Genomic DNA, 72089 nt, shown 5'->3' on the forward strand with positions numbered 1-72089 from the left:
TTTCTGGAGCATCCCCAAATTGTTTGGCAAAATGCTTCGGTCAGCCGCCGCCAGAGGCGCTAGTGAAAATCGAAATTACACTACGGAGTACGATCAATGTAGCCCGGCCTTAATATTGTTAATTATACAACAACCACAAGAAACCGTGCCGAATCCGACCGTTGTGCAATCGAAGGCGAAAATTGTGTTATTGAATTGGACAGAGTAGCTTACACCATCTGACGTGTGAGCAAGTGGTAGACAGCGGTGTCTATTCAAAACGACTATTGTTATAAACAAGTGGACAGTTGTTTATTATGCTGGTTCTAATAAGTAACTTAGGATAACTTATGCTAATTGCTGGCCCTTAAGTGTTTAACGATAATCGTATATCAATGACAATATAAGTTTAACGTAACTAAAAATTGCTCTAGCCGTTTTTGCAGTATAAGTAAGAGTTCTGTTCTGTTTCTTTTTACATTTCACTTTCAGTGTTTGAAATTCCGCATGCTGGTGCGGAATTCGTTGATGAGAATGTCTCCGATGAAGAAGTATTTGACGACGATGAGCCTGAAGAAGAATAGTTGGAGGAATGGCTGAACGAAAGTGACGAAGATGAAGGCGAAGATAATCAGCATACAGAAAATTATGTTACGGATCCTCAATCTGAAAACATATTATCAAGAAAATTACGAATGTGGGCCCTATCTCATCGAATAACCCACAAAGCTATAAATGATTTCCTTGGGATCATACGCGAGACAACGGAATATTACGTTCCAATGGATGCAATGGCGTTTCTGAAAACTCCCGTGAACGTCAGATAAAATATTACCACAGTGGCAGGAGGACAGCTATGGTAGCAAGAGATCGAAAAGACGCTTCAGTGCCATTTTAAGTACTAATTAAAATTATAAGTAGGGTAAATGTACCAATAGTGGTGCAATTTGTAGTGGTACCGATGTGTTTTAATGGATTTAAAGTGTAAGGAAGGATAATTTCTTAACACAGAATATTTTAACACATAGCAATTGGAATATGTTTTATCTACGCAATCACAACCATTTTTATCATGAAATACATCAAATTTACGAAAAAATACATATTTTTGTGACTGCTTCGTTGTACCTATAATGGTGGTATGGTTCCTATAGTCGTCGTATTGTGTTCCTATAGTGGTGATAAACAAGGATGCATCAAACACGGTGTATAATATCAATGAAACTTAGTTTCGAAGCTGTTTTCGTATGAATAGCAAGGATTACTGCCATAATATAGGTTTCTTGCGTAATTTGATCGTAAAAAATGTATAAATTTGATCAATGAAACTATTGACGAAAGTACTGCATCACACCTGTCATCAACCTACACCCGGAAGAGTGTGCTTGATTTGAAGTCAATTTTTCATTCAGCCATATAAGCGAATTTTGGCCTGTTTTTGGTAAATTACCTACATAAAAGTCATTTATGTTGCTTATTTTAGTGAAAACAGCACGACATGTCAAAAATGTCCTCGAAACAATCTAAAACGATCTGTTTTTATTGATCTTAGAACTATAACCACTATAGGAACATGCCTGTTTTGTGTACCTATAATGGCACTATGGTAAAAAACACTCAAAAATGCATAAATATGGTCAAAAGGCAAATAATTTTAGTAAAACAATAACATTTCATAACAGTTATGTTGAAAAACTAGTAATTGCGTGGTTATGTGGTCATTTAGAACGTTAACAGAAAAATGAGTTTCGTTATGAAATCCTAAGGATTTTGGAAAAATGTTGACTCATTTCACAAAATAATGGATTTTTCGGTCACAAAGTAACGGAATGGCCCCACTTAACTTTTAAACCCTTTGTAAAAGGCTAAAGAACATTTCACACAAACTTAAATAACTTAATTACTTGTAATTTGCCGTATGAACCGCATTTTAGATCAATAGCACCACTATTGGTACTACCACCACTATAGGTACATTTACCCTAACAGTTATTTTTAATAATTAAGTTTATTGTAGTACTATTTTTAACTTTATATTTATTTTCATTTTATTTACAGACATGGATCGAAAAGAATCAGCGGTCTAGAAAAAGCTCAGCCACAACAAAAAGGAAACGCTGAAGAATGATGGGAAACCGTCATTCAATGCGCTCAGCGAGATGCTATAACGCTCAGCGAGCTGCTAGAACAAACGTCCGAGACATCAGTGCCAGGCTTGACGAAAATATGTGCGTTGGTATAAGCAATCAATATGAACATATCAATATTTCTTAGCAATATGAACCGCAACCTTACAGGGTTTACCTAGCCAATCCGGCATCGTCAGAGCGTTCTCGGTCGCCGTAAATACTTTTTCGAGTGACGTAAACCCTCAATTGGGCACTGTCTTTTCTATTCGGGCCTTGTGAAGTATGAATCGGGCATAGTACAGAATGAAAGCGGCCTACTCTTGAAGGTATCAAATCGATAGCTCCGGTGTTTTTGATCCTTGAGTTATTTAAAAAGACGTAGTTTGCATGTAGTTAAACTTAGTATGCATCATTTCAAAATTTATAACATCTAAAAGAAATTTCATTGATTTTAAAAATGTTAGGAGAGGGAACATTAGGAATCTACCAACAAATGTTTATGTCTATGCAAAATAAAGAGTGAAAGAATAAAATTCAAAACCTACATGCTTTAATTTTGCAATAACGTTTTAGTAGATTTCAGATTCTATTTTACATATTTATCTTATTAATTTTCGTTAGTCCAGTCTGGTCAGGGAAAGCGGGGTAAAATGGACATTTTAAGCAGTTTACTGAAGATTCCTTTGAACATGCCACATAACAAAATTTTTCTTTCATTATTGTATGCCTCCACCCTTTATCTATGGATATAAATTGCCACTTAGAATGAAAATAAATTAACAACATGAAAATAGTGGTTAATAAAAGTTGATGTTTAACCTTTAAGTTAGCAACCCGATACCCGGGTATTTTTTTAACTTTAAACTGAAATAACTTTTGATTCATTGCTTTTATTGGCCTGACATTTTCCGTAGCCTCCCAACATTTAATTTTTGAATTTTTGCCGTGCAGTCCAAACTAAGGTTGCCCAATGCCGCCCCGCTCATAATTAAACGGTTGGAGAAATTGTTCGGAAAACCAGCCCAGCTCGTGCGACAACTCATAGAACGTGTTCGCAGATTAGACCCTCCCAAGCCAGAGCAATTGAACAGCCTTATTACGTTCGGCTTGGAAGTCATCAACCTGTGCGATCATCTGACTCTGAGCAACCTGTCTGGCTATTTTAACAACCCGGAGCTTTTGGCGGATTTGGTGGATAAATTACCCGCAACAAGGAGACTTGAGTGGTCCAGGTACAAACATTAATATCCCGAACCAACGCTAAAAGAGTTCGGTGAATTCGTAGAGACTCTGGTAGACGATGCATGCGACGTCACCACTTACGTTCCTCCTCGAGCAGATCAAACAAGGTCCAGAAGTTTCCACTCCCACTTGCACGTGCAACACTCAGATCCAGAGCCATCTGCGCATACTTCATACACTTCGCGACAGATCAATATAAAATGCCTGGTTTGCACTACGCCGGGACATGCCGCCAAGCATTGCGAAACGCTCAAAAGAATGACCGTGGATGAACGGTTGGAAAGCGTAACGCGATTACAACTTTGCTCGACGTGCCTGAACAGACATGGTTCGAAGCCGTGTCGATCACGATTCACATGTCCGTTACCAGGATGCGGCGAAAGACATCACACTCTGCTACACCGCGATAGAGAAACCCCTGAGGTGGTACACTACCAAGCACATCACTACGTCAAGCAGCCGGCGATTTTCCGCATCGTGCCAGTTACGGTGTACCACGGCCGGCGCGCCATTAACACCGTCGCCTTTCTCGATGAGGGATCAGCCATCACCCTGGTGGAAGCTGAATTGGCATCGAAGTTGGGACTCCACGGAGAGGTAGAACCGCTAGAGCTCTGCTGGACAGCCAACGTAACCCGGAAGGAAGCAGACTCTCGCCGCGTCAGTTTCCAAATATCAGCGAGAGGAGAGGGGCGGCGCTACGACGTAGCGGCCGCCCACACCGTCAAAGAGCTAAGTTTACCGTCTAACAACATTAAATACGACGCACTGATAAGTTCTTTTACACACATACAGCTCCTTCCGATGACGTCCCTGGCTAACGCGAGGCCAACCATCCTGATCGGACTGCGAGACATGCAGCTGATGCGACCGCTCGAAACACGCTTTGGCTTACCCCATGAGCCCGTCGCAGTAAGGAGTGCCCTCGGCTGGGCCATCTACGGACCAACCGACGAGTGTGCTGAAAGGATGACCCTAGGAGTGCATGAAACACCCCGACAGCAGGAGGAGAGTTTTAGCGAAGACATTCGTGATGAAGAAACGAGCGACGACACACCAACTAAGGAGCCTCACCCGAACTCCCGCGGAACCCACTGCGATGAGGGAGCGCGTGAAGGCGTGTTGGAGGACGTTGCCGTAACACAACAATCGGTGAGCGAACCACATAATCAAGTAGCACCACAATTAGCAGTAGATAACTTTTACCGCGTTAAACCTCGCGAAGAGGGAAATGATAGAGCGATTGTAGATAGGGAGCTCAACGAGCTACTGCGACAGCTATTTGTGCTAGATGATGTAGGGACGTATGCCGGACCGATTCCAAAACCCACCGACGTGGCAAGAGCGAAAACCATCTTGCAAAACACGTCATTCAAGTCAAACGGTAGATTCACTACTGGACTACTATGGAAGAGCGATGAATTTCGGTTTCCAGATAGCAAGCCCATGGCCTTCAAACGACTGCTCGCCTTAGAAAGGAAAATGGATAAAGATCCCGAACTCAAAATAGAAGTCCATAATCAAATCAGAGACTACATAAAAAAGGGATTTGCTCATGTTGCCAAACCCCAAGATTCAAGATTAGCAAATCAAGACAGAGTGTGGTATCTTCCCTTAAACGTCGTGTCCCACCCCAAGAAACCCTCTAAAAAACGACTGATTTGGGATGCCGCTGCAAAAGTAGAAGGAAAGTCCTTAAATTCGCAACTACTAAAAGACCCAGATCTACTAGTCGTATTGCCAGGAGTACTGAACATATTTAGGCAACGACAAATTGCCTTTGCTGGAGACATCGAGGAAATGTTCCACCAAATTCGGATACGAAAAGAAGACACGCATAGTCAAAGGTTCTTATTCCGATTCGAGAAAGACCAAGAACCAGACGTCTATCTCATGGACGTAGCTACATTTGGGACAACGTGTTCTCCATGCTCGGCCCATGCACCATTATGCCGATGAACATGCGAAGGAATACCCGATTGCGGCAGCTGCCATAAAACGTTCCACTTACATGGACGACTACTTCGACAGCTGCGACACAAAAGAAGAAGCAATCGAGCGCGCCGAACAAGTGAAGTACATTCACGCAAAAACAGGACTAAATATGCGAAACTGGGTAAGCAAGGATCCCACTCTTGTAGAACGCTTACAAAAAAAAAAGAGCCAAACTCTAATAATCTTCAAACCCACTGATAACGATAGCGAAACAAAAGTACTTGGAATAGTTTGGGATCCAATCAGTGATGTTTTCCAATTTCCCTCGTCCTTGCACAAGGAATTAATTCCATATGTGGTTGAAGGAAAAAGACCCACGAAACGAATTGCATTGAGAGCGATAATGAGCATTTTCGACCCTCTTGGAGTACTAGCCCCCACTCTAATTCACGGACGCTTACTGATGCAAGATTTTTGGCGAACCCGTATCGATTGGGACGAGCAAGTGGGCGACGAAGAGCTAATCAAATGGAGTAACTGGGTAGCCATACTTCCCAGTATTTATAAAATTAAAATATCACGTTGGTACTTCAAAGGTGCATGCTCGACTACACAAGAAGCGGTGCAATTGCATGTATTTACGGATGCTAGCGAACAGGCTTACGGATGCGTGGCGTATCTCAGATTGGCAGAAAGCAAGTCTATTCGTTGTGCATTGGTGATGTCTCGAAGCAAAGTGGCACCCCTTAAACATTTGTCCGAACCCAGGCTTGAACTGCAAGCAGCACTTCTAGGATCAAGATTAATGAAAACTGTCGGTGAAAATCACGACTTGAATATAACTGAAAAATACATACACACTGATTCAGAGGTCGTTCTTGCCTGGATTCGATCACCCCCTAGGGAATATAAACAATACATAGCACCCATAAAGACGCTCGAAGCTACCGAGAAACAGGCTCAAATCATTAAATGTAAAATGCAACATGAGTTAGAACCACTACAATCCGAAGAACTTCAACGCGCTGAAAAGCTTCTGATAAAGCTAGCACAAAGCGATTGTTTTGGAAAAGAGCTCGAAGTCCTCCAGAAAGCAGCGGGGGACGAAAACAAACAAGTGGTCGGAAAATCAAGCCCTCTGTACAGCATTGACCCGTTTATAGATGAATGCGGGATTTTACGAGTAGATGGGCGAACCGCGAACGCGAGCAATATTCCTTACGACGCTAGATTTCCAATCATCTTACCCTCATCACACCTCACGACAGAACTGCTCCGGCAACACTACCACGTGCAATATGGGCATGCAAATCGGGAAACCGTGGTAAATGAAGTTCGACAGCGGTACTACATTCCATTCTTAAGAGCAGCGGTTGATAGAGTGAGGGAAACATGCCAATACTGCAAAATAAAAAGTGTAAGTCACAAAATCCTCGAATGGCTCCGCTACCGGAGAAACGACATACCCCCTTCTTACACCCATTCACAAACGTAGGAGTTGACTATTTGGGGCCAATAGACATCGTAAATGCGCAACGGCACGATAAACGATATGTGGCCGTTTTCACTTGCCTCGCGACACGTGCAGTCCATCTCGAGGTCGCATACAGCCTCTCTACCGAGTCCTGCATAATGGCCATCAAAAGATTTGTCTGCCGCAGAGGGCCACCGGCGGAGTTTTACTCCGACAATGGGACCAATTTTCAAGGCGCCAGCAACGAACTGAAAAGGCAAATGAAAGAACTGAACCATACCTGTGCAGCCACCTTTACAAACACCCACACGAAGTGGATCTTCAACCCTCCTTCCGCACCACACATGGGTGGAGTTTGGGAACGACTGGTCCGCAGCGTTAAAGTAGGTCTAAACGGGTTGAGTGATGGCAGAAAGTTGAATGACGAAGTACTCATTACCGTGTTGACAGACGTGGAATATTTGATCAATTCTCGGCCACTGACTTATATGCCACAAACTTCATCGGACAGGGAAGCGCTAACCCCTAACCATTTCCTTCTAGGCAGCTCGGCAGGAAGGAAACAAACACTTCGCACCACACCAGAACTAGCGAACGCGCTAAGAAGTAGCTGCCAACGAGCGATTGTCCTAGCAGAGGCCATGTGGGATCGATGGCTGAAGGAATATGTGCCGACACTAAACCGCCGCAGTAAATGGTTAGAACCATGTAGACAACTAAGACCAGGAGACCTGGTTTTCATCACAGAGGGTGCAAGGAAGGAATGGCCGAGAGCAATCGTGCAAGAGACATACCCGGGCACGGATGGCACAGTAAGACGAGCACTAGTACGTACAACTATAGGGAAGGAATTAAAACGTCCAACAGTGAAACTGGCGTTGATCGATGTTGAAGTGAAAGATGGGGAAAACATAGATGAGCGTAATAATCCGAAAATACCACAGCAAACTAGTATTATATGAGTGAACAGCAACAACGTGCAGGCAGATGTGTTCACGCGGTGGGGAATGTTGGAACGGATGTTATTGTTGGTACGGCCTAACTGACAGCGGATTGTTGATGTTCGAATTATTCTTCCATAAAATTCTTCCAAAAATATGTTACCAAAATTAAAACAGTTTTTACAAGTTTAAACCTACAAAATCGAATCTTTTGAACCTGTGCCTGTTAAGATTATTGAGGCGACAAATACAACACCATAGCCTCACCAAGCGCCGTATGTCAAAAGCATCTGCCCATTTTGCCCTTAGCGTAAGGCAGCGGTCTAATCTTGTTGCGCGCAACATTGTTGCTGGCAAAATGTATGAATTTTGACAGCTAGCGCAACTTTGTTGTCGGCCAAATTCAAACCAATTTGATTTTTGTTTGGCAACATTTTCTATTTACCTTGGTCATGGTGATCGGGTGCATGAAATGACACAACAGCAGTTTACGTTTTGTTGACATTCGCTAAATTTGGATTTGAAGCATTTATAATACATTATTTGGAGTATATTTTGTTCTTTCAACACTTCATTCAATTAGTCAATGATAAAAAATAAACTCTGAGCTGTGAATTGGCAATTTTTTGACGTTAAACAATGTCGAAGCGAAATGTTGCCAGCAACATTCATAGACCACCACCTCAGCGATATGTTTCCGAGCAACAACGTTGCGCGAAACAAGATTAGACCGCTGCCTTTGTTGCCGGCCAAATTCAAACCAATTTGATTTTTGTTTGGCAACATTTTCTATTTACCTTGGACATGGTGATCGGGTGCAAGATCTATTAAGGAGAACAGGTCGATGCAAAGCCCGTTGCTAGGTTGCCATTTTCAGCTCGCTTTTGACAGTTTCATGAAAAAGTGTTTACAAAAAAACGGCTAATAGTTTACGTGGAAAAGTGGACGAATTTACTATTAGGAAGATTATATTGGTTAAATTTCTTGCGGTCAATCACTTCTGGAGAATAAAGGAGAAGTAATTGAAGTCTACTCTGTATACAGTTAACCTCATTGCTTGCCTATCATTGGCCACGAATCACTACCGTTTGCAACGGTCATGCTGGAAGAACGAAAAGTATAACAGGCATAAAACAACACTTTACATGTTCCAACTGGGTAACAAAAGTCCTATTTACTTTCATTTAAACACTGAGAGTAACATGAAACATCGTATCGGCACATACATGTACAATATGTATACCGTCTTCTGCTTATAACCCGACGTCGAATGATAAAAGAGTTCCTTGAATTGTATCAGCCATGTAATATGCTAACTAGATTCTAATTGTTGTAATATTCTACTATGAAATGAATTCTAAATGTTGAACAAAATTCTTATTCCCTCCATAGCAACGTCCATCGCTAAACATAAACAATGTTCAATTAAACTGTCAAAATTTTCCCATGGCTTTCTGTCAATTTACTCTAAACGCTTCGACCTGTTCTCTTTCAAAGACTTTGATCGGGTGTATGAAATGACACAGCAGCAGTGTGTGTTACACCTGTTTCCATCTACGTTCGAATCTCGTGTAATCAGTGAATAACTGCCTTTTATTAGTACTATTTTACAAATGAAATGCCGTCGGCGAAGAAGGAAACAGCTTTCAAACGTAAACAAACAGTTTACTATGCTCTTGCTTTCAGAAATCCAATGGTAGCGGCACACGATTCGATCGTAGTGGCATATGATTCGACCATAGTGGAATGCGATTCAACCCAAAGTGTATGAAGAACAGGTGGTCTAATAGCCTGTTTTTTTATAGCAAAAGTTGAACGTCACTTTTTGAAAGCATGGGTGAAAACTTTTCCCCAAACAAGCTTTCTAGCGACTTGCCGAATACACAATCTTAAAATCTTCGTTATTTGCACTGAAATACCTTGAAAAACACGTAAAATATTTCTAATTGTGAGCTAAATCAAATATGAACTAAGTATTCCATTTTTGTATCAAAATAATGCCGTCGATGAGGACACCAATGTGTACTACGTATGTGTTGCTAAGAACAAAGCGAACCGTTCCTATGGAAATTCATTTCACCCATTCTGTCAAAAGGAAATTTTTTTGTTTCCGAAAGTAGTTGTCAATTTGTATGGGACGAGACCACCTGGTCTTCAAAAACTTTGATTCAACCGTACTGGCACGCGATTCAACCATGGTTGCACGCATTCGATCGTAGTGGCATGCGATTCGAAGCAGGCGGTTTGCGATTCGATGCAAACGGCACGAGATTCGAACGTAGATGGAAACAGGTGTATGTTGACATCCGCTAAATTTGAAATTTTTGCATTTATAATACGTTTTTTTGGTGTATATTTTATGTTTTCAACACTTTATGCAACAAGTGAATGATAAAAAATAAACTCTGAGCTGTTAATTGGTTAATTTTTGACGCTAAACAATGTCAAAGTGAAATGTTGCCAGCAACATTCAAAGACCACCTCAGCAATATGTTTCCGAGCAACAATGTTGCGCACAACATTGTTGCTGGCGAAATGTATGGATTTTGACAGCTAGCGCAACTTTGTTGTCGGCCAAATTCAAACCAATTTGATTTTTGCTTGGCAACATTTTTTATTTTCCTTGGTCATGGTGATCGGGTGTATGAAATGACACAGCAGCAGTGTGCGTTTTGTTGACATCCGCTAAAATTGGAACTTGCATTTATAAGCCTTTTTGTGTATATTTTATGTTGTTAACACTTTATTCAACAAGTGAATGATAAAAAATAAACTTTGAGCTGTTAATTGGCATTGTTTTGACACTAAACCAAGGACCGTAAAGATATCAGGTCAAGTTATAAGCCCGTTTTGACAGCTAGGTGGAAGAAGAATCGACGAAGAAAACTGACAGTTAGTTTTCCGCTTTTGGCGAACGCTTCAAGTTCTCGAAGGAAAATTTCCATTTTAAATCACGGACTGTGTTCTAATAAACTAAAATATTCACCCAAATTGATCTCCACCAAATATTGACCATGCAAAACGTAAACAATCCATCAATACATATACAAGCGGAAAACCATCTGTCAAAATCGGGGCCCAGGGGAGGGATCGCCAAAAGCGCTATAACTACACCTCATTATACATTCCACCTTGCACTAAACAATGTCAAAGCGAAATGTTGCCAGCAACATTCATAGAGCGTTTCTACATACACCGAGACTGCAGGTGAGAGATGGCTGTGAGAGAATTGAAAATCGGTTTTTCACGCCGGTGTATATAGAAGCTCACAAAAGCACCAAGATGAGACTTTTAAAATGATGTTGAAAAAATCCATTTTAATTGCAAAAATGAAGTCAAAATAGTTTCTTTTACTTTCAATTCTCTCACAGCCATCTCTCAGCTGCAGTCTCGGTGTATGTAGAAACGTTCCCAATGTTTTTTTTTTTTTTTCTCAGCTCCATCCCAAATAGCCAGAATTGCTTAAGCAGCTCATTTTGGCACGCTAAAGATCGCTGCTCTAATTCGCCTTTTGCAGTAGATAAACAGCATCAAAGTTCCAGGCGGTCCTTCTAAATAGCGCCTAAGCAGCTTCCTTAAGCTACGGTGCTGGGGATTATTTTTCTTTGTGTTTTATTTTCAAGCAAGCGTCATCTTCTTCTTCTTCTTCTTTTGAGGAGCAGGATGTAGTCTTCTATGTTTTATAAAGCCTATGCTTAATAAAGCCACATTCAAAGACGTACCGCTCTTAGGTTTTCGACTGCCTGAGTCATATACCTCTCCAATGTTGGTACCGTTGTATTTGTGTTGTTTACTTGCTGATGGTTTTGACATTTCTATGTTGTGTTTATGATTTGTCTTTCAAAGTTCGGCTAAAGAGTAGAGAAGGCCTGCAAGTTTTGCTTGCACGCAACTTGAATGCAAGTGAGCGAAAAGTGCGGCAGGTGTCAGCCATCTTTTTTTCACGCGGCCATGATTTTTGTGCTATGCGCATAGCATAGCCATTGGCGCCTAAGGGTTTGAAGCTGTTGAAATATTTCGCATAAATTTTCATGAAATTTTTCACATTTAAAAAAATTATCGTTATGACGTTTGAATCGCCTTCAGTTGCAGACTTTCCCACTGTGTTGATGCTTTCGTCTTTCCTATTGAAAGCTAAGTATTAGAGAAAATAACTGAAAATAGATAGGGATATTTTTTCCTCGCTTAAGTGGTATTTCTTAATATGTTTCAAAAACATATTATTATTAGTCAAGTAGTTTTATCTGTTTATGTGTGTTTTCCTATTTGAATTTATATGTGTTTTCCTATTTGAATTCATATTCGAAATATTAACTGTATGAACCCAAAATCCAACATTACCGGCCACCAAAGAAAGAACTTCTTTAAAATTCAAGACCAATTGAAAAATGAAAATAATAAACAAACTGCTAACCAAGCGTAGAGCGAACGCGTTTATTCTAGCTTCCGTTCCGTATGTACGTGTGTGTTTGTGTGTATGTACGTATCCTATCCTGCTATCACTGACAAGTGTCAAACATAAACAAGTGCGGAATAAAGCTGTGGTGTGTGCAAAAAACAATGTAGTGTAGTTCACGGCTTTACGCTACTCAGTACCAGTGTCTCCTTTCTTTTCCAAGTTGCTGAGTACGTCGGGGTTTGGTAGAAGTGCCAAACGATTAGCTGCGCGGACGATTTGTTTTCCGGCAGCTGTGCGCAGTGTAACCACGCGAACGACTCCGTCCTTGCCTGGGTGAACTGCAACGATGCGGCCCATCGGCCACGAGGTATGATGCATGTTGTCTTTCTTGATGATCACAAGCTGGTTTTCTTACAGTGACACCGATTGCCCGCCGCAGTGTTTGGCTCGCGCTTGCAGTTGTTGAAGGTACAGTATCGGACAGAATGATAGGACCTTAGTGTTTTCAACGCAGCATGCACCCCTTGGGACAGGTTTATGTGTGGTTTGTGTGTTTGTGTTTGAGTGTGTGTGCATGTGTGTGTATGTGTGTGTGTGTGTGTGTACATGTGTGTGTGTGCATGTGTATATGTATGTTTGAATGTGTATTGGTGTGTGTGTTTGTTTCACAAGTAGGTCGTTTCGGATGGTTTTGTTAGTAGTTTTTTTGTGTTTTGGGTTAGGTTTTTGATGTAATAAGCAGGACCTCCGCCCTCGCGATCAGTGTTTTTTCGATATATTGACAATTTACGGTCTTCTTTCGCCGTGGTCTTCTGAAGACGTCCGGTTGACTTGCGCGTTTCGGTTGTCCAAGCGCGTTTCGGTTGTCCAAGCGCGTTTCGGTTGTCCGAAGCGCGTTTGCCACAAAAGTGCGCGATCGTTCCATTACGAACTCGATCGTTTTGCGCTTAATGCCAGCAGCCACCATTCGTTTAATGATATGGCGCTGATAATCGGTGCAATGTTTACCTCGACCCATTGTTACTAACATTGCTTGCTTGGACCGTCAAGAACGCGCTGGTTAAAAACATGGACACGGCTGATCCCGTGCTCTGCCTGCGTTCTACTTCTATACGCGATGAATTACATCGTTGTCGAGCAGCGAAAACATCGCATGGATAAAAACTATCAACGAGTACGCGAGTAAGCGTCTTCCCTTCAAAATCGAGAACAGAATACTGCCGTGCTCATGAAACAAAACGCCCATTGAAAAGAATAAATGCGCGCCAGCTCAATGCACGCACCAAGTTTACCATTCGCACACAACGTGCAACGCAGAGATGCACGAAGGCCTTTCAATGGCGTGCACTGGAGAAACACCTGTGAGGGAATGCCGAGTTCATTGCTATTGTGCGCGTGTCCATTTCGCACCGGTGTCGCATTCACATTCATGAAACAGCACACCTGCGTTTTCGTCCGAGGAACAAGAGCTGCTGTCGATGCAAACTTTAGCTTTTATCCAAGTGTAAACGCACGCTGTTTCACATGATAACACACATTATCAGAATACTTTCAACGCAATATGACATAATGGCAAGCTACGTTTTTCAGACACAAACCCGCGCACTTGCAAATACACATTAAAAAGCACACTCTCTTTCTACTACACACACTCACACACACACACACTCACGCACACACACACACACACACACACACACACACACACACACACACACATACACACACACACACACACACACACACACACACACACAAACACATACACACACACATACACACACAAACACAAGTAACGTGGTTAAACAAGTGCTCGGTGCGTTCCAAAAATCAGGGTCCTATCTTAATGTCCGATACTGTACGCTGTGTTCCTAACAATTCTCCTATTTCTTTTGGTAGTTTTCCGCTATTGTGCAAGGAGCACACTCGCTCTCGATCTGCGTTTGTCGTTAGATGATTTTTTTTACTCATGTTTTGTCGAACATAAAAAAACTAATTTTGTAATCCAGGAAGTTTACTTTATTGAAGTTCTGCAAACACATAAAAATGTTACTTTACAACGTTTTATGAAGACAAAACAACAGTTTAACTTACGCAATAAACACAAAAGCTGGGGAAGCTTGCAGTAATTTTATAGCTTTATGTATTCTGAAACATCCAAACTAAATTTTTCATGCACGTTTCCAGTTGTATTGTTGTGGAATAATCTGAATTTTGCTTTAATTCCTAGGTCCATAAATGACTGCAGGTTGATCCCGCGTACTTTGACAAATCTGGATTTGACAATTAGGGAACCACAGATTTATAAAAAGCTTAGCAGTCTCCAGAGGTGTCCCCGTTCATGATGGCGACCAAAATCAGATACATAAACCTGCCTGTTGTCTATTTATCCACCTTGCTCAAATGACGCTTTCAGATACAGCACACGTAATTCAATTAGGTACACTTGAACTAAATGATTGATTGTTTGAAATGAAATGAACTTTGCGGGTTGAAATTAATTTTATGGTAATCATTAGTGCAATGTACATATTTTATATTTTTTCCCGTCAAAAATATATGTGTGTGGATTATTTTGCGTAATCAACATAATTTTCTATGGATGGGTTACGTTTTTGAGCTGCTTATTTGTCTAAAAAACAAGTGTCTTCAATTAAATTTCACTAGGTGTAGCTGTGCGATATGTATATACTGGTGAGTTGATCACTCAAAAGCAATCAGCTGCATTGGGTAAAAGTAACCCGCTGCGCAAATTCGAGCAGTTTCCAGCGCAGAAAATGCACCAAAATCTGCGCTGGCCAGCGCAGATTTTGGCCCGATCCCCGCGCTGGACTTCAGCGATTCCTGCGCTGGGTCGAGCAAGTTTAGCGTCATCTGCTGGCGAAATGGACGAACTATTTATGGCGGCGGAGCAAAAAAAACGGTCAAAAAAATTTAAAAAAAATTGGCGCCCATTTTTTCGTCCGCTTCTTCTCCCTCCCTCACCCTGCCTTGCCTTACTTGCGCTTCTGCCCGTGCCTTCCGCCGCCAGCTGATTGGCTGTTGCGGTGTATGCGTTGATACTCATATGTGCATTGCGGTTGTGTATCGTTATTGGTGGGTGTTAGCATTTATTAATTTGTGTGTGACCTTGAGACGCTGTGGGAGAAGCTGGATTGGGATTCAAAGTGTTATCGGTGTATTGATGGTTTATTTTATTTCGTGCCGCTGCTGATGAGACCATTCGATGCCCCTGCCAGTTGAGGGTGAAGAAGCCTATTTAAAACAAGCGTAGGAGAACGTCTAACACTAATCTAATATTTTTTAATTTGAACATGTTTCATGCTTCAACGGCCTTCTAAGCATCATGTACCACGATGTATAGCGGCAATATTTTTTTTAATGTGCCGAAATCTGTCTCGCGTTTTCGGGTCTCGTCACACACACACAGCGCGGGGAAAGTGGCCGTTCACTCTATCATGTCGCGATCCCCCACCCCGCCCGGCGCTAGGGATGAGGATGCTACAAGAAAGCTGAACCAACCGTTCTACCGATAAGGTAGCCGTAATCGATCATGCGTGGAGGGGGGGGGATGGTCTAGTGGGGGGGGGGGGAGTGCGTGCTTGCGCGACTTCGGGGGTGCGTGCTCGCGAGTGGGCTTTCGTGGGTGCGTGCTGGCGTGCGCGCTTTCATGCTCGCGGGTGCGCGTACGTGCGTGTGTGTGTGCGTGCGTGCGTGCTGGCGTGTTCGCGTTCATGCATGTGTGCGCGTGCGCGCGCTCGTGTGTGAGTGTGTGAGTGTGTGAGTGTGTGTGTGTGTGTGTGTGTGTGAGTTTGCGCGCGCGTGTTTGTGTGTTTGTGTGTGTGCGTGCGTTTGGAAACCCCAAAACTATTTGATTCTGATGCGTACATTTTCATCCGCTGCGTCTACAAAATTTCGATCTCGCTACCTGAGAGACAACACAACCATTGGCATTGGCATCTTTGCGATCGGCTCTGCTGTTGGGGGTATCAAAAAGACACACGATCAAAGCAAACGTGCGTGTGATATGTTGCACATTTATTTCTAATTCAGCTAGCGGACGCAAGTGGAAACAACATTTTGAAGTGAATCCATACAAAAGAGGATTCTGGATTTGTTTATTACGGTGCGCGTATGGTGCTGCACCTGTCCGTCCAGAATCTGGTGGCTTGTTGGTTTGTAGTCGTTATCATGACGCCGATTGCCGGCAATGCCTTGGAATGGGTTCGGATCGGTAGGTTCATGTTTTGGTCGATTGCATTCCGTTGATTTGTCGCACCACCGCGGGACACCCGGCAGCAACAAAGTCAAAACAAAAACCTTCCTCGAGTGTGGACTGCTATGTTAAGTTCTTCTTCTTCTTCTTCTTATTATTATTATTATTATTATTATTGTCATTATGGACTACGCGATCATACCGGCCTTTTCAGGACTTGAGTACCACGTAGCCGGATAGTCAGCTCTTGCTTCGGCGGACGGTTCATACGCGGTTAGAACCCACGACGGGCATGCAGATGTGAGTAATGAGGTGCCGCGGGATCGCTCCTATCCAGCGGGCAACTTGCATACTGCCACACTGTCTCCTGCCCGATGCATACGCTGAAGGCAGGGGGAAGGATGCACTCTACTGTAAAAAAAACACCGTCAAGAACCTGCGGCGGATCTACCGGTAGGCGGACTAGGCGGTCGCCGAAGATCTCTAGTATGTAGTATGGCGTGTGTTTACAAGTGGACATTATGTATGTTTACAAGAGTATTAGCGACAAGGGCCCGCGGAAAGATGGTCGTTGTGGCACCGTGGCTGGAGAATCATTTGCCCCCCCCCCCCTCATGCCGGCAATAATTTGCAGCCAAAACTTTTGAGCTATGTATCTTTCCAACCATACTTCATAGTTGTAGTTCCGCTATTAGCCCTAAACAGCATGGGTTTATGCCTGGTAGGTCTACTTCTACTAATCTCATGTCTTTTGTTACCAATATTTTCAGATCTTTTGAGGCAGGTACCCAACTTGATGCAATATACACTGACTTTCATGCTGCATTTGATAGTTTGCCCCACTCTTTACTATTAGCTAAACTATCTAAACTTGGTTTTGGTGATGGCATTATTAGCTGGCTGTCCTCATACTTAAGTAATCGATCTTGCAGGGTTAAAACCGGGTCGTACTTATCTGAGGAGTTTTTTTGTACGTCAGGTGTCCCTCAGGGTTGTGTGCTAAGTCCACTTCTGTTTTCTTTGTTCATCAATGATGTCTGTAATGTTTTACCTCCTGATGGTCATCTCCTTTATGCGGATGATATCAAAATCTTTTTACCTGTGTCCTCTTCTTCTGATTGTATGAGTCTTCAGCATTACCTTAATGCATTTGTTCATTGGTGTTCATCCAACTTACTTCGCTTGTGCCCTGATAAATGTTCTGTTATTTCTTTCTCTCACTCTCTTTCTCCTATTTCATTTAACTATACTCTCTCTAACTCGTCTCTCTCTCGTGTTTTGTCCATCCGTGACCTTGGTATTATACTCGACAGTCGTCTTAACTTTAAACTGCAGCTTGATGAGGTTCTACTAAAAGCTAATCGAACTCTTGGGTTTATTTTACGTTTTACCTCTATTTTTAGAGATCAAAGCTTCTTAAGAAACCTTTATTGTGCTCTGGTAAGGCCTCTTCTTGAATATGCTAGCATCATCTGGAATCCTCCTACTATTGATGGCTGTTCGAGAATTGAAAGCATTCAGCGCCTTTTTACCAGGGTTGCTTTTCGTCGTTTGTTCGGTGCTGCCTCACTACCTCCCTATGAAACGCGATTGCAGTTACTCAATCTTCACTCTTTAAGCTTCCGCCGCCAAGTGTCTCAGGCATGTTTTATTGGTGGCTTATTACTTTCTGATACTGATGCTCCTGATTTACTCTCGTCCATCTCGTTGTATGTTCCCTCTCGTTCCCTTCGTCCTCGTGATCCTCTGTCAATTGAAACACGTCATACTCTTTATACTTTCAATGATCCTATTCTATCCTGTTTCAGGTTGTTTAACCACTTTTACTATCTCTTTGATTTCGACTCCTCTCTCAACTCTTTCCGTAACCGTATTTTTTCTTCTAATTCTCTTTAATTATTCTTCTAAGTTTCATTAAGTTTTGATAGTCTCTACGCTCTACCTTTGTTTTTTTTCTTTAATTTTTTTGCTAGGTCTAGACTAGTTTAGTTAGGCTTAGTTTTTCATGAATTATTTTGTTTATTTGTTAGGGTTTATTTAGTTTTAAGTCTGCCTTATTTAGCCTTGATGGCGGATATTGTATTAATAAATGAAATGAAATGAAATGAAATGAAATAATTGTAGGGCCGGTGACCGATGATCGTAGGGGTCCCATGGTCGAAGCCCCCCCCCCCCCCCTTCCCCGCCGGCAATATAAGTATACTGTTCTATTTCCCAACAGCTGTGTGCCAGTACCCCCTCCTCCCTGTCATCAGTTACCATTTAGAGGCGCCTCAACTCGTCATTCCGCCTAGGAACCCCGATTCCCCTAATCCGCCACTATCATGCACACCTTCCTTTCTTTGACCGATGGATCATAACATTCCGGAAGAAATTACATTTGGCGACAGTTTTGCATACACACGCACACTCACAACCATGCGCAGAATGCTTAGCATATCTATGTAATCCACAACAAACGAAAGCAAAAGCTTAGCAAAAGCAAAAGCAAAAAAAAGTTTTGTTTAATGCTTAACACGTTCAGATCGATGGCAGGCCCCAGGGACTGCCAGTGAACTTTCCAGCCTGCGTTCTAGGTGCTGGCGGAACGGAAAGTTGATGAAAATCAGCGCCGGGCTGAATGTGTTAATGCGAATTAGGGTTCTGCGCGTTGCACAGCAAACCCTCCATCGTGCGCTAGCGATTCCTTAGTCATTTTTACATTGCATCGATTAAACTCATTGCGCTTTTTTGGTTTGATTTGTAAAAATGCAACTTCATCGCCGCAATGTTTGTTAACGGCATTTTTAGGCGCCACAACAGCTCGCGAGCATTGATCACACGCGAGAAAGAGATGGCGCTATGGAGGGAAAAAGCACGGACGACGGCTGACAGCGATTGGCCGTCTGACGCACCAACATATCGAAACCTTCGGCAGCGCGCTCAGGCGAGGGGTATGAGGCGGAGCCAGGGACGGGCAGCTCGACGAGCTGCTCGACAAATTTGCCGTTGGAGAGAAAAGGAAGGCATGATAAAATTCTCAGAACGCCATAACGCCTTCCGTCGCTTTGCGCAGCGGGAAGGCTCAGCCCTCTACGTTACGCTAGCGTTACGCGTAACGCCTGTTTATCACAAACCCAAGCAGCATTTTTGCACGCCTGTTTTAACCGCCGTGGATGAGCAAATTAATAGATTAATAGAAAAGCAACAAGTTTTGAACAATCATATAAGAACGGCAATCGCTAATAAAGATAAAACTAATTGATACTTCATGAGTATAAATAAATTATAGTATTACTATTAGGCCATCATTTTTAACAGTAATCAGAGTTGTAACAACTTCAAGTATTATAATTAATAAAAATATTATAAATAAGAAAGGGTTACTTATAAAAATGATTATCTATTTATTTTCCCAGCTATTGATAAAGCAGGATAATGAAATACAAACAAATATTTATTAACTTCATTAACCTAACTTTAAAAAAGAGCCCTCGCACCTAAAGTAATGTTTATTTAAAATGGCCGGAACAATAGATTGAATAGGTAATAATTATTTTTCATATATACAATTTATTTATAAATATTTTTAATATTTTATATTTTCTAATCATAGGAAATTTTACTCCATTTGAAAGCTTTTGGGATGTTCATGAACTTCCTTGTTTCAGACTATTTTTCATAAATCATAATGCAACAATGAAAAATCTTGAACTTTTGATTTACTTGTTATTTAGAAATTAAATCTCGTAGAAATCGATTCATCTTAAAGCAATTAACTTTTTTATCGCACTATTAAATATTTTTTGTTCAAATAATGGACACTGGTCGGTCGCCTGGATGACAAAACTGTAATACAAATGCTGCTTGGGAATATTTTAAGGGATGTAACGCTTCTCCAATGTAACGTAGAGGGCTGAGCCTTACTTTTACCAAATATTTTAGGGTGTGCACATTTTAAAAAACGCATTTCCCATGTGCCTAATAAATACAAAATACACATACCGATCGTACTACCAAAGTCGATTAGTTGATCCCGAACCCATTCCATAAACTTACACTGAATACAAATCGGTCCTGGAAATGATCCTGACCCAAAATTTATCCTGGAAGCTTTTTCTATCGTTTCTGGAACTGAACACTAACCCATAGTGGCCCTGGAACTGATTCAAAAAATATATATCAGAACTGAAACTGATCCTGACACCATAATGGGTTGTGACTAGACATGGTGCTAACAAGTGCAGTGGTTTTCCTTTTTGTTTACTTGTTGATGCAACATCGGTGGATCTTGCGATATTTACTGACCATCAGGCTATGTCAGGGGTCTCCAAACTACGGCCGGCGGGCCACATGCGGCCCTCGAGAGCCTATAATGCGGCTCGCGGTGATGTTACAAAGGATAATGTAAATATCTTATTAATTTCACAATTTTCATCAAATTTTCAATTTTTATCATTCAATTTCATCAAATCAAAACCAAATTAAAATTTTATTTTTATTTAAACTGAGCAATTCTCAGCGAGAAAAATGTTACCGTGACATTTTTATAACGGTGTATATTAAAATTTTCCTAGAAGCATAGGAAAGTAACGAAATAAAAATTAATCTTTCCTTTCTGCTCAAAGAACTTAAAACTTAGTCATCTTACTGCATACATCCTACGCAAAAAGTAATCTTACAGCCGCAGGAAAGTAACTCAGCGTCAAACTTCACTAGAGTTTAAGTAAAGAGATTATGAAAAAATAATAGATGCTGGAGCAAATTGGCTTTGCTGTTCTTTTTTTATTTTTTTATTGTAATCCTAATCACTAGAAATGATAGTCAAAGTATAAATTTCAATTAAAATCGAAACATTTCAAGCAAATAACCGCCAACGAAAATTTAAATTTACATTTCAATCGTTATACGCCATATCTTATGCAATCCGCATACACGATATCGGGGTTTGAGTATGTGCTACGCAATGCCCTCACCTGGCTATCGTACAACATTCCCGGGGCCTTCTCTACTCTTTACCCAAAGTTCATATGATCATGTTGTCTATGTTTTTGTGTGCTGTTCAAACTTGCGGTTTTTTCCATTATAGGGAGATTTTTGTGTCTTGTATGAATCTAATTATTTCCTTTATTATTTTTCCATTATTTTTCCAGTGTTTGCGAAATAGATCTTCTTGGATGTTGGGATATTTCTGTCTTTCATTGTTGTATTTTGTACAGTGAAATATTTGGTGTTTGCCCGTTTCCTGTACTTGGCAAACATCGCATATATCATTTTCTTCTATTTTAAGTATTTTTAGCCAGTATTTAGAGAAGTCATGTCCTGTTAGTATCCGATTCATAGTCTTTATTTCATTTGCATTGATATTTATCGTTTTATGCCAGTTATCTCTTTTGAATTCTTTCTGGTATTCTGCGAATTTTTTCCCTTTATGTTGTATTTCCGTTGTGTACCATTCCTGCGTTTCAAAAATCATTCTTTGTTGAAACATAAGTTTGATGTCACTTTTTCTTAATTTGTTTTCCATAATGTTGTCTGCCGTCACTCCCTTTTTTGCTAAGGCATCCGCCTTTTCATTACCTTCGATATCGATATGTCCCGGTAACCATCTGATTTGTGCATTTATTTTTAAACTGTTTTTAATAATATTGTATGTACTTTCCTCTATATTGTTGTTATATTGTTCCCTTTTGATGATGCTGCAAGCCGCTTTACTGTCCGTATATAGTATAGGATTTATTATGTTGTTTTCCACTGCTATTTGTAGTGCCTTATCTATTGCAGTCAGTTCTACTGAGGTAATGAGTGTGTTGTTTTTTAATTTATATTTGTAACTCCAGTACATATTTTTGTTGTGTGGCTTGATGTATATACTTATACCACAACCGTCATCTGTTCTGCTTCCATCCGTGTAAATAATTGTGTTTGTTTTTCTAAAAAACTCTATTTCTTGTTGGTAATGTCTTTTGAGGATTTGTTTGTTTGTATGTTGATTTTTCGTTATATTATCCGGGGCATTGGATATTATCGATACTCTATTAGTGTTATCATTTATTACTATATTATCCATTTTGTTTATGATATTTTTGTTTTCTTCATACAATTTTTCGTAATATGTTTTGTGCTTGTTGTTGTTGTTTCTGGTGTTGTGATTTTGGTTTCTGTCACACAGTAGATTTCTGTGAATTTTTGAATGTGCAATCTCTTTTGCTTGCTCATTGCTCGCGAGGTATTTTGCTCTTATGCCTAAAGGAATTTCTGCTGCTATGGCCATTAGTGAGGGTATAGGAGTTGTTTTGGTATATCCTGTAACTTTTCTTAGATATTGATTTTGTATTGTATCTAACTGTTTCAGTAGTTCTTTTTTTGCATTTCTTATTGATGCTGTTCCTATTTCTAAGTTGCTTCTGATAAAACTTCTGTGAATTTGTATTGTTTTGTTAGGATTTAATTTATTAAGATAATTAAAAAATCTTTTTATTGTCATTAGTCTTTTTTGTGTTTTTGTTTTCATAGCATCTATTTGTTTTTTAAATGTTAGTTTATTATCTAACCATAATCCTAAAAATTTGTAGTTATTAACTTTCCCTATTGATTTTCCTTTTATCCTTATTTTTATAATATTATTTTTCGTATCAAAAATCATGAATTTAGTTTTTTGTGTGTTAATTTCTAGTTTTAATTCATCTGTTATGTCTGAAAACTGTTTCATGATCTCCTGCATTTTTGTTTGTAGTATTGTGATGACTATGACTTTGTGTGATAATTGCAAAATCATCCGCATATTGAATTATTTGTATTCCCAACCTATTTATTTTGTCATGTATGTCTTTAGTATATATGTTAAATAGGCTTGGCGATAGCACATCTCCTTGAGGAAGTCCGTCTGATATTAGTTTATTGATTATTGTATCTTCTGTGTTTAATTCTATAGTTCTGTTGTTCAAAAAAGCTCCTATCCATCTAATAATTTCTTTTGGTGTTTGATATTTTTCTAATTTAGAGATAAGTATATCTGTCCGTACTTTATCATATGCATTCGTTAGGTCTAAGAAAATTATCCCTGTTGCTTTTCCTTCTCTTTTATTTTGACCTATTCGATTCGTTATGTAATTTGTGCAATTGTTTATCGACCTGTTTTTGATAAATCCGAATGTTGTTCCTGGAATTACTTTATTAATATTCCAATGCCTGTTCATTTCTTCCAACACTGCACTATTGGCCATTTTGATAATCGCTGGTATAAGGGCTATACCTCTATAATTCAGTGGATCGTTTTTATCTTGGTTTGCTTTTGGAAAAGTTATTATTTTCATTTTTTTGTAATGTTTTTTTTATAATTCCTTTGTGCCACATTTCATTTATTTCATTAACCATTACAAGTCTTGTTTTTTCATTTATTTTCTTTAGTATTTCATATGATACTCCATCGTGACCTGGTGCTGTGTTTTTTTTTTCTTTTTTAATAAGCGATTCCATTTATGTATATCTATGATATCTTTGTTAGGTTTAAAGTTTCTATAAGGCTTCTTGTTTCCATTTTTATTTTAAAAAAAATGTTTGTCTAAGAAAATTTTTGCTGCTTTCCTGTCAGTTTCTATTATGTTTCCTGCTTTTGTTTTACTTTTGAATTTCCCTTCCATTTTTTGTAAGAATTCATATAGTTTTATTGGATCTCTGTTGAAATCTACTTCCTCAAGCTTGTCCTCAAATTTTTTTTATTTTATTAAGTCTTTTTTTCGTTCTAAATTCAGCTGTTCCTTTATTCATGTTGATTTTATTTTCCGTGCTTTTGACATTGTTAAAAAATTTTCTAAGTTCATTTTTGTTTTTCCATGCTTTTTCTGTTTCTATATTCCAGTATATTTTTGGTTTTTTTTCGATGTGATTTTGTTAGATTTTATTAATTTTTTAATTTGTTTTGTTACCTGGTATGCTGTCGTGGTTTCTTTTACCTCGATTGCTTCTATTTCTTTGAACAATTTTGATTTATTTGTGTATGTTACTGTGTGTTCCTGTATTATTTCATTTATTTTTGTTATTATGGTTTTGTGGTTTGTTGCACCCATATGGTGTTCTGTAACTGTTCTTTGGCACTTATCTATTATATCTTCTGATATGATAGTAAGGTCAACAGCTGTTTCTCTTTTGCTTCTATCGGTGGGTATTAGTGTTTTTTCCTTGTTGTGTAATAAGCATAAATTTGAGTCATTTAATTCATTTAATAAAAAGTTCCCTTTACTGTCATTTGTTGGGTTCCCCCATATTTTGTGATGACAGTTTAAATCTCCTGTTATTATATTTTTTTGATTTCCTGATCTGTTGTGTAGTAATTTGCTAACATTTTCACTGAATCTATCAATTTTTAATTGAGGTGACATGTACACACTTACTATATTTATTTTTTCCTTGGTTAATTTTATTTCTGTAATTTGAACTTCTTTATCTTTTATGTCATGTTTGATAACTTTGTATGCTAAATTTTTTCTAATGTATATGGCTGATCCTCCATATCCATCTTAACTGTTGCTGGTAACTAAATTGTAATTTGATACGTTTACTTTACTAACTTCCTCTTCTTTCATCCATGTTTCGGTAATGCACGCGATAGTAATTTTGTTTGCGTTCATCATCCTCTCTAATTCTTCTTTATTTCGTTTTAAACTTGTTATATTAGTCTGTAATAGGCTAATTTCCTTTTGATTTATCGTCGCCATTTTTATTTTCATTTAATTTTTCTTTATTGTTTAGTTTATTAGTTTGTCTTATTGTCTTGTTTTGTTTCCTGTGTCAGAGTTTTTGTTTTTTTGGGTCTTCCTTTTAGTTTTTTTAATTCGGTTTCTGTTTCCATGCAACTTTCATCCTCAGTTTCTGTTGTAGTGTGGCTGTCCACTATTCCTGTGCGTTTCTGAGCATTAGCTTTGCTAGTGCTAGGAGCTTCTTCTACGCTCTCATACACTCGTCGCTCTTTTATTGTGTTAACCGGTTTTTTGAACAAAGTGTTATCTTGTTTTTTTCCTCTGAGTTCAATCCCTCTACTGCTCTCTCTAACTGTAGTCTATTCTGTACCGAACTCTTTACCCCTTCCTTCCGTACCATATTGGCATACGTACCTTCATCCTCGTTGTTATTCGTCACCGTTTTTTTTGTACTGGAGACAGGTCATGCCTAAATGCATGTTGAGTTCACAGTACTTACACGTTCTCTGCTGTCCATTGTATTGTACATGCGCCTTTTCTCCTTTAATAGATACGAATGATGGTATTGGTGTATCTATTACGATGGTTACCTCTCGGTTACCATCTCTTATTCCCGCTATCGGGGATGGCGCTTCCCATACACAGTCAATGACTTTCTTTACTTCTCCAAATTTCATCATGGCTTTTTTAATCTCCTCGTTAGTTATCTGATCCGTACAGTTTTTTATTATTACTCTTGTCGAGTTGTCTTCCATTTTTATGGGTATGAAATATTTCTCCCCATTGTACTCCACCGCGTGTTTGCCATCGTGGTTATCCACTATTTTTATGGCCTCTCCCGATTCTTTTATTTGCACCACTGCAATAGCCGTTGTCGTCATCAGTTGCACCTTTAGCAAACTCTCCTTTTTTACTCCAATTTTCTCCAAAATAAATTGTATCACATAGCCCGGACTCGGTCTTTGTGGCATTGGATTGAAATCCACTTTGAAGGTATTGTCCTTCATCACCATTTTGCAAAATCGTTTTTTGTATCACTCGTTCAACGTTTGCTTTGAAAAAACTGTGTTGTCCGTTTGACGTACCAACTTGGAATAAGAGCAAGCGTCATCGATGAAATAAACAACAGGATTTGTTTTGTTTGTGTACATGTGTATATTTTTAAACCCTTAATATTCATAAATTACACGAAACGTATCACAATTTACTGTACAATCACAATCACTTCCTTCAAAATCCCTTCTTCAAAGAACTAATCTAACTTGTACAGCAGCAATGAGATGATTGGCGGCGTCTGTCTTTGGCACTTTGACAAGACCCACCTTGTACTGATGTCATGCATTAAACAGCTATGAAGTTCCACCAAGTTCGGTACACGTTCTTAACAAGCCTTAAAGTTCCGTCATGAACCCTACACATAGTGCTAATCAGCCGCAAAGTTCCAAAGAGTACCATGTGCCTGTTAAAAAGCTCCATAGTTCCGCTAAGTGCCGTCTATCTCTTAATCAGCCACAAAGTACGACAATGGAACGATTTTTCGTTAAACAGTCCTAAATCAGCTATAAAGTACGAGCTGGCTATTTGGGATCGTTCTTCGCATGCCGAGGAGATTTCTCTCGCCGAAAATGCTGTCAGTCGCTGTCAAAGCATGCTGTCAGTTATTTTCTCAGCTGCTTTGTCGGTGTATGTAGAAACGCTCATAGACCACCTCAGCGATATGTTTCCGAGCAACAATGTTGCGCACAATAAGCTTAGACCGCTGCCTAACTGCCCATTTTGCCCACGTGAAGCATTTTTGAAGTTTTTGTAAAATATGCATTCAAGCGCCTTACATGAAATATTGACTAGAAATATCAAGTCTTTACAAAAATACACCATGTAAAACTTCCACGCATTCCTGTGACACTGGTTCAAGCTTATTTTCGAAGTGGCAAAAATTACATCGATATGCTACTAAATCTTATTTTGCACTTTTCTTGGTTATTTGTAATGTAAGGATTATGAAACATACATAGTGTTCAATGAATTCTCTAATGAATCCATTTTGAGAATTGGAAAAAATCTTTGTAGTGAAATACAGGTGTCCCCCGAGATACGACTGTATTTGGGACCGAAAAAATGGCCCAAAGCAAGGCGTAAGTCGAAATAGTCGTATGTCGAATATCTGTCAAAATTAAGTTTAAAACCGAAGTTGAAGAGGCGAAATCTATGATATCGTGATTTTTATTTGAAATAATGTTTGATAATGTATTAATTTTACACCGAAAGTCGTTTACGCGATATAAATATCAAAGATCGGCTAGTTGTAGAATCTTTGGAAATGTGTTTGTAACGGTTTTCAGCACATAAATTCAAAAAAATACATCAATTTCTTCTCACTGACAACTTTTCACTGTCAAAATCAAAATCGTCGTATCTGCGAATCGTCGTAACTCGGGGGACGCCTGTAATGTTGAAAAGAGAGTGCCAATTTTGCCCCGCATTCCACTACCTACAAAGGAAGGTTTGCAGAACATTTTTCACCACGAATTGTATCGTAATACCGGACATAAATATGATAACTTATGATATACTAATGAAGCGACGCGGTTAATGTATTCATAAGACAGCTTAAAACGAATGCCACACTTTTTCGCGAACGCACCTCTGAGTTTCAGTTACAAGCGGTCCCCGAGATACATGGTACCTCTTATACGCGGATTCGGAGATACGCGGTTTTCTAAATTTGACAGTTCTTTGAGCAAATTGTACTGATTTGACAAATCCATTGTAAAATATCTAATAATTTTTGTTTTCATCGGATGTTAAAAAGGTTTAAAACTGTTTTATTCAGTCAAAATCATATCAAATAATTAAATAAGTGCCTAAAACCACACCCTACTTACAAAATTACACGCAAATTTAGTGATATTTGGGCTGGAAATCGCGAGATTCAACTTACGCGGAAATTCGAGATACGCGGTATTTTGCGGCCGTTTTCGGTCCCCAATAACCGTGTATCTCGGGGACCGCCTGTATTTTGTTTCAGTTGATGGGTTTAACAAATAAATCAATGGTTAAATAATACAATTGCAGAAGAAGAGGCATTTTTCTTTACTTGTTTCAACGATATTCAAATTTACATCAACAAACGAATTCATTTCCATTCGATATTTTCCTTGAGGCATTGTCAGATTTCATAAACCGCATCTTGCATTTTGCGTTACATGCTGTATACGAAACAAAGTACACTCTGGTCTTTTACTTACATTAATGGAACAAACAATGATCCAACATCTATTTTACATGCACTGAGTAACTGTAGCGATATTGATATACTTTCAGCATGATTAAAAACTAAAAAACGTAATTGACCAAACAGTTGGTAGAAAATTTACCTGTTGTGGATTTCCTAATTCTTACCACTTCACGAAAAAAAGCGTCGCTTCGCCATTCTCACTCAAAAACGCACCATGATATGCAAAAAGACAGTTTATCAGAAAACAGCTTTTGTGTCTTTCTCAATCAACAAAACGGGATACGTTTACTAAAACAAGTCCTTTTGCTTTACTTTTCACCCACTTCAATTACTTAGTTTAAATGTAACTTCTAGCGTCAAACAAATGCAAAATGTACAATTCATCAAGGTAATGCGAAAAGACCGTGCTGCCAGCTAGATCAACACATATTCTAGATAATCCCGCTCAAGGTGTATGAATATGCAAGGTGAAGTTATTCAGAGCAAATTCATATCCCGCTAAACAAATTCGAAGAGCCTGCAGGCTCGCATGAGGCCTCGTAATGCCCGTTAAACATTCCCCTAAGACCTAAGGCCCGTGTCTGTGCTCCATCGGATGCGATTTTATCGGAAGGCATGTCAAAATGTTATATGGGATTTGACAGATAACGTCGGACGTGCGATTTCGTCGTACGACGGAATCAAAAATTTTTAATTTCGTCGGACGCCGCATCCGATTTTATCTGTCAAACTAAATGTGTGGTGTTTTGTAGGAACAATCTCAACTTAATTTTTCATAATTGTTATATTATTAAAATCATTCAAATAATCGCAATATTATACGAAAAAGTGTATGACAGCACGTGCGATAAAATCGCATGCGATGGAGCACAGACACGGGCCTAAGGGCGGTAGCAACGCTCATCGGTTGCGATTTTCGCGGACGAGATTTATATGGGATTTGACAGATAACGTCGGACGTGCGATTTCGTCGTCCGACGATATCTGTCAAATCCCATATAAAAATTTGAAAGGCCGTCCGATAAAATCGCATGCGAAAAAGCGTTGCCACCGCCCTAAACGAATTAGAGCAGGCTGTGAGCTCGCATAAGGCCTCGCACTCCATCCAACTCCTTAATCACAGCACCATCGCATTAAAGCTTCTTGTAGGAGCAAATAGCTTTTTCGCACAAAAGTTTTGCAATTATAATTATAGCACCTTGCGAACAATTTTAACAGTGCAATTTATTGATAGCTACATATCTGATCTTTTTAGTGCAAATCAACAATTTTTTTGTGCGGTGCAATTACAAACAAAAACAACATAATTTATGCAGACGCGAAAAAAACTACTGATTTTATGTAATAATTATGGAACTCAACAAAAAGGTTCCAATAACATGAAAAAGCTTACTTTAGTGCAAGCAATTCAAATTACATTTTGCAAGCAATTCAAATTACATTACAAATAAACAAAACTTGCTTATGTGCTCTTGTGGAAGAATTACAAAATTAAAAATATATTGTAAGTGAAAGCGATGGAATTGACTAATAATTGCAAGCAATTTCAAGCGGGAAAAACTGTTTGAAACCCCCGCAATGTTTAGAAAGTACCAGCTAAACAAATTCGAGCAGTTCGCGGGCTCGCATAATTTATCGCGAAAATTACGCGAGGAAATTACGTTTGTAGTCCTCGTATTGACACGTCTAATCCTCGGTCGTATTAACATTTTATTAAAAAAAACACCGATTTTGTTTTACAAAATAACGCCGCACTATGTGTGTCTTCTGTTTTCGCCAAATATTAAAGCCAAATATTCCATCATCGCATGGAAGAAGGTCATACACACTTAAAAACGTAAATTTGGCGCTTTCAACACGGTTTATCACGCACACATCCACAATTTTTGTTTTTTCGAGCACGATTCGAGCCAATCATGGTTTAACATTTAGAACAAACGTCACTCGGGTAAGTGACCAGTGTCACTTACCCAAGTCTACCCAAGTAGCCTTAAGAAACTCTATTTGATTATTAACAGTTTTAACGCCTTTAAAAATCAAATAGAGTTTCTTAAGAGAATATGACATTTTTCAGCGATACAGCATAACGACGCATTATGTTACCTTATTTTATTCTGGCCAATATAACACAAAAATTTCAATTTTCAAATTTTATCTATACCAGTTCCATTTTTCAATACTCGGAAGAATTTTTTTTTATTCTTATCCATGTAATGATGCGTATTTATTTTCACAACAAAATATGTGTTTGTTTAACAGTACGTAAAATATGTTTTTCTTTAATTCCTCAACTCGAATTTACGGAGATAATAAAACAAATATTTCAAAATAAAAAAATAATATTTAACATTTTTAAATATTATATGCATTGAGTTTGGTTATGAAGAGTATGAAGGGTATGTAATATTTGCTAATGATATAAATCTTCATAATTTTTTTTGGAAAATTCCGGACATTCTGCCGGAATGTCATGATCGATCGGTCAAAGAAAGGAAAGTGTTCATGACAGTGGCGGATTAGGGGAATCGGGGACGAGTTGAGGCCCCTGTAAATGGTAACTGATGACTGGGAGGAGGGGGTACTGCTTAACAGCTGTTGGGAGATTGAACAGTATACTTAAATAGCCAGTGGTGATGGGGGGGGGGGGGGGGGGGAAGGGGATGGTCATGGAATCGCTACGATCATCTTTCCGGGGGCTTTTGTCGCTAATACTCTGTCCACTTGTAGACATACGGCATACTACAGACTAGAGCTCTTCGGCGACCGCCTAGTCCGCCTACCGGTAGATCCGCCGCTGGTTCATGACGGTGTTTTTTTACTGTACAGTGCATCCTTCCCCCTGCCTGCTGCGTGTGCATCGGGTAGGAGACAGAGGCAGGAGGCAGGTGTGGCAGTATGCAATAGTGATGGGTAACCGGAATCGCACCCACGGCTCGGAATCGCTTCCGAGCATTGCTACTCCGGTTCCGATTACGAATAATTCAAACCGTCGATTCCCAACGGCAGCTGGAGCCGTCGGAGCCAACGGAGCCATCCCCATCCCCCTCCCCCCCCCCATCACCACTGGCTATTTAAGTATACTGTTCAATCTCCCAACAGCTGTTAAGCAGTACCCCCTCCTCCCAGTCATCAGTTACCATTTACAGGGGCCTCAACTCGTCCCCGATTCCCCTAATCCGCCACTGTCATGAACACTTTCCTTTCTTTGACCGATCGATCATGACATTCCGGCAGAATGTCCGGAATTTTCCAAAAAAAATTATGAAGATTTATATCATTAGCAAATATTACATACCCTTCATACTCTTCATAACCAAACTCAATGCATATAATATTTAAAAATGTTAAATATTATTTTTTTATTTTGAAATATTTGTTTTATTATCTCCGTAAATTCGAGTTGAGGAATTAAAGAAAAACATATTTTACGTACTGTTAAACAAACACATATTTTGTTGTGAAAATAAATACGCATCATTACATGGATAAGAATAAAAAAAAATTCTTCCGAGTATTGAAAAATGGAACTGGTATAGATAAAATTTGAAAATTGAAATTTGTGTGTTATATTGGCCAGAATAAAATAAGGTAACATAATACGTCGTTATGCTGTATCGCTGAAAAATGTCATATTCTCTTAAGAAACTCTATTTGATTTTTAAAGGCGTTAAAACTGTTAATAATCAAATAGAGTTTCTTAAGGCTACTTGGGTAGACTTGGGTAAGTGACACTGGTCACTTACCCGAGTGACGTTTGTTCTAAATGTTAAACCATGATTGGCTCGAATCGTGCTCGAAAAAACAAAAATTGTGGATGTGTGCGTGATAAACCGTGTTGAAAGCGCCAAATTTACGTTTTTAAGTGTGTATGACCTTCTTCCATGCGATGATGGAATATTTGGCTTTAATATTTGGCGAAAACAGAAGACACACATAGTGCGGCGTTATTTTGTAAAACAAAATCGGTGTTTTTTTTAATAAAATGTTAATACGACCGAGGATTAGACGTGTCAATACGAGGACTACAAACGTAATTTCCTCGCGTAATTTTCGCGATAAATTATGCGAGCCCGCGAACTGCTCGAATTTGTTTAGCTGGTACTTTCTAAACATTGCGGGGGTTTCAAACAGTTTTTCCCGCTTGAAATTGCTTGCAATTATTAGTCAATTCCATCGCTTTCACTTACAATATATTTTTAATTTTGTAATTCTTCCACAAGAGCACATAAGCAAGTTTTGTTTATTTGTAATGTAATTTGAATTGCTTGCAAAATGTAATTTGAATTGCTTGCACTAAAGTAAGCTTTTTCATGTTATTGGAACCTTTTTGTTGAGTTCCATAATTATTACATAAAATCAGTAGTTTTTTTCGCGTCTGCATAAATTATGTTGTTTTTGTTTGTAATTGCACCGCACAAAAAAATTGTTGATTTGCACTAAAAAGATCAGATATGTAGCTATCAATAAATTGCACTGTTAAAATTGTTCGCAAGGTGCTATAATTATAATTGCAAAACTTTTGTGCGAAAAAGCTATTTGCTCCTACAAGAAGCTTTAATGCGATGGTGCTGTGATTAAGGAGTTGGATGGAGTGCGAGGCCTTATGCGAGCTCACAGCCTGCTCTAATTCGTTTAGGGCGGTGGCAACGCTTTTTCGCATGCGATTTTATCGGACGGCCTTTCAAATTTTTATATGGGATTTGACAGATATCGTCGGACGACGAAATCGCACGTCCGACGTTATCTGTCAAATCCCATATAAATCTCGTCCGCGAAAATCGCAACCGATGAGCGTTGCTACCGCCCTTAGGCCCGTGTCTGTGCTCCATCGCATGCGATTTTATCGCACGTGCTGTCATACACTTTTTCGTATAATATTGCGATTATTTGAATGATTTTAATAATATAACAATTATGAAAAATTAAGTTGAGATTGTTCCTACAAAACACCACACATTTAGTTTGACAGATAAAATCGGATGCGGCGTCCGACGAAATTAAAAATTTTTGATTCCGTCGTACGACGAAATCGCACGTCCGACGTTATCTGTCAAATCCCATATAACATTTTGACATGCCTTCCGATAAAATCGCATCCGATGGAGCACAGACACGGGCCTTAGGTCTTAGGGGAATGTTTAACGGGCATTACGAGGCCTCATGCGAGCCTGCAGGCTCTTCGAATTTGTTTAGCGGGATATGAATTTGCTCTGAATAACTTCACCTTGTCATATTCATACACCTTGAGCGGGATTATCTAGAATATGTGTTGATCTAGCTGGCAGCACGGTCTTTTCGCATTACCTTGATGAATTGTACATTTTGCCATTTGTTTGACGCTAGAAGTTACATTTAACTAAGTAATTGAAGTGGGTGAAAAGTAAAGCAAAAGGACTTGTTTTAGTAAACGTATCCCGTTTTGTTGATTGAGAAAGACACAAAAGCTGTTTTCTGATAAACTGTCTTTTTGCATATCATGGTGCGTTTTTGAGTGAGAATGGCGAAGCGACGCTTTTTTTCGTGAAGTGGTAAGAATTAGGAAATCACAACAGGTAAATTTTCTACCAACTGTTTGGTCAATTACGTTTTTAGTTTTTAATCATGCTGAAAGTATATCAATATCGCTACAGTTACTCAGTGCATGTAAAATAGATGTTGGATCATTGTTTGTTCCATTAATGTAAGTAAAAGACCAGAGTGTACTTTGTTTCGTATACAGCATGTAACGCAAAATGCAAGATGCGGTTTATGAAATCTGACAATGCCTCAAGGAAAATATCGAATGGAAATGAATTCGTTTGTTGATGTAAATTTGAATATCGTTGAAACAAGTAAAGAAAAATGCCTCTTCTTCTGCAATTGTATTATTTAACCATTGATTTATTTGTTAAAACCATCAACTGAAACAAAATAACTGAAACTCAGAGGTGCGTTCGCGAAAAAGTGTGGCGTTCGTTTTAAGCTGTCTTATGAATACATTAACCGCGTCGCTTCATTAGTATATCATAAGTTATCATATTTATGTCCGATATTACGATACAATTCGTGGTGAAAAATGTTCTGCAAACCATCCTTCGAAGGTACCTTGTGAGGGTGTCAAAATGGCACTGTTAATTTGTATGTGATATTTTTAATGCATTACCGCATTGTACTTTCCCAACGGTCACCAGCACTCAGAGATCCCTTGAATAAGCGCTTGAATAAGAACCCACCGGTCACCAGCACTCAGAGATCCGCTGAGATTGAAGCTGACTTAGAAGCTGAGTTGGCGAAATCCAAGATAGCAAAGCCGAAGGCTTTTGTATGGGAGCCATCGCGCTCATCAAGGCTCACTTTTTCGCGCGCATAAAGCAAAATGTGCGCGAAGGCGAAAACCCCCGAAAGCGCTTCGTGTGGCCCTCTCTCGTGTTTCTAGTTTTACGGGGCGAGTACCGGCTTCGAACGACGAAATCCGTTCGAGGCTCATGAGCGCAAAACCTCGCGGATTTCTCCCCATACAAACGGGAACGTTCGACCCCGGCAGGTAGAACTCATTCTTTCACGCGCTTCCCGTCCGGCAAAATGAGTGTATTTTTTGAGTTATTTGAGTGACGCTGTCGAAATACAGGCTGGTTTTATTGAATCCGATCGTAGCAGGAACGTACGGCACTCACATGAAATTCTAGGGATGGCTACACATTTCTTGAGCCCGGTCATACAACGCCGCGGTGAATAACTGTAGCAACCATCTAGTACTTTAGGAAAATCAGTGTCGGGACGTACGCCGCCGCTACGAACGGATTCAATAATACCAGCCACGGTCCCGTCCGGCAAAATGAGTGTATTTTTTGAGTGATTTGAGTACCGTCCCCCGTTAGCAGTTACTCTTAGAGGAATGAGTTACACCCTCGCGCGAGCCCTCCCCCTCCCCACCCGTAACGCACGGTGCGCTCTGCAGTTCTCAATGTGTTGTGTTCTTTCCAATCATGCTACCAACACATCCAAAGATATTTGTTTCTTTCGTTTCTCGTTTTCTTTCATGCATTGCCACGATCGCAAATACGCACTTATTCTAACAACAAACACAAACACGGTCATTTTTGGTTACATTAAACACTTTATTGAAACATAAATTACACTTTCACAACACATTTAGAATCCTTCATACTCACGAATGGCGTCATACTGCAAAGTACCGGGTCGAGCCAGGCTGCGGGAAACTTGTCGACAATCTGCGTTGCCTCTGTTCAGCAAATTCTTACCTGTCGATGCACGCACTGCATGTGCGTCTGTACACACTGTTCACTTCACACTTTATCAAAACACACCGGCGCACGAGACTTTGAACGAAATGCGCATCAACGCACAAACACTGCGCGCGGGACTTAGAACGAAACGCGCACAACCATCTCCGACAAAGCGTCGCGCTGTACTGGTGGTTTTGTACGCGTAGGAGGGGGGACATACGGAGCGAAGGTTCGATGCTGTAGTGTAAGCGAGACAACACGATGTGACGAGCAGCTCCAAGTTGAGCTCGCTGAAAGAAGACACACACACACATTCACAGACGGCTCGTCAAAGCACGGTATTTGTATTGGTGTTAGTGAAGCGCGCGTGTAAAACAGAATGCGAACTCTCATCGCAGCGCGTTTCTCCGTGCTTCCTCAAGCTTCCTCATACAGTATCGGACAGAAAGATAGGGCATTGGTTTTTTAACGCACCGTGCACCCGTTGGGCCAAGTTTATGTGTGGTTTGTATGTGTTTGTGTGTGTGTGTATGTGTGTGTATGTGTGTTTGTGTGTGTGTATGTGAGTGTGCATGTGTGTGTGTGTGTGTGGATGTATGTTTGAATGTGTATTGATGTGTGTGTTTGTTTCACAAGTAGGTCGTTTCGGATAGATTTGTAAGTAGTTTTTTTGTGTTTTGGGTTAGGTTTTTGGTGTGATAAGCAGGACCACCGCCCTCGCGATCAGTGTGTTTTCGATATATTAACAATGTTACGGTCTTCTTTCGCCGTGGTCTTCTGAGGACGTCCGGTTGACTTGCGCGTTTCGGTTGTCCAAGCGCGTTTCAGTTGTCTAAGCACGTTTCGGTTGTCCGAAGCGCGTTTGCCACAAAAGTGCGCGATCGTTCCATTACGAACTCGATCCTTTTGCGCTTAATGCCAGCAGCAGCCATTCGCTTTTACATATGGCGCTGATGATCAGTACAACGTTTACCTCGACCCATTGTTACTAACATTGCTTGCTTGGACCGTCAAGAACGCGCTGGTTAAAAACTTGGACACGACTGATCCCGTGCTCTGCCTGCGTTCTACTTCTATACGCGATGAATTACATCGTTTTGGAGCAGCGAAAACATCGCATGGATAAAAACTATCAACGAGTACGCGAGTAAGCGTCTTCCCTTCAAAATCGAGAAAAGAATACTGCCGCGCTCATGAAACAAAACGCCCATTGAAAAGAATAAATGCGCGCTAGCTCAATGCACGCACTAAGTTTACCATTCGCACACAACGTGCAACGCAGAGATGCACGAAGGCCTTTCAATGGCGTGCACTGGAGAAACACCTGTGAGGGAATGCCGAGTTCATTGCTATTGTGCGCGTGTCCATTTCGCACCGGTGTCGCATTCACATTCATGAAACAGCACACTTGCGTTTTCGTCCGAGGAACAAGCGCTGCTGTCGATGCAAACTTTAGTTTTTATCCAAGTGTAAACGCACAATGTTTCACATGATAACACACATAATAAGAATAATTTCAACGCAATATGACATCATGGCAAGCTATGTTTTTCAGACACAAACCCGCGCACTTGCAAATACACATTAAAAAGCACACTCTCTTTCTACTACTACACACACACACACATGCACACACACACACACATACACACACACACACACTCACACACACACATACACACACACACACACACACACATACACACATACACACACACAAACAAAAGTAACGTGGTAAAACAAGTGCACGGTGCATTGAAAAAAAGGGTCCTATCTTAATGTCCGATACTGTACCCCTCGGCCTAAATCACTCAAAATTTGGGGTCTCATTGTTTGCGTGGGTCCCTCTCAACAATCTCAGAGAGAGTTTGTATGGAAACCGCTTATGCTTATTCTCTGCTTATTCTCTGCTGCTTGGTATAACCAGAACTCGGAGAATAAGCATAAAATGAACCGGCACTCAGTGACGTCATGGATTGGATCGAATCCTGTCCGGAGAATGATTGTTCCAAATCGTTCAAGCCATCACCACACCCGCTGTCAAAATTAAATTAAAACGAAACTCTTTTGTTTACTTTTTATTAAAAGATAGCCGCGTCGCTTTTCGTGCGCTTATAAAACCCAGTTTTTGTGTAGATTTCAGTGTACAAGCTTGATTTCCTTGCTACCTATCCGTGTTACCTGTAAGTATGGAGATAAATATTAAAAATAAGACATTTTAAAGACATGCAAAACTCATATACTTACTTTTTACAGCTGTGATTGTGGGTGGTTGTTGTGTGCAATTCGATCGGGAGTTGCTAATTGTTGTTCACCTGTAAAACCTGTAAGTTGGATGAAATCAAATTGTATGTTTTTCAACTATTACTTTACATTGAAACTAAATGAAAAACTAAAAATAACATAATTGCAGGTTACCATGAGCGGTTCGAATGTGGGAGCTACTAGCTGTGGAGCACACCCTAAAATGAAACAATCATCGAAATTAAACACAAGCACACCTTACCTCAGCGTCGGCATCGTGCGTGAAGGCTAGAAATTTCATCCGGTTTTATTCCATGCTCCAAGCATTTTTTTTCGCTTCCACCACAACTAAATCATACTTCCTTGGTTGATTTTATGTTTATTCTACAAAACAAAACGTTTTTAATGATAAATATCATATAATTTGCATAAAATACTTACAAAATCACGGCACACGCGAACACTTGTTGTTTACATTATAGCTTCACTCTCATTTGACATGTCAAAAATTTGCAAGCCCCAAAGCGTGGATCAAAAAGAGGGGTGGGAGGGGAAAGAAGGTGATGAGATCGAAGCGGCACGAAATGGCCGTTGCAAAAACCGCATGCTCAGAACGCTAAGTCCCAGAAGAAGGAGATCGAGCTACGAATGTGACAGAGAGGGCATGAGAAAATGAGAGAATTTGAGTGCCATTGTTGGGAGGGGTGTCTCTTCGACTAATGAGTTACCCACTCACGCGAGCCCTCCTCCACCCCACCCGCAACGCACGGTGCGCTCTGCAGCACGGTGTGTTTGTGTTCTTTCGAGCCATGCTACCAACACATCAAAAGCTTGTTGTTTTTCGCTTTCTTTCATGCATTTATTCTAAAACTAAACACAAACACGGTCATTTTTTATTTCATTAAACACTTTATTGGAACATAAAGTACACACTAAAGTACACATTTAGAATCCTTCATACTCACGAATGCCGTCATACTGCAAAGTACCGGGTCGATCCAGGCTGCGGGAAACTTGTCGACAATCTGCGTTGCCTCTGTTCAGCAAATTCTTACCTGTCGATCCACGCACTGCATGTGCGTCTGTGCACACTGTTTATTCACTGCACGCTTTACCAAAACACACCGGCGCACGAGACTTAGACGAAATGCGCACCAACGCACAAACACAGCGCGCTGGACTTAGAACAAAACACGCATTTGTATTGGTGTTAGTGAAGCGCGCGTGTAAAACAGAATGCGAACTCTCATCCCAGCGCGTTTCTCCTTGCTTCCTCAAGCTTCCTCATACCCCTCGGCCTGAATCACTCAAAATTTGGGGTCTCATTGTTTGCGTGGTTCTTACAGGCTCTCAATGGTACGTTATTTTAAAACTGAGCGCCAAGTGAGCGCCTTCTGACAACCGCGGCGAACGGATCTCGTCGTTCGAAGCCCATACCCAACGGGACAAAAGTAGAAAGCTTGGAGCAAAATAATCGTTTGTCTCCCTCTATCCTCTATACCGCGCTTGCTTGCACTCATGCGCGAGCGCAAGAGTATATTCTCCCAGAACTGAGTATTCGCAGTTCAACCCGTGCAGTGAGAATGTATGTGTTAATGTGTAGCGAAATTTGTCTCTGTATCTCATTCCCCCACCCCCAAAAAACCACATTCACTCTCCGCGCACTCTTAAAATTTTGGCGCGCACGCTACGTACAACACATTACAAAAGGTCGTTTTAACCGCGCGCACTGATCAAATTCGCGATGGTTCAATCGGAACGCCGACGCTCCAAGTCAGAGATTTGGTCTGAAGAAAAAAGTTTTTCTGATCAAATCTACAACACACACGCGACGACACACATCGTCACATCGACCGCCGTCGATGGAAGTGAGTGATGTTCTCAAAGTGGGTTTATTATACAGGTGGGCTTATCCCGAACAAATTGACAGCCGTACTGTAGAAAAATGAAAACGAAATGACAGGAGGGGATTCGATCATTTGTTGATGTATGCGTGTGAATTCCAATGGCTATTTTGGATGATGTGTCGTAGTGTGGGTGAAAAACTACGTATCACAATCGAATCCCCTCCTGTCATTCGTTCGTCCAATATGGCCTTCCCGCCAAACCTATAAGCCCACCTAGTCCCTATACCCACTTTGGATGTTCTAAAAATAGATCTGTGGGGCGATTGAGAAGAGGGGAAGGGGCGTAGAACAAGAACGTAAGCGTGAGTGAGTCCGTCGCGTGCGTGTGTGTGGTGTTCACGCGAGAACTCATTTTTTGCCTTTTCCTGGAACCCAGATGTTCTACATTCTTCTGATTTTAAGCAACAAAAGTAGAACGGGAAGTAGAAGGCTACTTCATTTCTACTTTCCTTACTACTTTCGAGCGTGTTGACTCGCTTGGGTAATCGTTCCGTTATTCTCTCTCGCATGTCATCACTCTCTCCCAATTTTTCGGATTGAAATGAGAATTCACTCTCTTGATTTGGCTGCAGCAGTCTAGCTGCTTCACACTCTTTCCGACAGACAAAGAGAACGAAATTTTTAGACGAGGGGTAGGTAAAAACACGCGGTGGGGGTCCGGCCCAAGCTCGGATCCGAAGTCCGCCCTACTAGCAATGAGAATGAAAAAGTGTGTGACTTTCAGGCGAGGGGCATGTAGAAGCATGGGGAGACGGTTGGAAATTCGTGGAATTGCTCGGAGGCGCGAGCGTGTTTTGGTTTCTACACAGTTTTTGCACTCACACAATTACACATGTGTGAATGTGTGCGTTCACTTTCAGCCTGCGCGCTCAGTTTGGTTTTCTCGCAGCGGCATGCGGGTATCGGTGTCTCGCTCGCACTAGTGCAGCGAGTGTTCCTCTGTGCGCTCCCCTTCTTGCCACCACACGAAATCGTCAGTTCAGCTCAAGCGTTCACCGTGAAAGGCTGCGCGCGTGTTAGCCTAAGTCCCGGGCGATCGAAGTTTCGCTAAGTGTTGAAGTGTTGTGCACATTGAAATGAAGCTGCGCTTTTCTTTCACCATTTATCTTAAATGTGTGATATGCGCTGCTTTATTTCAATGTTTATTTTTGCTGTATCGAACATCAACAACGGGATCCACGCAGTTTGACGACTCTTTGAAATACGACGATTTTTTATATTAAGAATTTGTGTGATTTTGTGGCAAGATTGTGTGAAGCTATGTGTGAAAATGCCCCTTTATTTGCAATAAAAGTGATAAAATATAAACCAAGTTTGATGTGTTCAAGTTTTTGTTTTGATTCGGGTGTACCAAGACCGAATGAAGGAAAGCGCACAGCGCGCTACGAAAGAAACGAGCGGGAGGGGGTGTCAGTCCAGCGCAGCGCAATTCGCTGGAATCAAGTGGGAGGGGGTACCGGTTCAGCGCTGCGCAAGCCGAAAGAACCGTCTCCCCATGCTTCTACATGCCCCTCGCCTGAAAGTTGCAGTTTTTCATTCTCATTGCTAGTAGGGATGTGTCCTCACATACTTACATACACACACACGGTGGTTGGAAACCTGGCGCCGCTGTTTCCAATTATGTCTTTTCTTCTTCCCTCAGGAAAGCAGTTTTTGCAGTTTGCAGTTTTGCCTTTGCAGCAGGAGCGAAGGCAGTTTTTGGACATGAGCGGGTTGAAACTGGGAGAAAAAAGCTTCGGTTGCTACTTGGGTTCTCTCTTGCCACACGAAGAGAATTCTCCTGCACACTTCGTGTGTTTGATTCGACCCATCCCTGTTGAACACAAGTCATTTTCTTCCATCACACTCATCAGGGTGTTTGCTCTTTTCCATCCAAGCCAAAGAGCGACTTCAGTGTGCTCTGAACCGTGGACGTGAGAGTGTGTGTTTGTGTGCTGCGTGAACTGCGTAAAACACTTTCCCGTACTGCACCATCCGCGGTGTTCTTTTTGCTTTATCGGAGGACGAATTGTTATCATCTAATTGTTTCGATAAGTGTCCTTATCTAAGTGTCTAGTGGTATGTGACATTTATTCTAATTAAAACATTGCACTTTACAAGTTTCAGATGTGTGCTGTTACCGCTAGCTGTTCTCCAAACCTCTTCAAATTGCGACACTGTGTGTGTGTACAGGCGTTCAAGGTTCAATTGATCCTCGAGCACAAAGGTAAGTTTGTCACATCTTTAAATCAAGTGTAAATTTTGGTGTAAAGAAGGCAGTTTTTGGTCATGAGGGGGTTGAAACTGGGAGAAAAAAGCTTCGGTTGCTACTTGGGATGTCTCAGCACCCGAAATAACCCGAAGCCGAAGCAAAACCTGCTACTGATGCTCCTGATTTACTCTCGTCCATCTCGCTGTATGTTCCCTCTCGTTCTCTTCGTCCACGTGATCCTCTGTCAATTGAAACACGTCATACTCTTTATACTTTCAATGACTCTCTTCTGTCCTGTTTCAGGTTATTTAACCACTTTTACTATCTCTTTGATTTCGACTCCTCTCTTAACTCTTTCCGTAACCGTATTTTTTCTTCTAATTCCCTTTAATTATTCTCCTTAGTTTTCTATTACTCTCTTTTTTTTGTTTTTGTTAAGTTTATGATAGTCTCTACGCTCTACTCTTGTTTTTTTTCTTTTCTTTTTTGCTAGGTCAAGACTAGGTTAGTTAGGCTTAGTTTTTCATGAATTATTTTGTTTATTTGTTAGTATTAAATTAGTTTTAAGTCTATTATATTTAGCCTTGATGGCGGATATTGTATTAAATAAATGAAATGAAATGAAATGAAATGAAAACCGATCGAGGGGCGGGGGGCTGTTCGTATTTTTCTCGCAGTAGATTTTTTTCTCTCCCTAGGGAACAACCAACACACTCTCTCGTTCCGCAAACGTTGTATAGAGAGCCCGCTCTATCAGGTTGGCAGAACGAGAAAGCGTGCTGGTTTTGTCCCCTAGGTATTCTCTCAATCTGTTTTAAGAGAGCAGATCACAAAAAAATCTCTCAATAAGAGTTTTTGGTGATCTCGTGCTCTTTCGATCTGAAATAAAATCACACACATACAAGTATACCTTACACGTGCTTTTATTGTTAACAGCACAAGCGGGATTAGTATTGATTAGGAATAATGAGCTGTTATTAGTATTGATAGCTAAACTGTATTACTACATAAATATTAGTGAGTTAGTATTGGTACAAGCAAGCAGCATTTGTATCCAAGCAGTTCAATTACAAACTTATTTTGTGTGATGCAGTTGCAAAGTCAAAATGCAAAGTATCTTGAATGAAAATCCACCACCGTTAATATTTATTAATAGGGTTTATCAAAACGGCAAGTCAGTGATAAACCGTCTAACGATCTAACGCTGTACAACACGTCCCGGCCACCCTCGACGTCTTTCAACGTATTGGAAGCAGGATCGAAAAAGCCGCGAACGAAAAAGGAGGCCCATGATGTTACTGAGCCGCCTCCCTTGGCCTATTTTGGCGATGTTTCACAGAAATCTGTTGTGCAAAAGCGTGCTTGACATGCTTGACGTGCCCAGCGTTGTCGCCCGTGAGCCATCTGTGTTGGCCTTTATTGACAGTGGAACACCACAATCTGTTAAAAACTGCACGGTGGTACCGGTGCCCAGCATTAACGTCCGTGAACCATCTTCGTTAACAATTGATGTAGCTGAAAATCGGCAGAGAGATGTGGAAAAACATACCACGGAGACAGTTTCTAGCGTTTTCGTCCGTGAGGCTCCTCCGCTAGCCTTTTTAGATGGTGTTTCTATAACAGCTGCTGTGGAAAGCAACCGCACGGAGATTGCACCCAGCGTTGCTGAACGTCAACCATCTCCATTGGCCACTGTCGAAATATCCTCGATTGATCCGTGTATTGAGGCCATACAGGATTCTCATCCGGTTGAAGCACCGCTCCAGCTACCGTCAGCAACATCCTCAATAGAGTTGCACCACAGAACCGGTGCTCCTAGTGGATGTGCGGAAGAAAGAGTAATTTGTAGTTAATGCTGCACACAGCTGGACACATTGTCAAATCAATTACAAGAGCAAAACAAGCATTTGTATAAGTTAACGAAAGCTATTATCCAGAAGAATGTTTTGAATAGCTCTTTTACCTGTCCAAATTGCCCGGCGAGTACTTCAAATTGTTTTACAATAGATGAAGTTGATGAAACACCTACACCGGCTGAAATAGAAAACATAGAAGCTTTAGACAATTTTGAAAGTATGTTGAGCGACAAAAATGTATTTATCGCTACTGCTAGAAGAATATCGAATTGTCTTACTTCGAATACTCCAGACAATCGAATGCACGAAGCAGTGTTTAAGCTGTTTAGCGCCCCCTTGCTTTGCAAGTGCAGTTGGCTGGGCGGAGGAGCAAATGGTCCGAAGATTCCTATGTACCGGTGCAAACATGTCCATCACCTTCTAATGGCCGTTGGTCGAACTACAAATGAAACTGTAACGTTGAAAAGGCCTCAATTATTTTTAAAATCAAAATTGCGCAATTCCAAGAGCCGCCTTGCTTGCAAGAATATGCGAAAGAGTGTTGTTTGTAAACGAAATAAAAAGAATAATTAAATTACCTTCATAGTTATTCACTGCACTTCCTTCAGTCCACCTGAGTGATAATCGATGTTCAATGTTGTCTTTGCTGTTCTTTACTTTTTTCCTTCGCTTTGTCTTCTTTGACAAGGACGCGAAGAGAAACGAGTTCACCGCTCCAAGAAGCATGCTTTGGAAGAGCAAAACATGCGGGAACTCGAGCAAACCAGAGAGGCGTACGGACCAACACGAAAGTTTTACCAAGCGATAGCAGGTCACCGAAACAACGTTGTACCTAAGGTAACCTGCTGTCGCAACAAGGATGGAGATCTGGTTAGTAACCAGCCAGAGGTCCTCTCGCGGTGGGCTCAGTACTTTGATGAATTACTCAACGCTTAGTTAAACGACCAGCTAGCAGCGCCTCTAGCAGATATTGTCATGCTACTGCCACCTAGCATAGAAGAAACACGAAAGGCTATCCGTCGGCTGAAAAATAACAAGGCACCCGGAACCGACGGAATTGCAGCCGAACTGATCAAGAATGGAGGTGCACGACTAGAAAACGAGATTCATCAAATTGTTACTGAGGTGTGGGATAGCGAATCGATGCCTTGTGATTGGAATCTCGGCATCATCTACCCCGTATACAAGAAGGTTGGACAGGTTGGACTGCAACAACTACAGGGGTATTACGGTGTTGAATACCGCCTATAAAATATTCTCCTTGATCCTTCAGGATCGGCTTGTCCCGCACGTCGAAGAGATAGTAGGAAACTATCAAAGAGGATTCCGAAACGGAAAATCAACCACTGATCAGATCTTCACCATGCGGCAGATCTTGGAGAAGATGGCTGAATACAGAAACGACACATACCATCTCTTCATAGACTTCAAAGCCGCATACGATAGCATAGCCAGGGTAAAACTGTACGACGCCATGAGCTCATTTGGAATCCCGGCCAAACTGATAAGGCTAGTTAGGATGACTATGACCAACGTCACATGCCAGGTGAGGGTGGATGGAAAACTCTCAGGACCTTTTGCTACCACCAAGGGTCTGCGCCAGGGGGACGGGCTTGTCTGTCTCCTATTCAACTTGGCGCTAGAGAGGGCCATCCGCGACTCGAGGGTGGAGACTACGGGAACCATCTTCTATAAGTCGAGCAGGCGGCAGAGAACCTCGGATTGCAGATAAACGAGGCAAAGACCAAACTGATGGTGGCAACATCAGCGGACCTACCAATAAATAATCCGAATCTACGTAGGCGTGATGTACAGATAGGTGAACGCACTTTTGAAGTCGTCCCAGAATTCACCTATCTTGGGTCAAAGGTCAGCAACGACAACAGTATGGAAGTTGAGTTGTGCGCAAGGATGCTGGCAGCCAACCGGTCATTCTACAGCCTGAAAAAGCAGTTCACCTCAAAGAACCTGTCGCGACGGACGCAGCTGGGACTATATAGTACCTATATAGTACCAGTACTCACATACGCCTCTGAGACATGGACACTGTCCAAATCTGACGAAGCCCTCTTAGCCGCGTTCGAGAGGAAGATGCTCAGAAGGATACTTGGCCCCGCATGTGTGGAAGGACAATGGAGGAGCCGATATAATGACGAGCTATACGAGATGTACGGCGACCTCACTGTCGTACAGCGTATTAAGCTCGCCAGGCTCCGGTGGGCTGGCCATGTTGTACGCATGGAAACGGACGACCCAGCCCGTTAAGTCCTTTTAGGCCGTCCACAAGGACAGAGGAGGCGTGGTAGGCCCAAATTGAGGTGGCAAGATGGCGTGGAGGCGTCCGCCATTAAGGCCGGGATAACGGACTGGCAGACGAAGGCGCGAGACCGTGACCGGTTTCGGACACTCCTGAGGCAGGCCAAGACCGCAAAGCGGTTATAGCGCCGGATAAGTAAGTAAGTAAGTTGTCTTCTTTGCGGCATCATCGCTTTTGAGCAGCTCTTGAATTAAAATGAAAATAAACATTAATTGAAAAAAAATGGGAATTTCACTAACATTGTGTCCATCATTGACTTTGCACTAGACTAAATAATGAAAAACAATTACCATAAAACGGTGCACTAATGCAGTGCGTAAAACTAATGCATATAATGTTTTCTTACCTTGATGAGTTCGCGTGTCGCAACGATGCGAAGGTCCTGCTTGTGTGGTTCCACCAAATAGTATACCATCTTGTTGTAGAATTGATATACAGGCGGTCCCCGAGATACACGGTTAATGGGGACCGAAAACGGCCGCAAAATACCGCGTATCTCGAATTTCCGCGTAAGTCAAATCTCGTGATTTCCAGCTAAAATATCACTAATTTTCGTGTAATTTTGCAAGTAAGGGGAGGTTTTAGTCACTTTATGAATTATTTGATATTATTCTGACTGAATATAACTGTTTTAAACCTTTTTAAATAGTTTTTAACATTCGATCAAAACGGAAATTATTTGGCAATTTGCAATTGATGTGTCAAATCAGTACAATTTGCTCAAAGAATTGTCAAATTTAGAAAACCGCGTATCTCCGAATCCGCGTATAAGAGGTACCGTGTATCTCGGGGACCGCCTGTACATAGTTTAGTGTGTCTGGCGGTAGCATTGTGCCTGTGCATTTTGTGTTCTGTAAATTTCAAATAATAACGTTAGAAATGGTAACAATCATATCTTACCAATTAACTTACCTTTTTGTCAAGTGTTTGCCTTGCCTGTTTGCTAACGTCGTTTGCGGATGTGATGTTCAAAAAAGTTTTTATAATCTACATTGCTATTTTTACTATTGTTATGTCGATTAACACGGTTCAACGCAGAAGTTGATGTTGGGTACATTGTAATATAACTGAGGCTTTGTCATGTTACATATCCTGGCCTCAGGGCAGTTAGCCATTTAAGTTATATGCACATTATATGAAATGCAATTGGTTATATTTTGTGCTCAAATTGCACAATATATACTTCCTATGAAAAAGCTTTATCATCAGCCATCCGTGTTTAGTAATCAACTTTACATAACTAAATGCTCTCTAGTTTGATCTACGCAAGATAATTCCTAAGTTTTGTGTGTATTGTTTAATATTTTATGTTATATATGTTATACCAATTGAGTAAGGTTAAAACCTTACTTCGACGAAACTATGGTTCTTTGTCATGGCTAAGCAAAAATGAACGAATTTAGATCCTTTTCACTGGCAACCAACTATGGTACTAGAGGTATACAAATAGTTCAATATATCAAATCTAAATTCACACTACAATGCACAATGGGCAGTTTAGAACAAATTTCGGGATAAAATTATTTTTGTTAAAATTGTTTGTTAGTTGTTAGAAATTGTTAGTTTTTATCGTTTGTAGTAATGAGTTATGATAGTAAATAGCATTTTATATGTAGTTCGCATCCATACCACCAGGTGGCGCTACATAAAATAGTGGTTTAAGGAATCTTTGCTTGGTTTTATTAATTTTGCGTGTTTTTTTCTTGTATTTGTTGTTTCTAATAGTATAAACCATATTAAAATATACTGTAATGTTTTATAATATATGAACAAAACATAATAATTTTGAATAAGATAATATTTTCTGCTTTGTATACGACAATTGTAGCTAATTCTCATCACTTTTACTCACGGGTAGTACAAATATTAAAAATTTACATACACAACTTAGGTGGATGCTATTACAAGCTCCTGACGTCTAGTTCACATTGCTAAAGACATGAATAAACGCATTAAAAAAAAAAAATAGATATAGCAGGTACATTGAAATAAAGTACTTCCCAAATTCGTAATGAAAAGCAGCACATATTGCTAGTCTTTGAATATTCATCCAATACTTTTCCAAGTCCTGTACTGCTTTCAGAAGGGGTAATAAAACTAAAAATTCTATGTTCTTGGTTTTACAACTTTCCGAAAAAATCAGAGTTCAACGATAGCTACAAACAAAGTATTTACTTCATTTGTAAAGCTAAACTCTGTCTTTGTTTTAGTGCGTGTAGCTACTGATATTGAACTGGTTAACGAATCAGAGGAATACAGCTCATCATACAAAATGTCCTTCTGGATGCATTTTCTTTCTTGCAAAATATTCTTTGTAGCATACTCCCCTCTATCCTTATATTTAGTTTGTCATGACTTGGGAGTTTCTTCTCCAAAAACGCCAATAGATGCTGGTGCATTCATAATATTTTCCTGTTATGCGTATAATTTTAGAATTATTTTCCTTACATCCTTTAATCTACAATCTGGCGTAGGACCAAAAGGTATTTGGTTCTGATTTGATTCATTATATTTAATAATAAAGTTAGGTTAGAATATAAATTTACATATTAGATAAGTACATGTGCTGAAACTCAGATACACAGCTTCGTAATGGAAATTAAAGGTGATCAAAATCACGTAGAATACACTTTTGTAGAATACACTAAACACGCTACACTAGGCTCCTATGGAGCCGCCTAGTTACGCATGTGTCTGTTTTTAGAAAAAGTTGATGTGAAAAAATTTCAATAAAATTCGCGTTCGCAAACTTTCGCAGAATATTTCTTCATAGATTGATAGTATATATATTATACTATTATGTGACATATATGAGACAACGCCACTTTACGCCACTTGCATAATGGCATCAAGTCAAAAGTTAAAATAATGAAACTTTTTAGGAAGTTTCTTCAGTTATTATCGTTTATTTTTGCATAAAATTTACTGAACTCAAAATCTTTAAGGTTTTTATAAAGCTTACTAAATATCATTTTTAAAATGTCTCAACTTATCACAATCGATGCATATTTGAAAAAGTTACAAAGGTCCAAAGTTTTCCAAAAAGTGAAAAAGTTTTCTGCGTTTTTTTTTAACAAATCTCGACTTTGAAAGGTCTTTTCTAGAGAACCAGAAAAGATAAAGAGCTCATATTTGGTATTTTTCTTAGTTTAACCCTTAGTATTAAAACCTATTATTGGAATTGCGCTATTACAAAGCTGATTTTTTGAATTTCTTCCCGGCAAATGCCCATTGTGCAATGGTATCGTTAAGACTACTACTACTACTAAAAAGTTCTAAGTAAGCTTAAATGTAAACGTAAAATTACATCTTAAACCTTCTTACTCAACCTAAAGAAAGGAAAATTCAAACTAAACTTTAACTAACCTATAAAAAATTCAAGATAATTCAAAAAAAAAGAAAATAAAATCTATGTGCCATGTCAGCCGCATGCACCATTGCCTGCCCTTTATATAACAGGCCAACAGAAAAAAAAAAAACAATTTATATCTGATTGTGTTAAAAAAACACACACACAAAACCCCAACCCGCTTTGTTCCATTAATCACGGGGAAAGAGGAACTGGCCTGGAGGAGGCCTGATACGGATACGCAGTGTCCAGCACGGCAAACATGTCCTAACATTGCCCGTAGTGCTGTTAAAAGGTCCCCCCTTAATGTTAGCTTTGTCCACCTTCCCGTCCATGTCACAGGGCACGAATTATCCGGAGTTTCGGTGGAAGTTTACCTGTAACAAGAGGAAAAATTAGACCAACTACTTTATGCAATTTCATGAATTTTTTACTTACCATGTGCAACCACACGTCGTCTTCGGGGGTGTCGAGGAGGCAAATTGTTTCTATTGAAGGGAGGAAATTAATCAGGAATAAAGGTGTGGAGAAGAGGAAAAAAGGATATGGCGGAAGGAGTTGTTGAGTTTGGCGAAGGATCAATGGGAGGAAGATTAAGAGGACGAGTGGGTTGCTTCACTGCAACCATTTTGCATCTGATTGCAGTCCATGGAACCTCCACCACCATAGCCGGCGCGTTTTCCATCGTTTGGTAAACGTGGATCTCAGCAGAAGACATTGGTGCAATAACACCGCCTTCTGCTGAGATCTCGTAAAGCGCGGCCATGGTTAAAAACCGGATCCCAACGACGGTGATATCGTGCGAGCGTGATGTTTTCGCATTCAAAAATTTTACTATGCCATTGTCCTTGGTCAAAAACCATTGGTCTTTAAATTTTGGCAGTAAGACAAAATTGGCGGTCACATGAAGACCGACACCATTTGCCTTCAACATCGGATACTGTGGAACTGGCGGGGTAGCAACCAGATCAAGGCTCATTAGATCGCTTGATCTGTTTGCAATTTACTCCACACATTTCGTGCCCGCTCGAACCCAGCGTGGAAAATTTTGCAAAAAATGTTCTGTTGCGTAGGCCGAAAAATCGTCGAGCGCTCCAAATTTCTCAACATCTTTATAAATGTGAACGAGAAGGTGGACGTTGCTTGTTAAATATTTTCCACCGTAGACCTGGCCGAATTTCTTCACAAATATGCGAAGAATCTCGAGCACAGAGCCACAAGTGCTGGTGAAATTTTGTCGAAAAAATTGTCACTGCACTTAAGTAGAGCAGGAAGTGACCATAGGCGACTGGATCAACCAGGTCCTTCAGAACCACAACTGATGCATAATGTAGATAGCGACGCCACTCAGTAGCTTTCCAAAAGGCGTGATATCTGAGAGGCCGAAATGATCGATGGATCTCAGTAGGAAGCTTCGTCTGCATTAAAAATTTAGTCGCAGCTTCCATTTAGAGAGGTGTCCACTTTTTATTACGGGGAAATTTGACGAACATAAATCCCCGTTGCATAAAACGTGTACACCCCTCGTCACACAGGTGTTCACGCTCCGACTTGGGAGCGTTATCGACTAAATCAAAATTGTCTAATTCTTCTAAAGGTGTACGCCACTCCTGATATGAATATGACTCTACCACGAAACCCTTCGTCCGTACGAAGGGGAGCATCGACGGAATCAAAAAAAAATTTTTTCCCTCTTCACACCACTCCCCATGGCAAGTGTACTTTAAACAACTGTCGTATCCGTTGTGGTTCGTCGTTGCTGAAAATAAAATATATATTGTATTTAGCTAAAAGGTTTACGATAATGTTATTTATTTCGTTTCCTAAAATGAACGCTCGATCCGGTGTATCAGCGATAAAATTGCGTACCCAAAAATGCAACGATTTATCGCCGATGGTTAAGCCTCCTAGCTGAATGATGTTAAAATCACTAGCGGCCGCAAAAATTCTTCCACACTTACCGGCTTTGTATGGCCACTATATGTGGCCATCAACATGAGTGGAAGCTTAGGCAAGTCTACCGCTTTCACCAGAATAGGCCAGACCTGGGTCGGCCCACCCTTATGTAGCGTTAGCCCGTCGACCGATACGTCTAGCTTGAAAGGATCGTCTCGGGGTTCGATGTTTCTATAAATAATAATATAAAGAATTTTTTGTAGCAATTGAAACATAACTTAAAACATAATATACTTACTGAAAATACTTGGTCAGGACTGGCGATAATCCTCCGTACCAAAAGCCACCTCCCCCGATTTTATAAATGCTGCCAGCAGCACGGGGAGGTGTTCGCACCAAAGTCCGGCTATCTTTTGGAAGAGTGGCATCTACCTTCTTCCGTAGGATCGCCAGTAGCATATTGACCACCGAACGAGGGAGCTGACTAGTGATGTGCTGTATGGAGCGCACCCACGGCTCCGATCCGACTCCGACTATTGTCAGTTCGGTTCCGACTCCGGCAAAATGGAACCACTAGATCCGCCCGGAGTCGGAGTCGTTCGGAGTCGTCCGGAGTTGACCGGAGTCGTCCGGAGTCGACGACTCCGAACGCCTCCGAATGACTCCGAACGACTCCGACTCCGAACGACTCCGGACGACTCCGGACGACTCCGAACGACTCCGAACGACTCCGAACGACTCCGAACGACTCCGAACGACTCCGACTCCGAACGACTCCGGAGGACTCCGGACGACTCCGAACGACTCCGAACGACTCCGGATGACTCAGGATGACTCCGACTCCGGGCGACTCCGGGCGACTCCGTACGACTCCGGACGATTTGCACTCCGGACTCCGGATATTGCAGCGCGGACCTACCTTCCGGAGTCGATTCCGAATTTATCGGAGTCGGATCGGAGTCGACTCCGGATTTTTGCCAACTTTTCCCATCACTAGAGCAGACTCTTAATTGCAAAGAATCTAAGACAATCCAACAAACTTAGATGGTCAAAGATCTCATAAGAGTCATTCTCATCGGAAGCGCCGTGATAAAAATCGTCGCTGTCCTCCCCGTTCGGATAATTTTCCCCGTGGTCGAAATCTTAAGCATCATCCGCGACGTTTTCTGCACTTGTTCCGACAGTGCTTGATGTCGTAGATTGGTCTTGCGGCACTTCCGGAACCGTTTCGTCATCCGAAAAGTCTTGATTGGGAAGATAATTTATAATCAACAGTATAATTAAATAAAAGACATGTAAAACAATTACAACGTTTCTTTCGAACTTGTCGGATTATGTTAAGGAAACAAATCACTTGCTGTGTGTAGATATTTTTTTTTTAAAATATTTATTCGAATTATAGTACGAATATAGTTTCTATGATGCACGCTGTATTATCGAATATTTGTTTTCTGCTTTCCGATCTGACATTTGATTTGTTGATTAGGTGTTTTCCCGTCGCCACACTACAATAGCTACCTGCAATAATAAGAACGGGATAGTCAAGAATCGATTCACGTCCGGTCTTGTGGCATTTGTCATAGTGAACCTGTGGAAACCTTATCCGTTTTGCCAGTCTGAACCACTTTTCTTACCCTGCGCTACTGGTCTTAACCACTAATCTAAGCCTTTTTTATCTTTTTTTTTTGTCCAACACAACTAACCCTGCCCTGCTTATAGGATGCTCGGCTCATGCGGTCCTTAAACCCATGACGGGCATGTTCATAGGTCGTGCTCTTCACGACTAGCGGCAACATTAAATGAATAATGTTTTTTCAAAACTAATTTTTGTTTTGAAACACTTCTTCATGTTTTACTTGACGTCCGCGACCTGTGCGGTCATGCTGGACTATTTAAGTTTTTGATACATAATTAGTACCACGCAGCCGGAAGGTCAGTCCGGCTACGGAAGGACGGTCCATACGTGGCTTGAACCCATGACGGGCATGTTGTTAAGTCGAGCGAATTGACGACTGTACCACAGGACCGCCCTTTTGAAACACATTTTGACACATTCACTGAACACTTAACACATTTACCACACTGAACACCGAAATTGACGGAAATTGTAGGACGATTATAAATACAAAATATAATGCAATTGATTGGCACATTTTTTTATCTCATTCCGTTTTTCACGCCACGGCTTTTTGACACACGCACATATATCCCGGGTATGATAATAATTTTTAATAATTTAATATTTTTTTTTTGCACCGATTCACACATACATATTTTTATTTTGGTGCCCTTAAATCGATGCACCGAATTCTTCTTCTTCTTCTTTTGGCACTACAACCGCTGCCGATCAAGGCCTGGCTGTACCCACTAGTGAAGTGGCATTGGCTTTCAGGGACTTTTTTATGCTACCGTAGCAGGATAGTCAGTCCTACGTATGGGGGCACGGTCTATTCGGGACTTGAACCCATGACGGGCATGTTGTGAAGTTGTATGAGTAGACGACTGTACCACCAGACCGGTCCGACCGCTTTTATACCGTATTATTTTACACCGAATTATACTGCACTTTTTATATAATGTTAAATATTATAACATGTTATGCACTGACAAATAACCACTCACTTGCTTTTTTACTTACCCAGGTTTGGCAGCGGGACAAACCCATTGTTTGCTTCTTGGAGAGCTTCCTGGTACGAGAGCTCAATCTCATCCATCAGTTTACGGCACTTTGCATAAAAATGCCCATTTTTGCTGCAATTTTGCGAAATTTTAGCACTTTTCTAACACATTTGTCTAACACACTTAATGAACACTTGCACTTGGCACTTGGTAAACCACACAGAATGCCAAACATTTTGACAGCAGAAACGTAGCACCACTACATTTCAAAATATACCTACCTCACACATACATTCTCATGGCTAAAACGTTGGCGCGTGCTCGTTAGGATGAGATTTTTTCATAGCACACGTTTTTCATCATCGCTGTTTCTCTCGTTCGTTTCAGCCAAGCAAAAAAAAAAAAAAAACTCGGTTTTGCTCTTCGTCTGATTTGGAGAGCTCACGAAGGGGTTTGGGTTCCATCTCTAACAACACCCACCGGTCACCAGCACTCAGAGATCCGCTGAGATTGAAGCTGACTTTGAAGCTGAGTTGGCGAAACGTCTCAGCCTCCGAAGTAACCCGAAGCCGAAGCGAACCCGAACGGGGTTCGGCACGAACCTTCGTTTAATTTGCCCCCTCCCCCTTTTTTGCCAGGATTTCTTTCCAAAATGATACAGTGCACAGAATTATATCACAACAATTCTATTTATTGAAATTAATAACATTAATCTAACATGTTTCACAAAAATCAAAAACACATGCACTACGAACACTGAACTGAATTTCACATTAACGCACATTATTTCAAAACACACTTTCCACACTCACACAGTGAATAAAATCACAAAATCGTCACAACACTTTCTGCTCTTCCTCACTGTTGCGCCTAGTTCCTTTTGCTAAACTGTACGGGCCAAATACGCCAACACTACGACACAGCCATAGGTTTTGTTGTCTCCGTTCGCCGTGAAACACACATGAAATGGAAGAAAAATGATATTAATTAGAAGAGAGGATGTTTTTAAATAATTTTAATCACTTTTACTTACCTCAAATTAAACAAAATTCCATTTTTTATGGGGTTTATCCTCTGACTACCAAGCGCTGAAACACCACACAAGCACCAACCTCACTGGACTGAAAGTAAAGCCTACTGCGTGAATGTGTGTATGCGCTTCTGCCAAGCCAACCGCGCCGCACTGCGTGTGTAGCCAAGTGCGTGTGTGTGTATATTTGCACCACTGGACACAGAGTACAAATCTCACCGCAAAGCAGAGCGTGTGTCGCCAAGTGTATGCATGTGTGTATTTGCACCACTGAATTCTGAACGTCCACCACAGCGTATATCGCCAAATGCGTGGCTGTGTGTAGTAGTGATGGGCAAAACGGCTCCGACCGGCTCCAGACAATTTCGGAGCCGACTCCGGAGCAGGCTCCGCACCCACGGCTCCGGAGCCGGCTCCGCACCCACGGCTCCGGAGCCGGCTCCGCACCCACGGCTCCGGAGCAGGCTCCGCACCCACGGCTCCGGAGCCGGCTCCGCTCCGACGGCTCCGGAGCCGGCTCTGCTCCAACGGCTCCGGAGCCGGCTCCGCTCCGACGGCTCCGGAGCCGGCTCCGCACCAACGGCTCCGGAGCCGGCTCCGCACCAACGGCTCCGCTCCAACGGCTCCGCACCAACGGCTCCGGAGCTGGCTCCGCACCAACGGCTCCGCTCCAACGGCTCTTGAGCCGGTTTTAACACAAAGGACCAAAATAACTTTTTCAATGAAGTTTCATTCGAGAAAATCCGTAAATAGCGGAGTAGGTCATGTTTAAAAGAATTTATCAAAAAAAACATCGATGACTTTTGAATATTGTTAAGAAAGGCGAGACCAACGAATGCTACACAACGTCATGCATGTCAATACTGCAATCACATCGTGTATTGGCTTCCACACGTGCGAGAAGATATATTCGTTTTTTTATTACGTTATCATACAATGATGTCTATATTGAACCTTTAGTTCGGAGCCGTTGGTATGGAGCCGTTGATTCGTCGCCGGCCCCGGAACGGTGGGCCTGAAGCTGGCTCCGCAGCCGTTGGAACGGAGCCGTGAGTGCAGAGCCGTTGGTGCGGAGCCGGCTCCGGAGCCGTTGGTGCGGAGCTGGCTCCGGAGCCATCGGAGCGGAGCCGGCTCCGGAGCCATCGGAGCGGAGCCGGCTCCGGAGCCGTCGGAGCGGAGCCGGCTCTGGGAAAAAGTCGGAGCCGGCTGCGGAGCCGTTAGTCCGAAAACTACCTGCGACAGCAGAAAACTACCTGCACTAGAACAGAGGAGCGTTGGTGTGGCCAAATGTGTGCATGTGTGTACTTGCTCCACTGAAAGCCGGTATCGCACCAGATTTCGTGTGTCGCCTTGTGCGCGCGTGTGTGTTATTGTCACAGCATACTCGTTCTTCATTTTTTTTTCGTTTTTTCGCTTGAGCCACTCGATTTTGTTCTTCGCTGATTTTGGCAGCGCACGAGGGGGTTTCGGTTTCAACTTCTAACAACAACAACCACACGAGGGGGCTCGTGGATACTCACGAAGGGAGAATCACTCAAATTAGAGCGAGAGACAGATAGAAAAAGCGAAAGGTCAATATAAAAACTTCGGCTTTTGACCGTTGGGTTGCGATTCATCCGACGTGTTGATCGGCATCCTACATAAACAATATATTTCCTATGTTAATGTTTAGGTATATTGTGTTAAATTGCATGTGTGCACTGCCACTAAACCTTCTGAACGCCTGAAGGCAGCGACTGATATTAGCCGGAGTTGCAAAAGAGCTCTTTCACATCGGACGAATGTAACAACTCGCGCGTTCGACGAACTTAGCTCAGTGCGGCTGTGGCTCTATATTCCAAAATAGGTACGAACTCTCGACGCACTCGCGATCTTGACTGTTGAAATGACGTGTGGTCTATCAAAAAACGTTAAAAAATGTTAAGTAACATTGTTTACTAGTGTTGAAACATTTTCATTAACCGACACAGTTTTAAAATTACTTTTTTTAATAAAGTTAATCAGTTTTGGTTTGAACGCGTAATCGACAAAGTTCGTGTTGTGTTGATACCTGCATGGTGCGCGATCATCACGAAAGGCCTGTTTTTCATTAACTAATTTTGCAACGAGCTAAGTTTGTCGAACGTGCGAATTGTCACATTCGTCCGGTGTGAAAGAGCTTTAAGAAATATAGTGGAGCGCTGTTTATTAAGGTAACTTTTATCCGGTCGTCCGTTTATCTGTGCTGTTTAGAAATGACAGTTCAATACAAAGAAGGCATTGTGTTCTGAGGATATTAGAAAAAAAATCTATCCGAGCAGTTTGACATTACAAAAAACACTTTAATACATGACAAATTACAAATACAGTGGAGCGCCGTTTATCCGAGTACCTTTTATCCGCCTTTCCGTTTATCCGTGCTGTTGAGAAATGAAGTTCAATACAAAATTGACATTGCGTTATGAGGAGGATATTTGAAAAAAGCGGTTATAAGAGCACATTGTCATAACCAAAAACGCTATAATTCATGGCATATTTTAAATATTCTCACTGGAAAAAAAACACGAAATAAACTTAAAAAAACAAGAAGTTGACATCAAATGTATCGTTTGATTCATTATTCGTGTTATTCGCATATCCGGGCGAGGTCGAGACCCAATGAGCCCGGATAAACGGCGATCCACTGTAGGAAAATTAATTCTTCTTTTTCAAAAGAACTGTGTTCGGTCAAGGTCTCCCCGTATCACTTGTGGGCTTGCCTTTAGGTGATTTATTGATTGACACATAGCAGGATAAACAGTCCTGCGTATGGGGGCACGGTCAATTCGGAGCTTGTACTCATTACGGGCATGATGTTTAGTCGTATGAGTTGACGACTGTACCACCAGAGCGGCAGTTAAAAATTAACAGTCGTTAAAAATTAACGATAATCGTTAAAAAAAATACGAAATTTATGTCGCCAACGCATTGAGCGAATGCAATACAAAGTAACAGTCGTTTATTGTACTGTTCGATTTGTTTTACCTATGTTTTCCTTCATGTGATTTCGATCAATAACGATAACTGTTTTGAAGAACTTTTATTCAACTGGAATGATTAAGTGCTCACTCGAAGCGCTGTGAGATCAGGCAAATCTTATACCGATTTCTACGGATCTTCTACCGTAAAGTGATGTTACGTTCGTCTTCTGCGTCGCTTATTTATTCTGCGAAGATTACCCTAGTGCCACAAATCCACTAAATGACCACTAAACGGGTTCTAAACGACTCTAGCTCTCAACTTAAACTGAATATAGACTTCGTTTAGCAGACGGCAAACGACTGATGCGTTCTGAAAATAGCAAATAGCTGGTGGCACTATCTGTTTGTGGGAAACCCAACCAGTGGAGCTTCCTCGCTTGGAAGAGAGCTTTCTCATTTCTCCTACACTGTTGTATGGTTTCGCATTGAAGTTATGCATCGCTAGAACTAGAACGGCGATAGGATTGTTTAAATCTTCTTCTTCGTCTTGGCCTGCACATGTGCGAGCAAGTCTAGAAGACATGGCTAGGTCGCCAATCCGTTTCCAGGAATCTCGGTTCTGGGCTGCAGTCCTCCAACCACAGTTGCATCCGATCTCTGACAGGTTCGACTCCACCTAATCCAGCCAACGAGCTCGCTCCTCTACGCCTCGTGCCGAACGTGTTGCTGACGAGCACCTTCCTGGTGGGGCATAAGTCCGGCATCCTCATCACGTGCCTCAGACATCGTATCCTTCTGGCTTTGAGGACCATCAGGATATCAGCACCGCCAAACAGCCCTGCTCGCACATACCGCCAAAGATAGTCCTTAGCACACGCCGTTCGAAAATGGCGAGTGCATTGGCGTCCTCCGTTAGCATAGTCCAAGACTCGTACCCGTAGAGGGTGAATTAGTTAAAGTTGGAATGAGTGGTCATTCTGTTTTACTCCAAATAATTTAACTTTGCAGTACTTACATCATAATTTGTACATGTATCCGACGCGGACCTTTATTTACTATCAATCAAATAATTTATTTAGTGATTCGACGTCCGAAATTAGACCCTCATTAATAGCGTATTTCGGGGACAGCCTCTAAATTCCATCGCAATCCCAATCCCAATAGTAATCGCAATCAGGATCCCAGTAGAATCGCAATCCCAATCGAATCGCAAGCCCAATCCCAATCGCAATCCCAATCGAATCGCAATCCCAATCACAATCCCAATCCCAATCCCAATCCCAAACGAATCCCAATCCCAATCGAATCGCAATCCCGATTCCAATCAGAATCCCAATCGAATCATAATCGAATCCCAACCCAAATCCAATCGCAATGGAATTTTTTACGGATTCAAATCCTACAAACGGGATGCGATCGAATCTTTCTAGGGATTGAATCTTCGTATCTTCCGAATCCCGAATCTCCCAACACTAGTACAAAGCCCCCGGCATGTAGTAACTTTGTCTTTGTCGCATTGATCCTCAATCCAATCCTCTCGGCCTCGCGTTTCAGTCGGGTGTACGCTTTGTACACCGCCGCAGTTGTACGTCCGAAGATGTCGATGTCATCCGCGAAGCCAAGGAATTGGAGAGATCTGGTGAAAATCGTGCCCCGGATGTCGAAGCCCGCGCTTCGCATGACACCTTCCAGAGCGATGTTGAACAGCAAAGAGGAGAGTCCGTCCCCTTGCCTCAGACCTCGGTGAGATTCGAACGATTCCGAAAGCATGTTCGTCACTCTCACCTTGCACTGCACCCCGTTCATGGACGTTTCGAACTGTCGGATCAACTTCCCAGGGAAGTGGTACCGCTGCATGATGCTCCATAGCTCCTTCCGGTCTATGGTGTCTTAGGCCGCCTTGAAGTCGATGAACAGGTGTTGCGTAGGGATTTGGCGCTCTCGGCACTTCTGGAGGATGTGCTGTAGAGTGAAAATTTGGTCGGTGGTGGATTTGCCTTCAACAAACCTAGCTTGACAGCTGCCGACATAATTTGTAGCAAGGGGTGCAAGTCTGCAGAACAGGATCTGGGACAGGATCTTGTAGGCGGTATTCAGGACTGTGATGGCTCGAAAATTCGAGCAATCCAGCCTGTTGCCCTTTTCATTGACTGGGTGACCCAGCTTCCACTCCTCCGGTAGTTCCTCCTGCTCACAGACTTTCACGATCAGCTGATGCATTTCGACGGTAAGCCTCTCCGGTCACATCTTGAACAGCTCGGCCGCCAGTCCATCACCGCTAGCAGACTTAATGCTTTTAAGCTGCTTGATGGCGCTGGCAATCTCATCTGGAGATAGCGGAGGCACCTCGTCGTCTCTGTTGTTACTGCTGTGCTGCTGCTGTGGTGGTTGCCTTGTTCTGCCACTTGCGCCAGCCTCACCAAAGTGATCCGAAGTTAGGAAGTCTAACGGAAAAGTTTCGTTCCATCAACAATATTCGAAACGTTTATTTTTATTTTTATTTCGATCGGATCGGATCCCGTTAGTAGGATTTGAATTTCTAAAAGATTCCTTTGCGTTCGGGAATTGATCGTGATTCGATTGGGATTCGTTTGCGATTCGTTTGAGATTCGATTGGGATTCTGATTGGGATTGGGATTGCGATTCTGATAGGGAATTTGATTGGGACTGGGATTGGGATCCTGATTGGGATTGGGATTGCGATTCGATTGGGATTCGGATTGCGATTCGATTGGGATTGGGAATGCAATTCGATTAGGATTGTTGGATTGAGATTCGATTGGGATTGGGATTCTGATTGCGATTGGGATTCAAATTGCATTGGGATTGGAATTGCATTGGGATTGGGATTGCGATTGAAATTACAGGCTGTTTCCGAGAAACGCTATTAATGGGAGACGAGATAAACCACTTATCTCTAATTTCGGAAGTCGAATCACGCGGTTTTCAGTGAAAATATAGCAAAAGGTTCGTGTAATGTACCATTTAATGAGATGTTATAGTCACTAAATAAATTAATTGATTTGATATTGAATAAACGTTCGCGTATCGCGTTCGGGAACATGTACTAATTATGATGTAAGTACTGCAAAGTTAAATAGTTAGGAGTAAAACAGAATGACCTCTAATTCCAGCTTTAACTAATTCCCCCCCCCCCCCCCCACACCCGCTGAAAACTAGAATAAAACGCTATACCACATTGGGATTGGGATTAAAAGATTCGAATCCCATCCAGGATTGGGATTCGAAGATTCGTATCCTTCTGAGATTCATTTTTCCCATCTTTGTTCAGAATAGACTAAACCTGAAATTCATCAATAACACTGATTACATCCAACAATCCACTGGGGATATATACCGTGTAATCCTCCATATAGGATATATAGGATATAGGATCGGCTGAAACAACATTGGTCTGTATCGCATACGAGTTCGATTGCGATCGAAATCGAAAACCTGTGAATAAAAGTCCATTTGGAATGAACAAAACGTTGGCATCGCATACGGATTATTCATACGATCGTTCTCGAAATCAAAAAGTCAGTTTCGACCAGTAGACAAATTCTACGTAAAACATCGAGCAGTCGACAATTCTGACGACAATTGGTATCGCGTCCGCTCTTTGGCGATAGAATTCATTCCAACTGGACCAGGGGTCGAAAGCTCATGTTGTATCGGGCTAACCAATTTTATTTTCTTAATTCTGCAACATATCTTCTTCTTCTTCTTCTTTGGCTCAACAACCAATGTCGGTCAAGGCCTGCCTGTACCTACTTGTGGGCTTGGCTTTCAGTGACTAATTGATTCCCCCCCCATAGCAGGATAGTCAGTCCTACGTATGGCGGTGCGGTCTATTTGGGGATTGAACCCATGACGGGCATTATGTTAAGTCGTACGAGTTGACGACTGTACTACGAGACCGGCACCGACATATACGGTATGTAAAATGTAAAAAGCGCAAAAAGTGTATACGCAGTCGTCGTTATATATATACATACATAAAATTCGAGATAAATTTGACAGTTTCTTAAGGAATAGGAAAGGAATTTTTATCAAATTTATGTTAAATATTAAAAAAAAATGTTGTACAAAGTTTAGCTTACCATGTTTGCCGCATTTTTTATTCGAAGTACCCCCCCCTCCGCGTTGATGGCCGCCTGCACCCGCTTCGGGAACCGCGCGCAAGCCCGGACAACCATGTCTCTGGGGATGGCCGCAAACACGGCCTTAATTCTGGCCACCAGCTCCGCTTTGGTATTGCAGGACGTCCTGTTGGTGTCCCGCTCAACTGTGCCCCACACAAAGTAATCCATAGGATTAAGGTCAGGGGAGCTGGGTGGCCAAACGTCGGTGCTGGTGTATCGGTCGAAATTGACAGTGAGCCATTGGCGTGTTTTTACGGCCGTATGGCATGGTGCAGATACCTGCTGCCAAACGTACGGCCGCCCATTGGCCACCGTATTGTTTTTACGGTGTTCAGCGAACACATCGCCGCCTTCCGAATTTCGGCATTCTTATGGCCGGCACGAACCATCATAACATACGTTACGCGCTTGTACAATTCGGACGGGTTCCACATATTTACGGAGCTGGACATTTTTTATACTTGTTCGCACAACTTTTAGCAATCGAATGACATATCAATCATTTCGATACGTTAACTCAACCCTGAGATATAAACCCAAATGCCAGGTGTCAAATTTAGCCCGCACGCCTCGTATATAACATAACTGTAAATGGATAAATATTTTTACGGAAAATATGTACATGGGTACCCGTATATACCTTTATAGAACGTCGATTATCCAGGGAGCTCGGGACCGGACGGTTGCCGATTAATCGCTTTGCACGGATATGTATTAATATAAATCGTTTGGATCACCGCTGGAGTCCGGACACTCCGTTTTTTGCCCGGTTTCTTTTTTTGAAACAATCGTCCCTGTCTCCTCGTATTGATTGCTGCCCGGTAGACGAATAATCGACTTAATTGACATTAATTAAGTTGTCAAAATATACCCATGAGTTTGACACACAGTGACAGAAAACACAAAAAGAGTACTCGAATAGGTGTATCAATTCTACGATGCCTCCCTGTATATATAAATAAAAAAAAAAAAAAAAAAAAAAAAATATATATATATATATATATATATATATATATATATATATATATATATATATATCTATATATATATATATATATATATATATATATATATATATATATATATATATATATATATATATATATATATATATATACATATTGGCCGGTCTCGTAGTACAGTCGTCAACTCGTACGACTTAACAACATGCCCGTCATGGGTTCCATCCCCAAAATAGACCGTGCCGCCATACGTAGGACTGACTATCCTGCTATGGGGGGAATCAATTAGTCACTGAAAGCCAAGCCCACAAGCAGGCAGGCCTTGACCGACATCGGTTGTTGAGCCAAAGAAGAAGAAGATATACATATATATATATATATATATATACATATATATATATATATATATATATATATATATATATATATATATATATATATATATATATATATATATATATATATATATATATATATATATATATATATATATATATATAAATGTGTGAAATGGGATCGAAACAGTTCTTCAGCAGCGGGAACGGCCTACCAGCTGCCAGCAACCTTCGATCAATCCCAACACGTACACAAACCGTGCTGTCGATCCTTTGTGGCGTTCCGGAGGGATGCGGAAACACAGCCCGTTCCCGCTGCTGAAGGGCTACCAGCTTCCATCTATCAGCTTCCATCTACCTGTAAGTAATAAACATTAAAACACGAAGTAGATGATTATTACACTTATAATGTAATTGTAATTAAAATTACCTCGCGAAAGAAAGATATTAGCTGGTATCGCGAAAGAATTGGTTTAAAATTAACCAGAGTCGTTAAAAATTGCTAGAATTTGGCATCGCGAACGCATTGAGTTCATTTGTTAATTTTAACGACTGGTCCTATGCCGTCGTTAAACAAACGACTGTCAAGAGCGTATGCGATACAAATTAACAGTCGTTTAATTATACTGCTCGAATTTTTTCCCCGTGTTTGCCTATATGCGATATCGAGCAGTCGTTAACTGTATTGACGGTCGTTTATTTTAACAGGAATGTACAACAAATGAACTCGGTTAAACCAAAATGAACTTTAAACGACTGTTAAAAAGAGTTCATTTATTCGCGATGCCGGCTATTACAGGGTTTTCAATGATATTATTGACATGTTCAGCGAGTTGTTGATTCGTTCGGGCATATAATTGACACTTTCAGCGAGATATTGAATTGTTCGTAAGCAGGCGTTGACATGTTCAGCGATTCTGTAGTGCTGTCATTTGTTTTGTTTACACACTGTGCCGCAGGGTTCAATTTTTCATTCTTAAAAGTCTTAAAAGTAGCTAATAATCATTCCCCAAGCTGTTTAATACATGAATTAGTTAAAACAAACATATTTTTACGAAAACCGTTTGTTTACCTTCTGGTGAGAATGATCCAAGCTGCAGTCCAAGGGGTACGAAAGTGACAGCTCTATAGTATCGCCGAACTTGTCAACGTCAATTATATGCCCGAACGAATCAACAACTCGCTGAACACGTCAATAATATCATTGAAAACCCTGTATAATTAACATTCGCAAAAGCGCAAGCTCTCCAAAATGGTTCTTTATGACCAAAACAGAACGGTGGGAGGGGATAAAAATGGGAGGTCTGTCGCGGGAACGACGAGAAGGAACGTGAATAGGAATAGAACTGAGGAGCGAAGGAGCATCGATATTGGAGGTCAGGAGGCTGGCAATGAAGGAAGACTGCGCGTGTAAATGTCGGGATTTTATTTCCAATAAGCCCAACATCCGACAGCGGAGACAATAAGAGGGCACAGGCGGACTCTGCCCTCTCTCTAGTCTCTGCATAGCGGCACCTCCAGCCGGGGTCCAGAGTCCCAGAGCTTTGTTCGCTTTAGCAACAGCATGGTTGATCTGGTAGTTGCATGTGAGGATGTCATCGAGGCAAACATCAAGGTCCTTTATTGAAGACTCTCTTATTATCTGAGTTTGACCAAAAAAGTAGTTCTATGAAATTTTTCTGTTAGGACGACCAAAAGAGACAACACAGCATTTAGGGGGACAAAGCACTGACTCATTAGACGAGCACCAAGATGAAAATTTATGTAAAAAGCTCTGAAGCGATTGTTAATCAACAATAGAGGACACAGGAAGAAATATCTTCAAGTCGTCAGCAAATAGAAGGTATCATCTGTAGGTAGAACACTAATACAATCATATCCTCCTTTAGTTATGAAATTCGTTTTAAAAAAGCGTATCCTAGCTGATCCTATCCACAATGGAAAATACAGCACTACATATAAATACAATACACTAGTTCTAGATAATGGAAAAAAAATAAAACTAAATTTCAAATATTGTTCCTCCTGCTGTTGCTCCGTATCATTGTTTGCTTCAGCAATATTCAAAGGTTCTTTTTTTATATTATACTCCCCATACCTAAACTTCGTTACAAGAAAGTTTTTCACACCTAGGTGTGTTACTGTAAATTTTGTTGTACTGCCTACTGTTTCAAACAGTAGGCAAATTGTATTACAATCTTTTAGCGCATCTTTCCCCTTCGCGCCTTTCCATCCGCACGCTGCGATAGCTTCCGGCTTGAATATAGCTTTCAGCGCCTGCGTCATTCTTGTGGTCGAATTACCAGAAGTTATGTGATAGCGCAGCCAATCTACCACATGTTTAAAATATTCATTGTCAGCTAATTTTTGTTCAAATTCGACGACCTGCTCCCCGGTACTCATTGCTTCCACACAGAGAAGCCTTCTGGCACTGTTCCGGTGGAAGTAAGCGGTTCGGCAAAAATGGTGGCTCTGATCTGGTGGAGAAATCCTTCCGCCGTGGTAGTCGAGTCCTTGAATATCTGTAGCATGCCCCCGTGCTTTTTCAGGCTAGGCTGCATCAGCTGCACGGCAGCTTCCAAGCTCTCAAGCTTTACTCGTTGCGTTTTCTGCTCCTGGCGCACCTCCTGAATTGTTAATAAGTTTAATGCTTTTTGCTTCTAATTCGTTAATGCTTTTTTACTTCTTCTTCTTCTTTTGGCACTACAACCGCTGCCGATCAAGGCCTGGCTGTACCCACTAGTGAAGTGGCATTGGCTTTCAGGGACTTTTTTATGCTACCGTAGCAGGATAGTCAGTCCTACGTATGGGGGCACGGTCTATTCGGGACTTGAACCCATGACGGGCATGTTGTGAAGTTGTATGAGTAGACGACTGTACCACCAGACCGGTCCGACCGCTTTTATACCGTATTATTTTACACCGAATTATACTGCACTTTTTATATAATGTTAAATATTATAACATGTTATGCACTGACAAATAACCACTCACTTGCTTTTTTACTTACCCAGGTTTGGCAGCGGGACAAACCCATTGTTTGCTTCTTGGAGAGCTTCCTGGTACGAGAGCTCAATCTCATCCATCAGTTTACGGCACTTTGCATAAAAATGCCCATTTTTGCTGCAATTTTGCGACATTTTAGCACTTTTCTAACACATTTGTCTAACACACTTAATGAACACTTGCACTTGGCACTTGGTAAACCACACAGAATGCCAAACATTTTGACAGCAGAAACGTAGCACCACTACATTTCAAAATATACCTACCTCACACATACATTCTCATGGCTAAAACGTTGGCGCGTGCTCGTTAGGATGAGATTTTTTCATAGCACACGTTTTTCATCATCGCTGTTTCTCTCGTTCGTTTCAGCCAAGCAAAAAAAAAAAACTCGGTTTTGCTCTTCGTCTGATTTGGAGAGCTCACGAAGGGGTTTGGGTTCCATCTCTAACAACACCCACCGGTCACCAGCACTCAGAGATCCGCTGAGATTGAAGCTGACTTTGAAGCTGAGTTGGCGAAACGTCTCAGCCTCCGAAGTAACCCGAAGCCGAAGCGAACCCGAACGGGGTTCGGCACGAACCTTCGTTTAATTAGCCCCCTCCCCCTTTTTTGCCAGGATTTCTTTCCAAAATGATACAGTGCACAGAATTATATCACAACAATTCTATTTATTGAAATTAATAACATTAATCTAACATGTTTCACAAAAATCAAAAACACATGCACTACGAACACTGAACTGAATTTCACATTAACGCACATTATTTCAAAACACACTTTCCACACTCACACAGTGAATAAAATCACAAAATCGTCACAACACTTTCTGCTCTTCCTCACTGTTGCGCCTAGTTCCTTTTGCTAAACTGTACGGGCCAAATACGCCAACACTACGACACAGCCATAGGTTTTGTTGTCTCCGTTCGCCGTGAAACACACATGAAATGGAAGAAAAATGATATTAATTAGAAGAGAGGATGTTTTTAAATAATTTTAATCACTTTTACTTACCTCAAATTAAACAAAATTCCATTTTTTATGGGGTTTATCCTCTGACTACCAAGCGCTGAAACACCACACAAGCACCAACCTCACTGGACTGAAAGTAAAGCCTACTGCGTGAATGTGTGTATGCGCTTCTGCCAAGCCAACCGCGCCGCACTGCGTGTGTAGCCAAGTGCGTGTGTGTGTATATTTGCACCACTGGACACAGAGTACAAATCTCACCGCAAAGCAGAGCGTGTGTCGCCAAGTGTATGCATGTGTGTATTTGCACCACTGAATTCTGAACGTCCACCACAGCGTATATCGCCAAATGCGTGGCTGTGTGTAGTAGTGATGGGCAAAACGGCTCCGACCGGCTCCAGACAATTTCGGAGCCGACTCCGGAGCAGGCTCCGCACCCACGGCTCCGGAGCCGGCTCCGCACCCACGGCTCCGGAGCCGGCTCCGCACCCACGGCTCCGGAGCCGGCTCCGCACCCACGGCTCCGGAGCAGGCTCCGCACCCACGGCTCCGGAGCCGGCTCCGCTCCGACGGCTCCGGAGCCGGCTCTGCTCCAACGGCTCCGGAGCCGGCTCCGCTCCGACGGCTCCGGAGCCGGCTCCGCACCAACGGCTCCGGAGCCGGCTCCGCACCAACGGCTCCGCTCCAACGGCTCCGCACCAACGGCTCCGGAGCTGGCTCCGCACCAACGGCTCCGCTCCAACGGCTCTTGAGCCGGTTTTAACACAAAGGACCAAAATAACTTTTTCAATGAAGTTTCATTCGAGAAAATCCGTAAATAGCGGAGTAGGTCATGTTTAAAAGAATTTATCAAAAAAAAACATCGATGACTTTTGAATATTGTTAAGAAAGGCGAGACCAACGAATGCTACACAACGTCATGCATGTCAATACTGCAATCACATCGTGTATTGGCTTCCACACGTGCGAGAAGATATATTCGTTTTTTTATTACGTTATCATACAATGATGTCTATATTGAACCTTTAGTTCGGAGCCGTTGGTATGGAGCCGTTGATTCGTCGCCGGCCCCGGAACGGTGGGCCTGAAGCTGGCTCCGCAGCCGTTGGAACGGAGCCGTGAGTGCAGAGCCGTTAGTCCGGAGCCGGCTACGGAGCCGTTGGTGCGGAGCCGGCTCCGGAGCCGTTGGTGCGGAGCCGGCTCCGGAGCCGTTGGTGCGGAGCCGGCTCCGGAGCCATCGGAGCGGAGCCGGCTCCGGAGCCATCGGAGCGGAGCCGGCTCCGGAGCCGTCGGAGCGGAGCCGGCTCTGGGAAAAAGTCGGAGCCGGCTGCGGAGCCGTTAGTCCGAAAACTACCTGCGACAGCAGAAAACTACCTGCACTAGAACAGAGCGTTGGTGTGGCCAAATGTGTGCATGTGTGTACTTGCTCCACTGAAAGCCGGTATCGCACCAGATTTCGTGTGTCGCCTTGTGCGCGCGTGTGTGTTATTGTCACAGCATACTCGTTCTTCATTTTTTTTTCGTTTTTTCGCTTGAGCCACTCGATTTTGTTCTTCGCTGATTTTGGCAGCGCACGAGGGGGTTTCGGTTTCAACTTCTAACAACAACAACCACACGAGGGGGCTCGTGGATACTCACGAAGGGAGAATCACTCAAATTAGAGCGAGAGACAGATAGAAAAAGCGAAAGGTCAATATAAAAACTTCGGCTTTTGACCGTTGGGTTGCGATTCATCCGACGTGTTGATCGGCATCCTACATAAACAATATATTTCCTATGTTAATGTTTAGGTATATTGTGTTAAATTGCATGTGTGCACTGCCACTAAACCTTCTGAACGCCTGAAGGCAGCGACTGATATTAGCCGGAGTTGCAAAAGAGCTCTTTCACATCGGACGAATGTAACAACTCGCGCGTTCGACGAACTTAGCTCAGTGCGGCTGTGGCTCTATATTCCAAAATAGGTACGAACTCTCGACGCACTCGCGATCTTGACTGTTGAAATGACGTGTGGTCTATCAAAAAACGTTAAAAAATGTTAAGTAACATTGTTTACTAGTGTTGAAACATTTTCATTAACCGACACAGTTTTAAAATTACTTTTTTTAATAAAGTTAATCAGTTTTGGTTTGAACGCGTAATCGACAAAGTTCGTGTTGTGTTGATACCTGCATGGTGCGCGATCATCACGAAAGGCCTGTTTTTCATTAACTAATTTTGCAACGAGCTAAGTTTGTCGAACGTGCGAATTGTCACATTCGTCCGGTGTGAAAGAGCTTTAAGAAATATAGTGGAGCGCTGTTTATTAAGGTAACTTTTATCCGGTCGTCCGTTTATCTGTGCTGTTTAGAAATGACAGTTCAATACAAAGAAGGCATTGTGTTCTGAGGATATTAGAAAAAAAATCTATCCGAGCAGTTTGACATTACAAAAAACACTTTAATACATGACAAATTACAAATACAGTGGAGCGCCGTTTATCCGAGTACCTTTTATCCGCCTTTCCGTTTATCCGTGCTGTTGAGAAATGAAGTTCAATACAAAATTGACATTGCGTTATGAGGAGGATATTTGAAAAAGCGGTTATAAGAGCACATTGTCATAACCAAAAACGCTATAATTCATGGCAAATTTTAAATATTCTCACTGGAAAAAAACACGAAATAAACTTAAAAAAACAAGAAGTTGACATCAAATGTATCGTTTGATTCATTATTCGTGTTATTCGCATATCCGGGCGAGGTCGAGACCCAATGAGCCCGGATAAACGGCGATCCACTGTAGGAAAATTAATTCTTCTTTTTCAAAAGAACTGTGTTCGGTCAAGGTCTCCCCGTATCACTTGTGGGCTTGCCTTTAGGTGATTTATTGATTGACACATAGCAGGATAAACAGTCCTGCGTATGGGGGCACGGTCAATTCGGAGCTTGTACTCATTACGGGCATGATGTTTAGTCGTATGAGTTGACGACTGTACCACCAGAGTGGCAGTTAAAAATTAACAGTCGTTAAAAATTAACGATAATCGTTAAAAAAATACGAAATTTATGTCGCCAACGCATTGAGCGAATGCAATACAAAGTAACAGTCGTTTATTGTACTGTTCGATTTGTTTTACCTATGTTTTCCTTCATGTGATTTCGATCAATAACGATAACTGTTTTGAAGAACTTTTATTCAACTGGAATGATTAAGTGCTCACTCGAAGCGCTGTGAGATCAGGCAAATCTTATACCGATTTCTACGGATCTTCTACCGTAAAGTGATTTTACGTTCGTCTTCTGCGTCGCTTATTTATTCTGCGAAGATTACCCTAGTGCCACAAATCCACTAAATGACCACTAAACGGGTTCTAAACGACTCTAGCTCTCAACTTAAACTGAATATAGACTTCGTTTAGCAGACGGCAAACGACTGATGCGTTCTGAAAATAGCAAATAGCTGGTGGCACTATCTGTTTGTGGGAAACCCAACCAGTGGAGCTTCCTCGCTTGGAAGAGAGCTTTCTCATTTCTCCTACACTGTTGTATGGTTTCGCATTGAAGTTATGCATCGCTAGAACTAGAACGGCGATAGGATTGTTTAAATCTTCTTCTTCGTCTTGGCCTGCACATGTGCGAGCACGTCTAGAAGACATGGCTAGGTCGCCAATCCGTTTCCAGGAATCTCGGTTCTGGGCTGCAGTCCTCCAACCACAGTTGCATCCGATCTCTGACAGGTTCGACTCCACCTAATCCAGCCAACGAGCTCGCTCCTCTACGCCTCGTGCCGAACGTGTTGCTGACGAGCACCTTCCTGGTGGGGCATAAGTCCGGCATCCTCATCACGTGCCTCAGACATCGTATCCTTCTGGCTTTGAGGACCATCAGGATATCAGCACCGCCAAACAGCCCTGCTCGCACATACCGCCAAAGATAGTCCTTAGCACACGCCGTTCGAAAATGGCGAGTGCATTGGCGTCCTCCGTTAGCATAGTCCAAGACTCGTACCCGTAGAGGGTGAATTAGTTAAAGTTGGAATGAGTGGTCATTCTGTTTTACTCCAAATAATTTAACTTTGCAGTACTTACATCATAATTTGTACATGTATCCGACGCGGACCTTTATTTACTATCAATCAAATAATTTATTTAGTGATTCGACGTCCGAAATTAGACCCTCATTAATAGCGTATTTCGGGGACAGCCTCTAAATTCCATCGCAATCCCAATCCCAATAGTAATCGCAATCAGGATCCCAGTAGAATCGCAATCCCAATCGAATCGCAAGCCCAATCCCAATCGCAATCCCAATCGAATCGCAATCCCAATCACAATCCCAATCCCAATCCCAAACGAATCCCAATCCCAATCGAATCGCAATCCCAATTCCAATCAGAATCCCAATCGAATCATAATCGAATCCCAACCCAAATCCAATCGCAATGGAATTTTTTACGGATTCAAATCCTACAAACGGGATGCGATCGAATCTTTCTAGGGATTGAATCTTCGTATCTTCCGAATCCCGAATCTCCCAACACTAGTACAAAGCCCCCGGCATGTAGTAACTTTGTCTTTGTCGCATTGATCCTCAATCCAATCCTCTCGGCCTCGCGTTTCAGTCGGGTGTACGCTTTGTACACCGCCGCAGTTGTACGTCCGAAGATGTCGATGTCATCCGCGAAGCCAAGGAATTGGAGAGATCTGGTGAAAATCGTGCCCCGGATGTCGAAGCCCGCGCTTCGCATGACACCTTCCAGAGCGATGTTGAACAGCAAAGAGGAGAGTCCGTCCCCTTGCCTCAGACCTCGGTGAGATTCGAACGATTCCGAAAGCATGTTCGTCACTCTCACCTTGCACTGCACCCCGTTCATGGACGTTTCGAAC

General features: G+C 41.6%; 1 long non-coding RNA gene across 1 annotated transcript; it reads left to right on the top strand.

The window, feature by feature from the left end:
• Positions 1–37542: 37542 nt before the first annotated feature.
• On the top strand, positions 37543–37982 carry LOC125906654 (uncharacterized). Its single transcript, XR_007452024.1, has 3 exons — positions 37543–37640; positions 37714–37783; positions 37871–37982. It is a non-coding gene; the product is annotated as an uncharacterized LOC125906654 (long non-coding RNA).
• Positions 37983–72089: the final 34107 nt, after the last annotated feature.

The sequence above is a fragment of the Anopheles coluzzii genome, chromosome 2, assembly GCF_943734685.1.
Source record: "Anopheles coluzzii chromosome 2, AcolN3, whole genome shotgun sequence".
NCBI lineage: Eukaryota > Metazoa > Arthropoda > Insecta > Diptera > Culicidae > Anopheles > Anopheles coluzzii.